The sequence below is a fragment of the Thunnus thynnus genome, chromosome 5 (genome assembly GCF_963924715.1).
Source record: "Thunnus thynnus chromosome 5, fThuThy2.1, whole genome shotgun sequence".
NCBI lineage: Eukaryota > Metazoa > Chordata > Actinopteri > Scombriformes > Scombridae > Thunnus > Thunnus thynnus.
Genome location: NC_089521.1, coordinates 25373719 through 25436200, shown reverse-complemented (window position 1 = coordinate 25436200; position 62482 = coordinate 25373719). Strand labels below are relative to the sequence as shown.

At 39.0% G+C, this 62482-nt stretch overlaps 3 protein-coding genes and 1 long non-coding RNA gene across 13 annotated transcripts; 2 read left to right on the top strand and 2 right to left on the bottom strand.

The window, feature by feature from the left end:
- Positions 1 to 1966: 1966 nt before the first annotated feature.
- On the top strand, positions 1967 to 16532 carry LOC137183368 (forkhead box protein P2-like). Of its 2 annotated transcripts, none has more exons than XM_067590373.1 (15): positions 1967 to 2172; positions 5874 to 5978; positions 7207 to 7293; positions 8271 to 8394; positions 8895 to 9072; positions 9528 to 9632; positions 10831 to 10918; positions 11345 to 11497; positions 12306 to 12495; positions 12614 to 12684; positions 13677 to 13778; positions 13887 to 14008; positions 14850 to 14919; positions 15029 to 15153; positions 15227 to 16532. In XM_067590373.1, the coding sequence occupies exons 1-15, from the start codon at positions 2017 to 2019 to the stop codon at positions 15381 to 15383; spliced, it is 1833 nt and encodes a 610-aa protein (XP_067446474.1). In that variant the 5' UTR covers positions 1967 to 2016; the 3' UTR covers positions 15384 to 16532. The 2 variants fall into 2 exon arrangements, with proteins under 2 accessions (XP_067446474.1, XP_067446475.1); XM_067590374.1 differs by having other exon boundaries at positions 1976 to 2172; positions 15254 to 16532.
- A 1808-nt stretch (positions 16533 to 18340) lies between these two features.
- Positions 18341 to 22728, bottom strand: LOC137183365 (uncharacterized). Its single transcript, XR_010928461.1, has 3 exons — positions 22649 to 22728; positions 18777 to 18873; positions 18341 to 18698 (listed from the first exon to the last, which is right to left on the bottom strand). It is a non-coding gene; the product is annotated as an uncharacterized lncRNA (long non-coding RNA).
- Positions 18784 to 24357, top strand: LOC137183363 (myoD family inhibitor domain-containing protein-like). The gene is made up of 4 exons (XM_067590369.1): positions 18784 to 18987; positions 19505 to 19590; positions 20144 to 20419; positions 22635 to 24357. The coding sequence occupies exons 1-4, from the start codon at positions 18923 to 18925 to the stop codon at positions 22904 to 22906; spliced, it is 699 nt and encodes a 232-aa protein (XP_067446470.1). The 5' UTR covers positions 18784 to 18922; the 3' UTR covers positions 22907 to 24357.
- A 3631-nt stretch (positions 24358 to 27988) lies between these two features.
- si:ch211-272n13.3 (ankyrin repeat domain-containing protein 26) lies at positions 27989 to 57224 on the bottom strand. Of its 9 annotated transcripts, XR_010928460.1 has the most exons (46): positions 56827 to 57224; positions 55508 to 55796; positions 54420 to 54534; positions 54090 to 54263; positions 53426 to 53532; positions 53192 to 53329; positions 52870 to 53030; positions 52338 to 52374; positions 52182 to 52251; positions 51905 to 51956; positions 51621 to 51817; positions 49319 to 49552; positions 48855 to 49041; positions 47789 to 47850; positions 47608 to 47707; positions 47249 to 47353; positions 46381 to 46448; positions 46234 to 46297; positions 46090 to 46134; positions 43918 to 44184; positions 43702 to 43803; positions 43547 to 43617; positions 42179 to 43000; positions 40694 to 40878; positions 40149 to 40382; positions 39501 to 39531; positions 39260 to 39401; positions 38863 to 39076; positions 38497 to 38680; positions 38116 to 38262; positions 37423 to 37885; positions 36719 to 37224; positions 36413 to 36565; positions 35986 to 36161; positions 35663 to 35756; positions 35474 to 35500; positions 34971 to 35048; positions 34305 to 34439; positions 34073 to 34185; positions 33547 to 33694; positions 33132 to 33422; positions 32641 to 32876; positions 32201 to 32444; positions 31319 to 31376; positions 29725 to 29770; positions 29558 to 29613 (listed from the first exon to the last, which is right to left on the bottom strand). XR_010928460.1 is itself a non-coding variant. In XM_067590361.1 (45 exons), the coding sequence occupies exons 2-45, from the start codon at positions 55705 to 55707 to the stop codon at positions 29483 to 29485; spliced, it is 7356 nt and encodes a 2451-aa protein (XP_067446462.1). In that variant the 5' UTR covers positions 55708 to 55796; positions 56827 to 57223; the 3' UTR covers positions 27989 to 29482. The 9 variants fall into 9 exon arrangements, 8 of the variants coding, with proteins under 8 accessions (XP_067446462.1, XP_067446464.1, XP_067446463.1 ...); XM_067590361.1 differs by lacking the exon at positions 31319 to 31376 and having other exon boundaries at positions 27989 to 29613; positions 56827 to 57223; XM_067590363.1 differs by lacking the exon at positions 31319 to 31376 and having other exon boundaries at positions 27989 to 29613; positions 40149 to 40364; positions 56827 to 57222.
- Positions 57225 to 62482: the final 5258 nt, after the last annotated feature.

Sequence of the window (62482 nt, the reverse complement as noted above, 5' to 3'; positions counted from 1 at the left end):
TAAACTCCTGATTATATGGCAGTCTAATCTTGTTCCCCATCCTCTTTCTTCATCATGTACATACACATATGTAACACATTATGTTGCAATAAAGAATTGACATTACAAGAAGCCAGAGCAAGAGTGGGATGCTGTAAAAAAAGAAGAAAACGCAAAACCAAAGAGGCTTTGTATAACATTTCTTATGTCTTAAACAAACCTAGAGTCATTTTCAGGTATTTGTTTGTCTATGTGTTGGACTTGTACACTCTAGGGTATACTTCATTTATCAACAGCCCAAATTAAAACACTTTTATTTGTGTTTAATAGATGTACTGATATGCTATTCAAATAAAAGTGCAGACACAACTGTAAATAGCTCTTTGATAATAGTTTGACAGCTGTGTAGCTGCAGAGCTCTTTTTGTTGTTCAAAACTCTCAGAAACTGCATCTCTAAATAAAGTCACAGACAACCATACTTGTCTTTTCTCAAAGAGGAGCCTTTGTTTTAATCATAAAGGACATTAAATTATGCTTGTTTTGCAGCATTTTGTTTTTTTAAACCTTCTGCTGTTTTCTTTAGTTTTAAACTGGATATCAACAAAAAAGTGCCAAAAAAAGCATTCTTACTGCAAAAAAAAAAAAGGTAACGGAAATGGAAAGAACAAAATCATCTTTTGTCTATTAATATATATATATATATATATATTTACATTATTATAATGTGGATGTTATATTTATTGATTAATATACTACAGATGCAGAAAAAACTGTCCTCACTACAAATGTGGAGACACTCACCACGTATGCACTGTTACTTTTAAACCATTTTGAGCCTAAAATAGAAACGATCTGAAGCTCTAGCTAATTTGGTAACTATTTTTTCTTCTTTTTCACACCCCTGTAATCAACTGCTATTCTCACAATCTATTGACTGACACTGTAACTCCTCCCCCACAAGTAGACACATAACTCCATCAGTTCTCTCCCATCCTCACGCCAAACTGCATGACTTGGAGACATCAACACTGCCTGGCTGCTCTGAATTGACTATTCACCTGAACAGTAAGTAGGTTTAATGCTATCCTGATACAAAGAAAGACTTTAGGCATCAGAGAGCTTTTGAATATGACTGTGCCATCAGTTTTTAGGAAAGTTAATACTTGGGTTCTACATTTTAGGAGTAATTGGTTTGTATTTTTCACTCTTTCTGTGTATGTTTAGAGTCTCTTTCTCTCTCTCTCAATTTTATGCAGTGCCGCGAGAAGTTCAGATATAGATAAATAATTTATTTATAGATAAAAGTTGACTTTGAAAACTCCATGCAAGCTGTCGTGGATCTCTATATCCGTCACATAAGAAGTCACAGATAAATTTACTGACTCTATTCTGTGTCAAATATGAGTGATTTGAATTGTAATCTTCTGAAATTATAAAAGTGAAACTGTACAGTAATTGTCATACACTGTCTGTTTGTTAATAACGTAACAAAAAACAAAAACCTTTGTTGAGGATGCTGTTATTTAAGAGCATATATAACATATTGTTTTCATTTGTGCAAAGGTCTGGATGATGTTAATGTAAAGAAATTAGCATTTTTGGCTAATTTTGTTGATTTGTTCATTTAATATCCTAAAATACTTATTCTTTATTTTCTGTTTCTGTTCACATGCATTTCATTTCTTACATGGAAATCAAGGATTTACTAACTTTATCTAGTCTGTGGTTCAGTCAAATTGTTTCTGCAGTATTTATTTATATTCATAACCTTGCATTCTTTATATTTGTTGTGAAAATAAATGTCTTTTTATGGAAAGGAATGTCTTTGTCTTTCTCTTGGCATGACTCATTAGCCAATTTCTTCTGCTGTTTCAAAATTCATAATGAATTAGTTTTCTTTCCGGCCATGTTTTTAAAGCAAAGCTACAAGAAGGGGAAATTTAGCAGTGATGCTCAAGTGCATACTGTACTTTTCTACCGTACTTGTCTTACAGCTTATTTAGTGTTGACTGTTTTCTTTTAGCACCTGTGCTGGAATGCCTGAGTCTCCTCTCAGTCCCACGGCAGCCCGTCAAACCCCAGCCAGCAGCCTCATCAGTCACACAGACAACGTTGCAGGAGAGAGTGTAGCTAATGGGGACTCCTGCAGTGAAGTGAGCAGAGGAAACTGGCAGAGTCTCCACCATAAACAGGTATCTTCATCCTCTTCCTCCTCCTCGTCCTCCCCCTCATCCTCTTCTTCTTCCTTCGTCTCTTCCTTCTCCTCTTCATAAGCGGGAAATAGAACAGTCTTAGGCAAACAGATGTCAAGAGAAATACTGCATGTCAACTCCATATTGGACGTCCTCTGACAGGACACCAAACCCAGAGTCTGCAGCTCTGTTGACAGTGGCGGGGATTTCATATGAGGTCTGATCCGAGTTGGGAGTTGACACACAGAACTCTGTTTGCCCTTCATTATTAGTTTGTGAGTCAGGGCCAGGGAGGAATAATTGTCCACAGACCTAGGCCAAACAGATGCAAGTGAAAGGCAAATAAGCATGGCCCAACATAATTTTATGGTTGTCTGTTACGATTCCATCCCTGGGAAATTTTATCTAAGGGATCAATGAAACAACCCAGATAATGAACGTCTGGTCGCCACTCCTTCCTTCAGTCTGTTTGCTCATCTTGTCAATTTTGCTCTGCTCTTTTCTCTTAATTCGTTTTCAAATACAGTACTTGTTGTGGCCCTCAACTTGTGAGCCTGCAGAATTTTAACAACTGAAAACATTGGCACTGTCCATAGTAAAAGGTCTGCTAGCCCTGCAACTCTGTGAGTTGAATTTTTGAAGATGTTATTTTTATGTAATTTTCAGCTGACTATAGTAAGTCACAATGTCATAACGACACCGTTGCATTGTTACCTAGAAGCCAGAGTGTGTTTACAGTCTTCAAAACATAATAATGGCTTGTGTGTGAAAGTTTTTCCAACCTGCAAATTTTTAGAAATATTGCAAATGAAAACTATTTACATTTAGGATTGGTTTTCTTGCATAATAAAGGAGTGGGGCCTCCATCTGTAATGTATTTCCTTTGACTGCAGCATCCAACCCACACACCACCCAGTGATTTATAAAGCATGATAATGAAGCCAGCGGTAGTGTATGTTGATGCCGCTTTTATAATCTGACACGAAAGCAGATTGAGGAATGACACAAAAAGTTTAAGACAAGGACTGCAGCTAGCAAGCATTTTCATTAATTAATCTGTTGATTTTTTTGTGGTTAATTGATTCTTTTTATAGTCTAAAAATTGTCAATAAACTGTGATAACTGTCCATCACAATTTAGTCTTCAAGGTCCTTTTTTTGTTAACTAACAAAAAACCAAAAGATAAAAATCAAATATATTCAATTTGCAAAGATAGAGAAGCAAATCCTTACATTTGAGAAGCTAGAACTGGTGCATGTTTTGCTTTTTTTTTCTTGATGAATAAATTCTTTAAGCCAATAAAATATCTGATACATTTTCATCAATCGACTAATCATTTTAGTACTATGTAACACTAATTCACACATGCATATAGCATGCAAATAGAGATCATTACACTGGTTGTACCAAAGCAGGAATTCTTCATTTTCTTAACATTTTTGCTTATCGATGCAGTGGAAACAGCAGAGGTTTTATCTCATAAGACTGATGACAAATGACAAACTCGAGGTCCCTGGTGTGTTCTTCTTTCATTACATCCTGCGAGCTGCTAAGATATTACTCCAACATAGACGTCAAGGCTTCACTGAAACTCATGAAGAACACAAGGTCACATCTTTGCACATCCCAGCGATTGACATTTAAGACTTAGCACAACTTTAAAAATTTTGTGTAGTAGCTTGATTTTCTCACAAACTCCAGGCGGCAATTTATTTTTCAGACAAGCAAGAAATAAATTGCATGTTTCCCAATAATCAATTGCACAAGTATTATTTTTTAGTAGTGTTTGTAATACAGTGTGTTGAATTTGTTAAGAGGCTTTTGTTGTTTCTTAATTCAGCCATGACAATCGCTGCTGCCTCTGTTTGAATACAAAAGAAGGACCACTCTGTTATTTGTCTCTCAATCAGTAACAGTCCAGATCGGTTATTATTCTGTGAGTGTTTGCCTTTATTAATACCCATACACTTCTATTAGGAGTCACAACAAGCATGTAATTGTGCTGCTAATTAACTGGTCAGCCTATCTCCCATCTCATTTAGGGTCAATGACACAATCTAGCACGATGATGTCCACAAAAGGTTGATTCCCATTCAATGGTTATTACTGACTGGTGAACTCGGGAGGTGGGGGGTGGGGGGAGTAATAGTAGCTGTCTAGCTAGATACATACTTAGCATTTCTATACTAAATATATACGAACTGGAAATCAGTCTTGTGGTGCGGTAAAATCTTTACAGATCCCCTCCAGACATAATGTATATAGAATACTCTTCTTTGAATAATAACTTGTGTCTGATATGGTTTTTCCATCAAAAAAGTTCAATTATCTTGTAAAAATCCTAAAAATTACATCTCCTCCTTCTTTCTCATTAAAAATTCCAGACTGTAAGAATATGTAAATATATGTAATTTCTAATGTTTTCCTGCTGGAAACAAGATGTCTCCTACTTCGCTGTAAAGTCCTTTCTCAGTGTTTGTGCACTGGAGGCTTCAAGTTTCCACATCACACTTGTATAAAAAGAATATTGGATCAGGATTGGCTTCCAAACTATTTGTGATGTCACAAATTATGCTCATAGGCATAATTGCAGAATTCCAAGAATAGACAGAAAACTGAGGACAAGAAGGGATCTGCAAAATGCAGCTAGATGCAGCAAGAGAGGAGATGAGAGAGATAAAGGTACATTTGAATAAGCCATTAGCAATAAGTTGGGATGCCCAGTAGAACTTAAACCTCTGCCTAGGCATGTTAGAAAGTGTTTAAAATGTATCCTCATCATCATAAAACTGATATGAAGTCTGGAAGATAATGATTTGATTAACCCTGTTAACAGACAAACAAGCGGAGAGGAGTGAAAACATAACTTTCTTGGTAAGGGTAAAAACATACATGACAAAGGCAAGAGGGATGTCAGCGCCTTACCACCCCAAGTAACTGGAAAGGCATGATAAATTAAATAAGTCTTTCAAGGATGCCAATTCTTTAACATGGACCAAGACAGTATTGTCACTGAACTTAGGGTGTCCCACTTTTCCTATGCTCTCCCTACCAGCAATGTCCAAGCTATGCTTAAGTGCCCTAAAGAAAATGATGTGGGCAATTCTTCCCAAAGCTGACAAAACCCCAAAACCTCAAAATAAATGCTACATTGCCAGAGACAACTGCCTCAGTTGAGCGATCATTCTCCAAATTGAAGCTGAGGAGCATCCCAGATGACCATAATGAGGCTGTTAACATTTACAAACTCATGGCCAAAAGAATTCTCCTTTTATTTCACCAATCTTGCTTCTCGCTTCCTCTACAAGACTGCTAAAAACAGCTAATTCTCAAAATGTTAATAGTTCCATGTGTTTACTACAGATGCAATGGGAGAAATAAACATTTAAAACCCATTCCCTGTATTTGATTAAAGGAATGTTTGCTAAATAAATAAATAAATTGTTACCTAAACACCCTATAAAATATAAATCTTAAATTGGGCCCTTTTACCAAACATGCGTCGTTGTTCTCTGCTGATAAGGGCCAACTGAATGTATCAGGTGCCCTTTTTATTTGTTCACCCCTGGCCTGAGTCCACCACTAGTTATTATTGTTTAACACCTGACACTTGCCTCCTCTCTCACTAGTTCGTCCTTTTGCCTCCACTCTGTAGACTGTAGTCCTGTATCATTTTATCCCTCCTCTTCTTCATTCTGAAGGTCTTCCTTGCAATGATGGCTCCTCAGCAGATGCAGCAGCTTCTGTCCCCCAACCAGCTGCAGGCTCTGATCCACCAGAAGCAACAAGCTCTTCTGCTCCAGCAGGTATTTATACAATGCTAACACGACTACAGGCACTACTACTAATAATACTTACCTTAAGTGTTTTGGTTGGCTAGTTAACTAGTTTAGGAGGTAAATTAACTAACCAACCAAAACTCAGAGTTACTTTTAGTTAATTAGTTAGCTTAGCTGACCATCCAAGTTCAAACAATACTGAATTAGATTATAGCAATAATTTTAAGCTAATTTGTTACCAAGTCTATTAAGGCAAACTAATTAGCTAACTGAAAAAAAATACAATACTACAATATTGTCTGACATTCATTTTAGCCGGCTAACCTTTAAGTTCACATTTGAGATAGGTATAGCCAATCTAGTAAAATAACTGCAAAAATGTCTAACTGATAAAAACAAACTTGCTAACATTAGCTAGTTAGCATAACAGCTAGCTAACACCAAACCTTCATTTTTTTATAAAATGGCTTTTAATTATCATTAATTTTAGTATTTTCTGTTTTTATGTCTGTGAAGCTGTGAAGTTTGTAAACTTGTTTTTAAAAAGTGCTAATGTTATATTAATAAAGGTTACAGTATTATTATTTCAGACTAACGTTAGTGATACTAACGTTAGTGATACTAACGTTAGCTCATAGTTATCAAGACCATTTAATTTACTAGTCAAAAAAGTAAAACTAAACAAAAGCAAAACACTCATACATATTTTAGTTAACATTAACTTTAGCTATGTATCCTAACTGACCTTCCAAGTTCAATTTAGTGATATAAGTATAAGCTTATTAACTTAGCTTGTTAGCTAGTCTGCTGACCTTCCAATACAAATAACAAGAAGGTCAATGGAAAAAACAAAACATCACTTCATTGTTTTATTTAATTGCTGCCTCTAATGTAGCATTTATGATTTTTTTTAATATACCTCTCAGCTTAGTTTACTTCTTACTACAGGATTATTCTAAAACTACCTCTGTAAATGAAACCTCTGGTCATTCTTTCAATTGTGTCCCATCTTAAATAATGATGAAATTGTGCCGGATAACTCAAATTATCTCACTTTCAACAAAAGAAAAAAATATGCTTGTGTGTAGAACTTCTTTAAAGAAATGTGACACTGAATCTATAAAATATTTGAGATTATAATTCAAGTTTTTAATGTATTCTACCGTTTAACCAATTTTGCTGGAATTTGTTTGAGAGTCATTTTTTTTCTACATGTGTAAGTGTACATGACTAATCACCATCACCATTTCTCCAGCAACATCTTAAAGAGTTTTACAAGAAGCAACAACAACAGATCCACCTGCAGCTGCTTCAACAGCAGCCAGGCAAGAAAGGCAAAGAGGTAGGTGGTTATTGTTGTCTTCCTCTTATTTTCCTTTTGTAAATTAAGATCTTGGCCTAACATTTTATAGGCTATATACATTAGGGCTGCAACTAATGATTAGTTTCACTATCAATTAATCTGTTGATTATTTTCTCGATTAATTGATTAGTTGTTTGGTCCATAAAATGTCAGAAAATGATGAAAAATCTCAATCACTGTTTTCCAAATCCCAAAGTGATATCCTCAAATGTCCTGGTTTGTTTCAACCATCGGTCCACAACCCAAAGATATTCAGTTTACTGTCATAGAAGACTAAAGAAACCACAAAATAATCACATTTGAGAGGCTGTAACCAGAGAATTTGGAAATTTTCCTCTTAAAAAATGACCCCAAACGATTAATCAATCATCAAAATAGATGGCGATGAATTTAATAGTTGGCAACTGATTGATAAATGACTAATCATTGCAACTTTAATATCCATTTTGGGGAAGGCTGATGTTGAAGATCAGTAAAAAAATGTGAAGACTGATAAGTCATCTCTAACTTTCATCAACATTTGCGGGCAACTGAAAAAATTCAACAGGAGGTTCGACATAATGAGGTGATAACATGTTTATATGCTTTTGTGGTTTGGAAACATGGCTTTCTAGCTGAGACGGATTTGGTGGTGAGTTTTTTTGTTTTGGATCGGAGACAGTCAGAAATCTCAGCACCTGGTGAAATAATTGTCGAAGGATTTTGTACTTTTTATAAAGCTGGATAACTGACAAAATCTCAGTCGTGATTGGTTTGGTCATCTTTATAATGTGATATACTGTGGCTTGAAATGTTTTTGGTCTTAAAAGGCTGGGATCAAAGCCCACACAACTAAAAAAAACTCCAGATATTAAATTCACTGGCTATGCTCCACTCTATGCGGAGTCGAAAATATGTCACATAAATACAACCTCACTTTGCTGTGAGATGTTTTCTTTTCTTTCTTTGTCCTCCAGCTCCCCGCACAGCAGCTTGTTTTCCAGCAGCTCCTCCAAATCCAGCAGCAGCAGCAGCAGCAGCAGCAGCAGCAGCTCCTCCGGGTGCAGAGACCGGTCCTTTCCTCCCCCGCCCTCTCTCCAGGTCACTCCTCCTGTCATGAATTACAAGAATTTCACTTTTCCTCCCTCTTTGGAGCAGCATCTGTGGAAAGCAATAGTGATGCCAGCTGTAATTTTGCAAAGTTCAGATTGAATCAGTCAGTAAAAGTTACAAGAAAATAGACAATTCTCACGCAACGGACCCGCATACAATTTAGTCACCAAGACCTCCACACAAGAAGATCTGTTGACTTTCAGCTATATAACTGCACCTCACTAAAAGGAGACAATGATGAAAATGAAATGTAAAAGCAGAAATATTTTAGCTGGGATAATACAGGAGAGTGAGTTGCTCTCAAAATCTGAGGTGAAAATGAGTAAGTCTGTGAATGAATAATTCTGGAAAAAGATACCACTCTTAACTACATGCACATGTGTGCCTCTAATGTATCATTTATGAATAATTAATGATACATTCCCTAATCATATATCAGAAATTGACGTTATTCTGTATGTTGTTTTTTTTTCTTCTTCTTCTTTTAGCTGGTTTAAGCCCCGCAGAGATGCAGCAGATATGGAGAGAGCTGACAAACGGAATAACAGAGGATAAAACCACGCTGAAGACCAATCAGAGTTCTGCTGCTAACAACATTAAGCCAACTAAAGTCACAGGGAGGCAGACCGCTGACCAGCAGTCTGCCTCTCCTCGCAGGGCAGAATGGTATAATTTTTGTTTTCATGCTGTAGATAAATCACGAGAGCTCAGATGATGCTGCCTTTTTGTAAAACATCAAAGACTTGTCATCATTTTCTCTCTCTCAAGGTGCAGGTGGGGAGGTGTTTGCTTTTGCAGCGACACATTGCTTTTAATTCCCCTTGGGACGATATATTTTGTTTTGTTTGTTTGCTTTGTATTCCACCACCTGAAGTAGCTCAGCAAAGAAAAAAAAAGTTTACATGACTACATGTCCCAAATCAAAAGTAAATAGTTTTCCATTTGTTTTTCCGTGCTCCCCTCCACCTCTCTCTGTCATTTTTCTGCTACCTGAGAAGAAAAGAAAGCTCTCTTATATCTGTTTTATTGCTGTTTTGCTCTCGTTTTGTTGGTGTTGACTGGCTGATGTGGTTTTTAATCATGACAGTACTTTCCTTCTCCTTCTCTTCCTTCTCATCTAGTGCTGTTAAAGCTGATCGTGCCGCCACGCATGTTCTCTACAGTCACGGGGTGTGTAACTGGCCTGGATGTGAGTCAGTCTGTGAAAACTTCAGCCAGTTTATAAAGTAGGTTTTAACTTCATCCTCATACAGTTCACTTTTGATATTTCTCTGACTTTTTGCACCTTTCTGTTTATGATTCAGAAGTGTACTCCACTGAAAGTCTATCTATTCAGCACCACATACTCACCTGGAGGCTTGAAAGTGGCTCTGAAATGTTTCAAGGCCCTGTTGGTGCCTCTCATGTATTATCATTACCTTGGAATCAGAACTAGTATCAGCTTGTATTTGAAAAAAAACCCAAAAGGTTATTTAACAACTCTTATCGCTGTTTTGAAGGAATTTCCAGAATCATAAAGGATTTTTTTCTCACCATATGAAAAGTATTGTCAAATTGAGACTTTCTAATCTCACCAAACTCATTTTAGACAACACAGGGAAAATATAAACACATTATGTGATAATGTCATGAAAGGTTATGTGTATACACAAATATAAATGATGGTAAAACGTTTAAATTGGTTTAGAAAATAGGGTCGTAATCTGGGAAACGGGTTACAAATCGTATTTATCGTGCAGCGAATGGAATATTATTTTATCCACATGGACAGACGAGTCTTTGATGATACTGGAAAAACTTTCAAGACATTGGCAAGTGTTGTTAAACAACCAAAGATCACTGGGAATTTATCTTTCAGGAAAACTGATGCCTATCTGTCATTTGAATTTAAGGAAAAGAAATCAGAGGCAAAAACTGGGACTAAAACATCAGCTTGGATCATCAAAAACACCAATAAAAACTTCTCCGATCACTCCCTCAGCACAGTCCGCTTCTCTGCTCTTGATACGTTCAGAATGTTTCAAACGTTCGCCAAGAGGTTGTTGAATTAATTAGTGCATGAGTGGTTCGAGTCAAGTTGATGATCCAGTAAAAAGTAGTGGTGCGATCAGAGTATCGGGTGCATGGCTGTGGAAAGGATAAAACAAACAAAACACCCACTCTATCTTCTAATTATTTCTTGTGGATACAATAAATAATAAGAAGATAGATGTGTGAGTAAATAATAAGAAGATAATAAGAAGATAGATCTGTGTCTGGGTCACCACTGGAATCCACTGATTACTGGCTGTCATCTTCTGTGAAGGAGAAAAAATACAAACTTTTCAGTGACGAGTATTTGATACTCAAAGGAGAGATTTTCTGTGGAGATTTCCTTTAAAGCTCCCGCGTGTGTGTGTGTGTGTGTGTGTGTGTGTGTTTCAGGCACCTAGGCAGTGAGCACACTCTGGATGACAGAAGTACAGCCCAGTGCAGAGTCCAGATGCAGGTGGTTCAGCAACTTGACCTTCAGGTATGCATGTGTCCTGTAAAGATGACCAATCACAGTGAGGTTAGAACTGCTGTTTGGATCTGTGCTAGTAGCTGTTTAAACCTGATGTTTGAGACAGTTTATTAAGTTACGTTGTCAGATTTATATTGATTTAAAAAAATATCTCCACTGACATTTCTACAAAAGCAGTATTAGTCTGCAATACTGGATTCTTTTCCCCTCAGTTTTTCAATATTTTAGGATCTAAACAACTTTTTTTTTCTCATGGTAAATATTCATGTAATGTTCAATCACTACTGCTTCCTTCCTGATGTTTGACACAGCAGGAAATTGTACTACAAAATGTGTCTGGTTCACAGCCTTCCATTTCAATAAAAACGTGTTCAGTGATTTCGATGCGACCGTCCACTCTGAAGCGTCTCCTCTCCCTTCATCTCCTCTTTACAGCTCTGCAAAGAACGGGAGCGTCTGCGAGCGATGATGGCTCACCTGCATCTGCCATCTTTAGAAGCTCAGTCGCTCTCTGCACCCGCGAGTCTACAGTCACCGACATTAACCGTATCACAATCTGATACGGCTGCTGACCCACGCTGTCTACAGGTAGATAGTGTGCAGTAATAGCTGTGTGAACAACAGAGTCAGACTAAATGAACCGTAAAACTGTGCGGTGTTTTCGGAGCTGTAAGCAAAACTCCATGTAATATGTGATGGGGAGTGAAAATAACACTTGCCTGGCTGCAGCCTCATCTTCTCCATCCTGCAGTGTGTGCACTGATAAAGATGCCGCCCAGCTTGTAATTGGAGTTTAGCACTGTGACCTGGCAAACATTTACAGTCGGATGAGTTGCAAAAATATGATGGCATTTCCTTAAAAACAAAAAAGCATGGCTTAGAGGCACACCAGCATGAGGTGCAGGTCAAAACATTTGAACCTTCTCTGAGAGATGATGCCAGATTGGATCACAAACGAATGCCTTGAAAAAGTTTTACCATTTTGCTGTAACTCTCAAATGACTTTTTCACTGTTCCTTTGTGGACATCTCTAAGGCGTAATCCTTAGTCCTGAGCACTTCCTTTCCTTTTCGGCGCCCAGCTGTTGGCACCAGATGGCTGCTGTTGTGTTTTCAGACAGCAGACATGCTCTGATAATGTGGAAGCTAATCATTTGTTAATCTTGCAAATATTGCACCATAATCACAACACTCACCAAACAATTTCACCCTATAATTAACAATAATTGGCTTCCTTCTTCTCGCGGTATTAGTGGAATCACCTCTGAAGAGGCGGATCAAATCGCTCTGTTACACTCTGTTGAAATTCTCCCTCTCTGTTTTGTTTCTCTGTCAGTCTTTTCATTCCACTCGTTCCTTTGTTAACTTGTATCGTCTCCCCGTTGTCGTGCACTCAGCTCAGCTCAGTCTCCGTCACCGACAACCTGCCCTCGCTGAGCCCGTCAGACTCGGCGCAGGTCTCCCCTCAACCTCTGGCCCCCGTCGGCACTCCGTCCCAGGGGTGTGAAGAAGAGTCGCCCACTCATACATCATGTGCCGGGGCCATAAGACATCGTCATCAGCCTTTGATCTACTCTCTGTCTTCAGGTAGACCAAATACTGTGGTAACATTTACATTATGTTCACACAGACGAAATACAGTTCATCGCACATTTTCTGTTTCAACTTGAGTTTTCACTCTTTCTTTTTTTCCCCCTTGATCCAGAAAATGAATATGAGCTGTACAAGAACACTGATATCAGACCACCTTTTACCTATGCGACACTGATAAGACAGGTACAATCTATGACTTGGATTAAAAGTATGTGTGTGTGTAATATTGCATGTGTAATTTGAGTGTATATTTATATTATTTTGTAGACTTAGTGCTTAAAGAATGAAGCTGACATTCATTGTTCTATATTTTTATAGATAGGTTAGTCTGTCTCTCGATACTTCAAGACTTCTCTACCATGTCTGTGGTTTCACCGGCAGACAGATATTCTTGAAAACAGGTTACATTTTTAAAAAGGCTAAATTATTTCCTAAAACAGTTGGGCACCGTAGTTTTTAGCAAATGTTACTCAAACAAGCGGAAATGGTGCATTTGTTGGGAACGATTGCTGCAGATCAACACACATTTGGTGCTCTACTAAGTATCTACAGCAGCTGTAAAGTGTAGATGGGACTGAATCAAAATGAATTAAAGTGGCCATGCTCATCTAATTAAAGAACATGTCACCCCTTACAACGGTGTAGCTCAATTATGCATTTTTTAAAATATTTTTTGGACAACAATGGAGGTCTATGGCACAGAGGAATAAGATGGCAGAATCTACTCGTTATTAAGATCAGTTCATTGTTGGTTTTGGTCTTTTCATGGGATTTGTTGACAATAAGAAAAATATAGGATAATTCTGGATAAACAGCACCAGCCTTATCCTATAATTTAGATAGAAGTGTCTGTTTTTTGTGACTTTTTACTCTTTTCTCTATTTTGTATTTGCTGGTTCCCAGAGTACAGAGATAATGACGTTGGGGCCTTTCTTGTCTAGGAAAGACATCTCTATCTTAATTTCTATGTTCATGTTGTCCTGTGAGCTCATTCATTTGAATCATATACATGTCAGTCAGATGATTACTGGTTGATTCATAGGATTATAAATTAAAGTATTGCCTCTGATTGTGTGATGAATGTGCATCTTTCCCTTCATTCCTTGGATTACAAGTAAGAAGGGCTTTAATTTGATCCTGTGATGCGCTACAGTTTGTTTCCTCTCTATTTACAGGCTATTATGGAAGCATCAGACATGCAACTCACACTCAACGAGATATACAACTGGTTCACACGGACGTTTGCCTATTTCAGACGCAACGCTGCCACTTGGAAGGTATCACACCCGCAGATAATTAACCCCGTGATCCCGGTGTGTGTCGTACCTGATTTGTGCAGCTTGTATTCAGTAATATCTCCATCGCTCTGATTTTCTCTGGATCAGAACGCTGTGCGCCACAACCTGAGCCTGCACAAGTGCTTTGTGCGTGTGGAGAATGTGAAAGGCGCCGTGTGGACGGTGGATGAGGTGGAATACCAGAGGAGGAGATCCCAGAAGATCACAGGGTACAGTAGACGGAAAGACTTCTTGTTTATCACAGCGATGGTGTAAATTCAAATTAAATGAAAGTTTCTGACTTTCTCTCTCCAAAAGAGGAATCATACCACTGTTTCATTTCTTGGGCAAAAAGTACTGAAGCAAAAATGCTTTCCTATCTTTACTTCAGCCCTCATAACTACCTAGACTCTGGCCTATTTCTCTTCTACTGGTTTATGATGTGAATCATAAACAAAAATGTAATTATTATACAATACACAGACTGAACAAATATAGGCTATTTTAGATTTTATCTGCCCCAAATCAAATGCAATACTTTTAACATTCTTAGACATTAATTGACAAAAATTAAGATTTTTTTAGGATCTTCAAGAAATGGTATGGGTATTTTTTGGGTACAGTTCACAGGGGAGAAAAGATAGTAGCAGACATTGATTTTCAGCTTTTAATAATGCAAGCAGACACATATATTGGCACCACAGTGTTTTCGTCAAGGCTAAAATGGACAAAATGTACAATAAAGTCTTGTGTAAAGTCCCATCAAGTAAAATTGGTTCCATATTGCATCTACAGTATTCGACATGTTTGCTTCTTCATCATAGGCATCAGTGATTGCATGGTAATACATGAGTGGAATCATTATGGAAACTGTTTCAAGGCTCTTGTACAAGGTTCTTTCCTGATAATTAATTCAAATGAATTATTTGTCATCAAAACTGACCTTCCCTCAAACTATCACTGTCTTCCATGCTGTGTTTTATGGAATATATACAAGTATTGATTTGCTTGGGATGAATTAGACATGTATTGTGTGCATTTTGAAATCCTGTTACCTTTGTTACTCTGCAGGAGTCCGTCACTGATGAAAAATGTTTCCTCCAGCCTCGCTTTTGGTGCCGTTCTGAACGCTAGCTTACAGGTGAGAGAACAGTGTTTCAGCGCTGCTTTTAATAAACTGCAGCTTCTGTTTCGTGATTAGAGGAACTAGTCGAGGTCACGGTTTGAGTTTTGATCAATCTTTTTTGTAGACGGCACTCGCAGAAGCGTCACTGCCAGGATTCAAGGAGTGTGCAAGCAGAAACTCAAGGAGTCAAATACAGGAGAACAGAACACCAGATAGCAACAGCACAGACTCCTCTGCACGAGTCCAGCAGTGAGTTTTGTGGGGTGTGAACTCCAAAAATTTGTTCAATTGCTGAATACAATGCACTGCAGTAAATGTTCAGAATGTCTCTGTGTGTCATCTCTTGCAGGTCTCCTTTCCTTAAAGACAAAGCACTGAATCTGAATGACCAAGAATCTCTGATGCCGACTGTAAACCCGGCCGGTCTGCAGCTCGACATGACTGAAAACGACAAAGATCACTTGTTTGACCTCGAATGACTTCTTCACAGATTAAAAATAATCAGCTACGAGGCAGTCAAGCATGCCTTCGTTGAACATTCAGGGATGTAGATCACAGTTTACTTACAGTATCATTGTGACTTTATGTTTAATCTTTTGTATGTGTCGTCTGCAAAATATTTGATCACATCAAAATTGAGCTATTGAGAATTTTTCAGATATTCAAATTAATATTTCAAAGAGATTAAAAAATGTTCTGTCAGTTATTTATGAGCTTTAAATGTAACTTTACAGTTTATTCACTTTTGAATCTATACATTTCATAATTTCTTTTACTCAGATATTAATAGCATAATCTCTTTTTTTTAAAGGATCCCTTTCCAAGGCATCACGACAAGCATCAAAGTCAATAGCCAGGTGATATATATGAATGTACACATTCAAAAGTACAAACAAATCCAGCCCCTTCATGTGTTTTAGTAATATATACCGGTTTTCCAAAGGCCAAAGTAATCCACAGAAATATATGTAATAATGTAGAAAATGAATGTTTTGTGTATTTGCTGTAATAGAATAAAGTATAGAGGTGGTGAATCACACGTTACATCAAAGATGGAGATGTTGTGTGTGTGTCATTGAAATATTTGAACATTTGTGGCTCCTCTCTGTTTTTCTCTGTACAAAGAAAGATTCAACCTGCTGAAGTGGGTTTTATTTCTAATTCTTATTATGTCAGTGTGTCTTACTGTATGTGTGTTTTCCTGTTTCACTGTGTGTAACTTGATTGTTCCAAACATTCCTCTTTTATAAAAGTTTGTGGCTTTAGAAGAAGGCTTCAGGATAGTTGCTGAGTACATACACCAGTCTGTATTTATAAAAAATGTGTTTATCTGTACAATGTAAGTTATTAATCTGTAATAAATATATGTTTAATGCTTAATTTATCATAATGAGACCTGCCATAAATGACATTGATAAATAACATTGTTGTCTTTAAATCCAATTCAGTATACAGGCTAAATTTAAATGTTATGCACCAGTATACTTATAGACACACTGCCACTAATCTGGTGTGGTTTTACCTGTTAGACTGGTTTAGTTTGTTTAGTATTTGAGATTTTTACAAAGAAAAAGAATAAATTCCTTGAGTAAATACACTTGTTGTGGTGTTATGTTTGGACCTGTGAAATCAAGCTGATATGATACACATAAATAAACTTGAATAAATTAAATGTATTATTTGGCTTTATTGAATGTTAATGCATAATACACTGCCGATGCTTAGTGAGATAAATACAGCCAATGTTGAACAATAAGCCCGACATATCACATTAAAACATTTTCCATATTTTTGACAGTGGTGGAATAATTGACGGTATTTGATTGTTCAATATTATGTATTGAATGTTACACTCAACACAACACAAACCAGTGAATACATTCAGGTTTCCATTAGAGTTCAGATCATTTCCGTTCAGTAGGATTAAAAATAAGAGTGAACTTTGTAAATAGATCTACAAAATCTATTCCCATTAGACATGAGTACAATACAGAGTCCTCATAATACTGCTGCAAAATGCCATTTTGAATGTTTATTTTGTGTTTTATGTAGTTATTGACATAAAAGCAATGAAATTTATATGAGGACAGTGAAAATACCTTAATACCTTGAAATACATGCTGTGCATTATTGATCCTCAACAACAGTCTATACTTGCTTTGTGAAACAGTCATTTTTAAAATCAATTATAGTTAATATTCATGGATATTTATCTCTTGATGATCATTGAGAGAAGATTTTTTTTTTTTTTTTTAATCACATCACCATGTAAATTGCTAAAATTATACCAGCATCCATGGATAAACAGTCCCAACAGCATTGCATCCTCTCATCCACTGATGATCACTATAAAGTGAAGCTGAAACTGTAGACTTCACTATCAAATGCAGAACAAAGGCCTCAGATTTTTCAGCTCCCTGTTTTGACTAATGTCAGTAATTGTCTGGGCTGATAACGAGTTAGCTTTAAGCTTGCTGTTGCCTCTCAGGGCTTCCTTTGATTCGCTGTCAGCCCATTAGATGACATTTTCTTCTGATTGCCTCCTCACGAGGCGTGTTTACTGACTGAAAGTTAGCATGGTGCTAGACAACTTCAACAGCTTCACTTATGTGTTGCTTTGATGTGCCATATACTCACTGTGAGGCGGGCAAGTCAACATGTTTTGCAACGCAGCACTTTTGACAGCACTTATCAACAGCCCCTCCAAAAGGGCTGGTCTCATCTGGTTCATCTCCTCATCAAGATGTAATGATGATGCTGTCGCACGTGTCCAATCATGAAGTCACCTGGAAACGGAAAACAACACTTTCACAAACCAACATATATGTCACTTTGCCTGTAATTAATTATTTAAAAATGTTTCATTTTGTTTTGGGAGGTTGCAGCATCAAAACTCACAGAATTATTGATTGATTCCCATTCGGTTATTAATTATTTGTAAATAATCATTAAAACATAACATTTTATAACACATATGTTACACTTTAACATCCTGTAGGTTTAAAGGTTGTTAAAAATAACACAACTTGCCTCATTTAGGCCATGAACATGGAGTTTCTAAACTCCATCCACTGAGGAAGACCATGAGATGTTAAAAAATAGTAAGTGGACATTGAGTTAAGATTTTGTCAAACATAAGTTAACAATATTATTCACGTAACAATAATTCTGTTAGTTTATGTGCATGTATTATTTTTATTTGAAAATTTGGCATATAAATATGTTATTTGAGTATATCTTAGTACATATAATGTTATAATTTATGTTTTTCTTTTTGGTTTGTTATGTTATTTTTTTATGTTTTGTTTGACATATAGCTTTGTTTGGCCAATTGTTTGGCATTACACAGAAATAAAAACCAACTATTAATGCTTGAATTATTTAATTAGAGAGCACAAATGAATAATACATGTGCACAAATAGTCAATTTAGGAGCACAAATTAAAAATTCTGGAGCATTAATTCATTTTTTCCCTTCCCCATGACATCTACAAACATTATTTAGCATAACTTTAACACTTTTGCAAGACAAGGTGATGCACTGTTGAATCACTGGCATTTATTTGCATAGTGGAAGGACTTTGACAAGGTTTGTGTGTGTGTGTGTGTGTGCGCATGAGAGCAAGAGCAAGAACTTGCATGCATATTCAGCTAACACACTTGTGGGGCATGTGTCTCCATTGTGTTAGGTGACTAAAAGCAGAACAGAGAAGACAACCTAAAGTCACACACAACCAGGCCTCGACCAGCTGTGCTGTTCTGCGATCAGCTTGTTCAGAGCGGACACTTGGGATCTGCTGGGAAGGGGAGTGTTATTAATTCACCGGACAACAACAAAACACACACACACACACATACACCCACACACTTACAGTACAGCTCACAGCCTCCTGAGCGGTGACTCATGCCGGCATATTGGGGGGTTTCCTGACCTCTTGGTGTGGACAGAAGCAGGGGGATGAAGACAGTCTGTTGAACGAAATGTAACAGAGATCCTGAGCAGTCATGTCCATCAGACATGTTACTAGAAGAGAATTTATCTGTGGACGGCACAGAGGAACCAAACAACCCAGCTAAAGGCAAGTGCTTAAGATCTGATCTGAAACAAGCTGTAAGTTAGTCTATTTTACTTAATATAGTACATACACAAAGCTGCTTGAGCCACTCCTTAAGATTCAACTGATAACAAATATTTTGTGCTGCTATTATCTGTAAAGCTGATGGTTTTCAAGCAAAAAATGTTGCAAGATCTTGGTGTTTCCCTGAGAGACTTTATACATGACAGGGTGGTAAAGACCCTGAACCACCTTACTTATTTGTTATGTTATGTATGTTATTTATGACTGCCTTTATGTGAAAAAAATATCTTAACAACCAAATTAGCAAATTAGATAAAAACTTATCTTTTGTTTTAGACTTTGTCTGTGCAGAAACTGTGGTCAGCAAGGAATCTTCGTCACAATATTTTGGCAAAAATACTAGAGCTGATTGTGAATTTCACATTTTTTCACCTTGTGCATCAACGTCCAGTTTACATGCATACTGTACGGCATGCATCTTTTCAGCTAACATGACTTTCTTTTGATGTTTTTCAAGGCAGTTCATCTTTAAAATCAGCACAGGAAATCCTTTCAGCATGTGATCCCATCAGTGGAGGAAATGCCGTCTCAACTGACCTCATAAGCAGTAAGTGGAAACCCTGAGACCTGTACAGCAAACAATACAGTGAACAAAGTCAAATGTTGTGACTCTTGGCAAGAGATTTAACGAAAAAATAAAGTAATTTCATTGAAGTGATGCAGAGCTGTTGAGAAGGAAAGTAAGCTGAAATGTGACAGCAAGATGAATCAGTTAATTAACAATTCTGTTAAGTAACATTAGAAAAATGTTAAGGGATCCCACTCATTTTATGTTGTACTTTCTTGGTGCAGATTCCCTACCAGATCACAATAGTGAAAGACGTAAACATAGAGAAAAAATGAATGTAATGCAAAATGTAAAATGTAAATGTAGTGAAAATGATAAGATCTAGGTTGAAAGACAAATATTTTGTGCTCCCAAAGTGTTCAAAACCCACAAATCTGTCCCTGAGCACTCTCTAATTTTGAATTGCGGATATACTACAACTTAAATTTGCTTTGTGCTCACTCCGTAGTTTAATCATTAAATAATTTCTATTCTATTCCTCTTCTGTGATTATCAAGTAAGACAATCTTTACTGCATGTCTGTTTTGTCTAGCTCAGCCTCTGTCTGCTGCAGCTCCGCCTGCAGAGGTCTCACAGGGGGCAACAGGGTTTAAGAAGCCTCAATGTGACATCCACAAGCCCACCTGCCCACGATGTGGCCACACAGTCTCAGACAACACGGTCCTCTCTCTCTCCCCGAGCCAGGACCGACACCAGACCTCCAGCTTGTTGGTACACAGCAGCAGCAGCAGCAGCAGCAGCAGCAGCAGGAGAAGTAGGAGCAGGAGTAATGTGGCTGGCTCACACCAACCTGCTGCTACACCTGGTGGTAGGCACATCTGCGCAGGGTGTTACGTTTACTTTTTATATGTTTGCCAGGGTTCAATTCCACTTAAAAAATTTCAGAGCTCTGGACTGGCTGATTGATTAGTTGAACATTAGTTTAATGTCAATTGTTGTTGTAGCCTCTTTGGGAATGTCGCCCACCAAAACCTCCCACTGAAGCGACTTGTGCAGTGCACCAGAGATAGGTTATCCTGGCGTTAATTTACCAAATTTAGCAGTGTTTTATTAGTGAGTTTTAGAGATGCAGGAAAGCAGATTTGTGTCACTGCTGTTCCAAGGTCAAAAATGAACTTTGAAACTTGGGTTTCAACATCGACAAAAAGTCCTTAAAGTGCTCAATAATTTGGAAAATTGAACATCTACATTTCTACAACAACTCAGCAAACTCCGTCTACTGATAAAGATCATATGATATGATCAAAAGCCCCAGAACAGCTGCTAAATGGGCCCTGAGGTGAGAACCACTTAGTCGTCACCCTTCCTTCAACACTGTCTTTTCATAAACATCAAATGGCTTGTCCAATAAGTTTTCAAGTGTGGCGTCTTCTTTGCCTTCCTGTTGCGCCAATCTGGAATGAACTTACCGCCCTTTGTCGTTCAATTACAAAGAACAGCAATGAACCCATTCAACATCTGAAAACAAAGCCATGTGAAAGTGACATTAGTGCTTTACTGGAACAGCATGTTTCAGTTTTCAGAAAAAAGGAATTGGTTTGGGAAATGTATGTCGGGTCAATTTTCCCACCCAGCTCACAGCCACTTCCATTAGCTTTTCAATGGGAAACATCTTACTGTACTGACACAGTAAAGAGGAGGTTGATATGTGTATTGTAGCTATTCTTGGTTTAATTTAACATGCTTTTGACTATTATTTATTCAAAAAACCCAATTTCTGTTTTGTTTTGTCCTGACCAGTCGACACAAGTGACATATCTGTCCCACCGTCATCATTTTCAGTTGACATGGAAGCTGTGGTAGCGGTTGCTAGGAGCAGTTAGCTTAACGTTTTTCACATAGATCTAAGAAATATGGCAATGTAAGAGTTATTTCTGTAAGTCCGTTTACAATAACTTGTACAGCTGTGTCAATGCCAATCATATTTTTGGCCATGTTTCTGTTCTTATTTTTCATTAATGTAATCAGGTTGCTTTCAAGCTAAGAGGAAGACGCGCCCGTTTTTAATTCCGCCTAAGATCTGATTGGGCAATTGTTTCTCCAACTAATGGAAACAGCTGTCAACACAAGATGTGGGTGGTGATATAGAGGTCTGGAAACATACCATAGTGCAGCCTGATGGGAAATGAGTTACGATAAGTGAGCATTCAACTGAAATGTGTACATTCAAATGCATTTTCTGTGACCACCGAAGACAAAGACAATCTATCTTTCTGTACAAATGGAGCTCTAAAAAGTTTCCCTTGAACGCTTTCAAACTGCTACACTTTCTTCCAGTTTTATCAAAGCATGTGATGGGCCACTCCTTGTTTATCATTGTGTTCATGTTGTAATCTCTATGAAGTTATGCATTAAATCAATACAGTAGCCACACATAATGCTCCTTTTTCATCTACACACAGACATTAGCATAAGTTATGTGTGGGGGGTGTATAATTCGGGTGGCTAAGCAGGAAAACGCTGAACCCCACTCCCCGGGGAATTCTGCCATCTCCTTTTCATTTACTTCCTTGAGTAAACAGGATAAAACAGCTCGCTTCATGAGCTCTCTCACTATCTGGTCCATGTGAGGATGAAAACAGTAGCTGAGTAATAATACAACGGTGAGGATCACGAGAGATGCACTGTAACACCACCAGAGGGGTTAATGTATGCAATTTCACATGCACCTAATTTGGGTAGGAGAGCAATTATCTTGTGACAGCTTCTTCCTAGTTGTTGTTCATCACTGGGAGCCTCTGTGGCCTTTTCTTTTCTCCCCCGAGGACTGAATGAAGCTCTGTGATTAAGTAAACACAATCACACTTGATCACTGCAGCAGAGTAGTTTCTCTTTTAAGTTCTAGTTGGCACAACACACAAACATGCGAGAGATTAATTTAGGGTTAATAGAATCGTTAATCCTGGTTTTGATTGTGTCTGACAGGCGTTTAGAACACACAAGAGCTTTTTTTCTGACCTCTGATATTATATTTGTTGCTAAATCATTTTTTCTGTCTCGTTTCCTCACTACGATGCACGCAGACTCGTGTTTTCACCTGCTGCTGGCGTGCCTCTGGTGTCAGTGCTCCGTGTTGCTCCTGGGCCTGTTGGAGGCCTGCTTCTCCTGCCTTTACACCCTCTGCTCCTCCTGCTGCCACGCCTGCGCCCGCTGCTGCTCGGCCGTCCAGGAGACACCTGTAGAGGACCTCAACTGCCACGCCCACTGCCACTCGGTCCTGTTCGAGTCCTGCTGCGAGCCAACCGAGTTTCTCGAGTTTTGTCTGGAGTGCTGCGAGATTTGCCATCGCGGCTAGTAGGCAGCTGAACCAGCCTGCAGGTGAAGCAGCTGAGGACGACTGTTCAGGATGCGTCGAGACTCAAACAACAGACGTTAAAACAAAAATGGTATCCGTTAGTGTCCAAACTTATTGATCTTGTTGTGTCCATCAGTTGTGGGTTGTTAACAACACAAACAGCTGAGACTCTTTGTGATCACCAATACATCTAGAGACTATTCTCATACCAAATGCTGCTAAAATAACACACGATAACTTACCAAAAACAGGGGGATTTGCATCACACTCACCTTCAGGCCTTGTGTGCCTGATAAAGCACTTTTAAAGGAAAAGTCTTGACATTTTGGAGAGCTGGAATCAAGGTAGGCAGGCTTAAGTACATTCTGGGGCACTGGCCAGGTGTTTTCACTTAGTATTGACAATTACTGACTGTGATACTGACAATTATATGAGAAGATCAACACTGAGACTCTCATGTCTGTATGGATGTATCCTGGTGGGCCTTGCTTAATTCATTTTCTTTTTTTCTTGATACTACTACTTTAGTCATTTCTGTGTTGACTGTTTTTGTGAATTGACTTGTTGTGTAGTGGATTGTATTATATGAGCATGTGTGTCTGATATAGATATAGTGGACACAGTACAAATAACAATTACAATAACATTACATAATTATAAAAAATAGATTAATATCATTATATAACATTGTACTATGGTTTCATGTATCGTTACACAAACTGTCAGTTCATTTAAGACATCAAATCTGTTTACTACTTTACTTTACTTCTAAATCTTGTAGTGTGACTTAGGCTGTATGGGTGGTGTATCTCCAAGTGGGTTTTGGTGGGTCAAAAAGAAAGATAACTAAATAAAATGTTGTATCTCATTTGTTTAATCTGTACACAAACAGAAATAGTACACTTTAGAAATGATGGTGGCAGACCTAAGCTAGCTGTTTCCCCCTGCTTCTTTAGTCTTTATGCTAAGCTAAGCTAAGCTAATCGCCTCCTGGCTTCTGTTTCATACTTAACGCACAGATATTAGAGTATTAATCTTAAATAAGTAAATATGTGTAGTTCCCAAAATAATGAACTATTCCTTTAACATCTGTTCAACCTCAGCACATTTCAACCATAAGGACAATAGGAAGGAATAAGTACATTATTTATCTCCTATGTGATTTTTGGGAAATATATTAAAAAACATCAAGCACCTTTTTAAATTTTAAAATGAATTTGTCAAGGCCATTTGTTCTGTCTGTTAAGCCTCTTTGGATAGCCATGTTGAATAAGCCAGAGTGGGACTCATCAATACTGTAGTGGTGCTGATTTCATGGCTGCACAATCTAACGGTCATTTTTGCATCATAAACAAGCACAAACAACTCAGAAAGGCCTACACTGCAGCCTGTATGGAAGTCACAGTACATAAGATTCAGCCTTTATTCAATAAAAACGCCTTTTGTTTGTACATTAAGTTGCATTTAATGACTTTGACCCAGCAAGACCCTGAATGAGAGAGGTCTACTTCTTTCGTCAGTTCAGTACCAGGTCTCATGTTATCAGATTGCAGGTTTGACTTCTCCCTGCACAGCTCTTTACAGCTGAGGAACGGGGCGACACAAAACCTGTCAGCTCTTTCTTGAATCCCTTTTCATATTTGTCACATAAAGCACTTAGAACATAAAAGAATGCTTATTCTTTCCAGATCTCGAAGATCGAAGCCGGCTCCTTTATAGTCTTCGTGTGAGATGACAGCAGAGAGGCAGAGTAAACAGCCAAAAATAAAACAAAGCGCAGATAAAGACGACGCTGTCAATCTGTCCGGGCCGAGCCAAGAGGCTCATTTAAATCATGTTAGAGCGAGTAAATCGAATTTAAGTATCACTTTTGCCCACAACACATTTGGATTCTGCTGGTGACAGGAAACAGCGGTGACGTCTAATTTAGAGCATGGCGAGTATACACCAGCAAATAAACACTCAGGTTTGTTCCACTTGTCCCCCTCAATTTGTTATACCCTTTACCCACAGCTGATGTCTACCTCCACACATCGCAAACAGCTGATAGTGTCAGAGTGGATTCAAATTCCTACATACGTTGCAGCCATAGCTTAGCAAACTGGTTGAGGCTGGATGTATATATGTATTTGCCTTTCAGTATTGATTTGAAATCACAGGTAGACTAAATATAATTAATATGAAAATGATCTAAGGTCATTTTCTGTCCATTGATCAATTGACCAAGCGACAGAAAATTGGCAACTATGTTAACCAATTAATTGTTCAACTCATTTTTCAAGCAATACTGGCAAACATTCCTGAGTTCCAGCTACTCAATTTCCTGCTTTCCTAGATCTTATGTGATGGTCAAGTGAATATTTTGGATTTCTGACAGAAAACAAGAAATTTGAAGACTCCGTGAGGGGAATTTGTCACTACTGTCTGACATTTTATAGACCAAACAATTAATTAAGATAATAATATGCAGATATTTCTATACAGATATCATTTGTCAATCGTTTTTATAGCAAAAATGAAAAGAATATGAATCATAAAAAAAGAAATGTTGAGTGAGTAGCCTATTGAAAAATAAAAATAAGTCAATTTGCACTAAAATTTACTTTTTCTATTTAATAAATGTATACAATTAAACATTTCCTTTATTTTATTAATAATCTCTTCATTTTAAAATGTTTCATCTGTTTAGTCATGTACACCTTTAGGTCAGCCTGAGCTACCTTTGAGGACACTGAGGTCATGTCCTCTGGATTTTGTGGGTTTTAGATTGCTAAAAAATTATTTAACAATTAATCATTTTTCTGACTGCTAGTGTAGAAAAAACTCTCAAGACTAAGGGTCTCAATCTCAAACTACATTGGGTCCACTAGCGTTTTTACTATTAGCCTACTTACTATTTCAAACTACTTGTGTTTCTCTCTCCTTTCCATGGTACCTGTTATAAGTTTAGTAATGTTGAGATTGTAGTCCTAGAAAATTCTTTATATTATAAAGAAATATTATCCTTTTATATATAATCGCCTTCAAACTTCTGGTCAACCTTCCTTTTAGGTTTAGAGACATTTTAATGTCAAGTGTGTTTTGGTAAATCAGAGTGCTGCTGTTGGTACCCCCCCCCCCTCTCCCCCCCCCCACCCCACCCCCACCCCCCCCCCCTCCTCCTGATTTAGACCTCAATATTGTGAAATGCATTTACAGAAAGTGAAATAAATAAACTGAATAAATAAAGATACTTTTTGGTTTCTGGTCAACATTTTCTCATGACCTCAGCATTTCTACAATCCTGGCTGTGGTCCTATAACCTCCAGCAGTTTACTTACATTGATATGGCTTCAAAGATGTTAGATTTTTTTAATATCTGCCATTGCTACTTTATGTCATTCTTTGATTTAAGCAACAGTCAAAGTTTGATAAATGCATTTGCACATTTCTATGATTGTAGTAAGATTTATAAATAAAACGGCCTGTTCAGTTGACAACCTCATCATGCGTCGGATGCTTGAGGTTTAAAACCAAAACATTGTTTTTCTTAACAGCTGCCATGGTGTGTTGGACTGGCAGACTGAGATAACAAGAGTGGCCATCACAGATGGAGGATGACCCAGCGTGGAGCGGTTTGTTTTAAACCTGCATTGCTTTTCAAAAACAACCCTTTCAACACTTTTTTTTTTTTTTTTTTTTTACTCAGAATCTGTCTATTTGTATTCCCGCCTGCCTCCAAAGCTCTGTGACAATGGTTGTAACCTCCTCAATCAAAACAAGGTTTATGTGTAGTGTATGAAGTGGCGTCTATTGAAAAAAGGGGAAATAATAACACCTAATAGTCAGTCTGTCAGATGTGCCCATCTGCTGTAAAGGAAACAAAAATAAATGTAACCAGATTTGAATATCTAACATTTGAGGCTGACGCAGAGAAGATGGATCAAAGGGAGGAGAGACACACTGGAGGGGGGCAATCATAAACACATTGTCTCATTTTAATAAGTGAGGGGAATGGTTTCTAAACCACTGCATACCATCAAATTTCATGTGTTTGGGAGTGTGAGGGGAGGGTGGGGTGGGGGTGGTGGGGGGTGAAGCGAAATACATCAAAACATAGCTAATGAGGGTTGGGTTAAAAATGGGTATGTGTATGAAATATTGATGGCAAGCTGCATTTTTATCTTGAGAATAAGATACCTGGAATCCACAGCAAGTTATGAGCACAATAACTGCAGCATGTATGAGGAGCATGACAGAGGTCAGTACTGAATATATACTGCTTTTCATCAAGAGATACATCCATCTATAGCTCATCTGGGTTTAATAAGTAATTTAACTGTAATTTCCTGCTTCATCAGCTGTTCAGGCAGCTACTCGGAATCTATTTGTTTTTAAAAATGGGTGTGAAAACTTTTTATTACAAGAAATGTAAAAAGAGAGATGAGCAGAAGGGTTGTGTTTTAGTAAATGTATTTTTTGTATAATGAGTAATACCTATAATAACTGAATCTGCATTTTGTTTTACTTATGTTGGGTCAGTTCACCACTTTGGTCCAGAAAGAAACATTTAAACAACTATTGGATGAATTGTTATGAAATTTTGTACAGAAATTTATGGTCCCGAGAGGATGAATGACTTCAGTGACTTTTCCTGTAGTGCGATCATGGGTCGACTTTTTGTGTGCAAAATGTCTCATATTTGATGGATTGTCGTGAAATTGTGGAGTAGACAGTCATGCCCCGTTTAGGATGAATTTTAACAACTTTGGTGATCCCCTGACTATTCATCGTCAGGTCAAAATTTCAATTTGTCCAGTACTTGACCAAATACCTGCAAAATTAATCACATTTCCATCAGCCTCAGTTACACACAATTTGGCTCAAAGCACCACTGTGCCTAAGTTCCCAGAGAGCCACCAGCACAGCTGTAGACTTATGCTTGTTTTACGTCTATGTACCATGAACTGAATCTTTTTGTTTGTTTTGGGTTTCTTTCCCCTTCTTGTGAATATTTGTAAGAGGTGTTAGAATAAAATAAAATCTGTCACACTTAAAGACTCATTTATAGCAACATTTCACACAACTGAACATAACAGAATCTGTCATCTGGTCATTTTATTTGGTCTTTCTCATGTCCACTCATCATCCAGACATCAATAGCTCACTCAGGTTCAGGGTTTTCTACAGTTTTATTTACACTTTACAGTCTTCTGTAACATACTGGCGTCGTCGAGGTTTTTATATGTATTTAATTACAGTATTTATTAATAATGGTGATATATCAAGTGTTTCACTTTTGGTGGCCTTAAAAGCAATGTGGTCACCCTGTTTCAAATAGCCGGAGAGTTTTCCAGCTCGTCTTATTCAAGTATATCATGTTCATAAAAAAAGAAAAGTATAAATAAAATAATCATAAACACAATACTCCAATGAGTCTAATGAAATAAGACCAAGACGGATATTGCACCATTTGATGGCACGTACCACATGTTGTTTCTTGTCAAAATTATTAACGATGCATACATCAAATACTTATAAATTCAAATTTAGCAACACCAATATTCACAAATAAAAATCCAAACCACGATGCTGTATATATATATACGTATATAGTGCTAATAGAAACATAACAGTTACAGATTGAACAGAATAAACCAGAATGAACAAATACTTTCAAGGTTCTCTCTATTGTACCCATCAATAACGCTATATTATATATATATATGTATTTATATATATATATATATATATATATATATGTATGACTCTTGCCCTTTGTTCCTGAGTGGTTAAGTGCAATGTGCATTATCTTTGCTTCCTTTTGTAAAAGAAAGGAGAGTAAATATGTATGGAGTTGGATTTCTGGTAGCATACGATTGGCTGGTGGTTTTGGCCTTAGTGTTGGTGCAGTCAGTATGTAAAGTTGCTGTGATGTGTGCTCACCAGAGATGTCCTGAACGAAATCAGCTAAAATAAATGTGATCACATTGTCAATCCTTTATTTACTTTAGTCCGTTTTGTTCACCTCAGCCTGCTAGTGTTGTGACGCTGCTCTCCATCACAACAGCCGGTCCCTACAGCGCAAGCATTTTGTTGTATATGCGAGTGAAAATTGTGAGATATGTGAATGATGTGAAAAATTATTTGGGTACACCAGCGCTGGTGTTGGCAAAGGCCAACAAATCTGGTATCCTTCCTCTCTCTTCATTAGAAAAGAGGAGTGTACAAAATATTCAGGTAGCAGCTTATCGTTTTTAGCCGGCACTTCACCGTTTTAAATGACGAATGTCACTGGTGCAACTCGTAGCAGCTGAGTAACTTGATAATGGGCCAAAATTAAACTTGAAGATCATTTGTGAGGGAAGAAACTCCACTCTGTAACACCACTGTGCATTCGAGAGTGGATTGTGTCTTTTTGTAGATTCCACAACACCAACAGAGTGATATGTCACATCCGTTTCAAAGAGTCAGAATCTCTAGGTAAAAAGAAGGATCGGATTGGACTTGGTATCAGCTGATACCTGAAATTAAGGGACTCAGATTGGGATTATAGGCCAAAAAAAAAAAAAAACTTGATTAAGACATCCCTAGTGGTCAGATCATATTGTTCTTCTTCAGTACCTCCAAGTACTGCTGCTTTGCCCTGCTGACAGGGTCCAGCTCCACCCTCGAGGCGGAGCCCACCGGTGACATACGGGCCGAAGCCACGTCCAGCTCTGCTGTGGCTGAGGACCAGAGAGATACCACACCGTGGTTACACACCATCATATAGCAGCAGCTACAGGTCACATGCTACATCTGCCATTTCATAAAAGAAACATGGAAGAAGCACTCACCATTGTTTAATTCTTTTGATATATTTCTATCCAACTCGCTCTGCATCTGGAGAGAAAACAAAAAAAAAAGACGCAGTTAGATTTGAGTTCTGATGGTTTTGTGGTCAATATCAGCTAAACACAGGCTAAAAAATATGGTTTAAAAAAAACAAATGTATAAAGACAGAGATTTAGAAGAGAGGACTCCAAACTAAAACACAACACTATGATATGGTGACACATTTAATGAAAAACAGTGGAACACTGGAAAAACACCGCAAGAAAAACAAGACTAGTGTGTGAAACACAGCAGGACATACCAAGCATGCAAGCTCTACTGCTTCTGCAGGCTATTTGATGTTGCCTTTTAAATCTTACTGCCAGTGGCAAAAGCCAAGTCAGTATGGTCAAGTGAAATCACATTTCTCCCCAAATGACTAAAACAGTCTTAATAATGTGTCTTCAATCTAAATTTGTTTCATGAATTGTTGAAGGAATTAAACAATACATTTGTTTTTAAGAAGTTGGATTTTAGCTCCGTTTAGCTTCACTTACTTTTCTTCTTCACATTTTCCTTTTGGTAGGTGGAAGGTATATTACAGTATGAAGATTGTGGGGTAGATATACATATCTATATCACATATGTGTGTACGTAAGTCATGTGTAGGTATGATATATGTACTATATCCAGTATTCTATGTCTTGTGGATTGTTTTGCCCTACTGTGTTTTCTTATGTTGGACAATGATTATTAATTAGATCTAGATGGGCTCTTTTTCTGTAAATCCAAAGGCTTCTGATGAAGGGCTGACAGCTTAAATGACCATGATCCTCATGTCAAATACTTGCATGACTATCAGGCAAACTTAGATCAACTGGTGGTGGTGTTCAATACCAGAATTGTCTTTAAAATACATATTTTTACCAACTACAAAACTGCTCTTTAAAAAAAACCTGCATCATTTCTTCTCTACCAGACAACCTCAAAGCACGGAGAAAGCCAACTCAAAGCAGAGAATCAAAGAGGAGGGTTAAGAATCTGTGTTTAGAAACACAGATTTCAACTGGTACAGTCAGATAGATAACTAGCCACACAGTACAAAACCCAGGGTTCCTGCACATCCATATTAATCTGGATTATTCCAGGTTAGGATGTCTTTTAGTAATGTTAAAAAAAATGTGTTTTGTTGGTTATGACAATTATTATGTCAATAATAACAACTGTGTGCCCGGCATGCATGAACTACTAAGTGGGCAGGTGATTCCTGAAAGAAACAGGAAGTACTTCTTCAATGCAGTGAACCACTGTAATGGAAATTTAAAATGCAATTGTAACTTTCTCTATCTTTTCCAAATAGGCGATTTCAATAACAGGATGACAAATTTTTCTTTCATACTTGACCACTTAAAAAATAAATTAATTTCTCTGATAGCAGTATCTGAAAAGCTCAGTGGCTCAGCGACTTAAACATTCTGCAACGTCTCTATTCACTTTTTTCACTGCATGAACCCTGAACATCATGGTTGCATGTGGATAGAGCCATAAACGTGGGCCCACCAGCAGGGTGAAGTGAACAGCAACCAATCAGACACCGAACTAAACACATCTACACACCTGGTTATGAGTCTGGCTGAAGAGAGGAGAAGTGAGAGACAGACTTTTGAGCTAGAAGCTAAAAAGAGTCAGAAATAGAAGACAGGTTAGGTGTAAAGTCCCGCTACCATAAAGACTAGAGACAGTGTGAAGAGGAAACAAAGTAAAGGAGGAAGAAAATAACAAACAGGGAGAAGAAGTAAATTTGGTTTTGAAGGTGTTCTTACAGACGGAAGACAGGCGTTTAGAAAATTTAGTAGGCCATTAGATCACTTTCATAACTTATTATCTTTTAAAGGACCAGTGTGTCGGATTTAGTGGCATCTAGTGGTGAGGTTGCAGATTGCAACCAACTGAATGCCCCTCCCCTTCCAAGCATGTAGGAGAACCTATGGTGGCCGAGAAACTTGTGAAAGGCCCTCTCTAGAGCCAGTGTTTGGTTTGTCCGTTCTGGGCTACTGTAGAAACATGGCAGCGTAACATAGCAGGCTCCATGGAAGAGGATCTGCTGCCTATGTAGATATAAAGGGTTCATTCTAAGGTAATAAAAACGCAACGATTCTTATTTATTCTTACACTAATTAAAACATACTTATGAATATTATATTCCATATCTGCCATGTCGTTCCTCTAGATGCCACTAAATTCTACACACTGCATCTTTAAATACTTTTTTCCACAATCTGAAATATTTGACGTATAATACCTCAAAACTCCATAAGTTCATAACTACCTGCACACTAACCTGTGTATAAAAAGCAACATCTTTAAGGAGAATACCACCAGTTACACAATCACAAAGCTGGAGATGAAAATGGCCAAAAGTAATCAAACTTGTCTACATAAATAACATGACTGTAATTTCCATGACTGAACATCTGTGTCAATAACAGCTGAACAGACCTTGGCCAGGTAATCCTCCACCCTGCTGTTCTGTCCCTCAGTCACAGGGCTGAGGATGGAGAGTCCAAGGCCAAGGCTCCTGTTGAGGGGCCCCAGCGTGGCCCCATAGTTGCCTGGTGAAGCCAAGGAGCCCACATCCAGCGAGGGCCCTCCGAGGCTACCGTTTGCAAAGCTGCTGGTGATAAAAGACCTGCTTCGCTCGTTGAGCAACTTGGAATTGGCTTCTGCGAGCCGACTGTTGGCCCTGTGGACGGAAAACATATCAAATTACCACTGCCTGTCTGAGTATACCACACCATACCGCATCTGCTATCAAGAGGACTTGCTCAAAGATAGTACATTTGAAATGATCTTAGCAGTTTTTCTAACTCTTAGACATGAGGCAAAAGCACCGGTTTCTGCAGAGTCTCATGTGAAACAACTGGTAATGTCATTCTGACCTATCTAGTTTGGCAGTCAGGGACTTGCGGAGGCGTAGCTCCTCTGAGTACAGCTGGCGGTATCGCTCTAGCTCTGTGCGTGTGGAGTCTCTTTGGCTGAGACTGTCCTGCTGAGTGGTTCGGGCCCGGCCGAGTTCCGCCTCCAGCTCCCGGATCTTCTGCTCCATCTGGGAGCGCAGGTTGGCCTCATTGGCCGCTTTTATCTGATCCAATGCTTCTTGGGATGCTGCCTGGGACTGGGAGACAACCAGACACAATCATATTAAAATCAGAGTTTGTTTTACTAGACATACAGCAGCTGCCACAACAACTACTCTACATACACAACATTTCTTTTATTCAGTAATTTGTTTTTTCCTAATTTCCTTAAAGTTTCTTTTATATTTTCTGTTTTTGTTGTGCACTGTTGTATAAAATGCGCTATATATTTACTAGCATTATGTTTTTGGGTCACATACGATCAAACAAAATTTACTCATTGGAATTTTTACCTGCAGAAAGAGGTTAACCTGCTCCAGTTTCTGTTGTATCTCCTGACGGGCCCTATCCTCTGCTTCACGCCGGTACTGCTCCACATGGCTCTGCTCCATTTGAGAGGCCTCCATTCGGCGTCTCAGGTCCAATACCTCCTCCTCCAACTGCCTCTTACTCCGCTCCAGTTGGTCATTACTGCGATTCAAGCTCTTCAGGGAAGCCAGCTGATCCTTAAGCTCCCCGTTCACCTTCTCTAGCTGGCTGTGTCGGGATGCTTCCTTGTCCAGCTGCACCTGCAGATCATCCACCTGGTGAAATAACGTAAGGAAGACAGTGGAAACGTTTGAGGCCAAGGTCTTTAGAAGAGCTGAGGTCTCAAACTCTACAACATACAATATTATGATATATTAGCTTCCATCAACACAGACAAACCTTTTCTTTCATTCGTCCGACAGCACCCTCTGCCTGGCTGTGTCGGCCCACGTCCATCCTTAGACTGCTCATTGGAGAGGCGAACTCAGGTCCACCTGTGTCCTGATCCCTCAGTTTCTTCTTTGCAGTCTTCAGTAGAGTTCGCAGCCTTAAATACATCAGTACACATATTATATAAGTACATTACATATAGCCTACAACCAAGGTTGATCATGTGTGACTAGACGAATGGCTTACAGATGTAACAAGTTCAGATTTAGGACATACAACCTCTAACTCAAGGTAGATTTATAGGTGAGAATTTCCCTTTAATGTTAAAATTGATATTAATACTCAAGAAAATAAGGTACAGCAAACAACACAAACCAATATACAAAGCACATCCTTACACCAGATGAAAACACTGATGAGCCACAGCCACATAAGCCAGGAAAGACTGCGCTCTACTGGATCCTAGGTGTGTCTAGATAGTAGGAGGAGGTTCTGCCATAGGTGAGGAGGGTGCGAGGAGGAAGTTAGGAGTCACCTGTACATTTCTTTTTGAAGATCTGCGTTTCTCTTCATCTCTTGATCCAGACGGGTATCTATAGCCTTCTTCTGCTCCACTAATTTCTTGGCTTTCTTCTTTTCTATCTCCATCTGGAACACAGGCGACAGGCCGATGACTCTTAATACATGTAGCATATTCGCTGGAGGGATGGCTAATAATTTTATCCTATATACCATTAGCCTGCAAATGAATCCATAATTATGATCACCTGTGTGCTCAGTTCTCCTTTTTCCTTTTCAAGCTCTGCTAGGCGCAGTCCTAACTTAGAGCGGCTCTTCAGCTCTTCCTCCCACAAGGCTTGAGAGTCCTGGGCTGTGTGAGACAGCATGCTTTGCTTCTGGACCTAAGAACAAAATTAGAAAGAGGGAGGCTAGAAATTAGATTAAAAAGCATTGGAAAGTCAATATTTATCAAAATGCGATCCGATCAAACCTGCACTGGCTGTTTTTAGTCAAGCTTAAACAATCTGACAGGAAAAAAGGCAGCTTTTTCCTCATTTGTTTCTACTGATCTGTTTTTACCAGAACTGGATCTCTGTCCTAGAGAAATAATAATGATAATAATAATGATAGATTTATTATGTTTGCCATAGTTTGGTTTTACCCTTCTTGTTCACAATGTTGTACTCTGTATTACCTCATGAAACATCAATGATGAGATATTTTGTACAAAGCTTTCCTCTTAGAAGGGAGTAGGAATAGTCTTCTGTTTTATGTTTGAATTTCTAATTAGATCCTAAATAAAAAGTTTATTTTTTTGCTTTTTTTGCTAAGACATGTATTACACAGACAAAGACTAGAAAAGAAAATGAGAGTAAGAAATGGAAATCTAAACTGAGGATTTTCTTATGGCTGAAACAAAATATGCCACTAACCTCTCTACTGAGCTGGTCTTCCAAAGTCATCTTACTGCTTTGGAGGTTTGAAACCAAATCCTCCAAGTGACTTCTGACCTAAAGAAATAAGAAAAGGATTAAAAAGATGATGTAGAATGATGTTGGTGTTGTTGCTGTGATTTTTTTTTTTTTTTTAATCACTTCAGAAAGTCGAGAGGACACTTTAGACTAAAGGGAGTAACATGCATCATGCAGCTCGAGACAAAAAGGAGGAAAAGACCCCACATACCAAGATGAAGCTTGAGGGAGAACACATTGTGACGTCACCCAGAAAAACCCAAACCGACACATAGCTATTACAATCTTTGTATGTTTGGATTACTGGTTCAGGAGCTTTTGCAAGAATTCCACAAAGCCCGGTTGAATTTAATTTTCTAAATACATACTGTGTGACTATATGATTTCCGTCTGCTAATAGTATTTTTTGAAGATACAGAGGTTAACCCACACAGAGAAACTAAGCCTACATCCACAATACCAACCCCTCCTCCGGTTGCGCGGTCAGATAGCTGGAAAAAGATTGTATATCTTAAAATGTAACAGTGACTCTGTAATGAAAAGTCAAAAAGTCCCATTCAATTGAAATACAATATCAAAGAAACTAGATATGGCACCACTGACAGCCTGTAAAATATGTGTGTAGGTGATTGGGTTAGGTTTGCAGCACTCACCATGGCAGCCTCCTGAGCCGTTTTCTGAAGTGCATCAATTTTGTTGGACTGTTGCTTTGCAGCAGCCTCCAGCCTGGCGTTCTCTATCTCCAGCCTAATGTGACATTAGCATTCATAAACTGCATATAAAAACATATCTAGAAAATACTTTTAAACATATATTAGAGAATTATTAGAATAGAAAATTGAATTTACCTGCTTAATTTCTTTTTTCTGCATATATACTAATACATATATCTAATAAAATAAAATAAACTGGTGCACTATAGTGTGTGTGTGTGTGTGTGTGTGTGTGTCTGTGGATAGTGTGTGTTGATCCGTACCTTTGCACAGCGTCCTCTAGCTGTTTCATAGTGGTATCAGAGGTTGCTGAGGTGGACAGCGCCTCCTGGAGTTTCTGAGCAGCAATGATGAGTTCCTTTTCCCTTTCATCCAAAATGCTCTTCAGACTGTTAATACGTCTCTCAGCCTGCACATACTGGTCTTCACTTTCCTCCAGCTACATGAAAGAGACAGCATCCACCTCATCAGCAATGTTAACAGCAGACTCAATTCAGTGAATATACAGGGTGAAAGTTATTATATTTATGCTTTTTCCTAAGACCAACTGCTCTGTCTTCAAAATAATGATAATGAGCCGTCTAATTTCAGCACAGTTTAAGGCATTTGCGTCATAATCTTTATCACAGCTGGTATCAGACACGTGGTGAAAACATGCAGACACAAGGTGGCACTGTCCCCAGCCATTACCTTTCCTTTGAGCCTGTCCATGTCTTTGAGGAGCCGTGCTTTCTCTTCCTCCAGGTCATTGCGATAACGTGTGTTGACCTCCAGAGAAGCTTCACTCATGGACAGCTTCTTTAGTGAGTCGGCTAGCTCCTGCTGAAGCTGCCTCAGACTAGTCTGTGCTCAGACACAATCCAGAGAAAGCAGGGTTTGGTTAGATATAAAAGGAGATCCTTACTTCAAGGACATGGCATATGGAAGAAAGGCTAAAAGTGGGCCCTGGAGGAAGAGATAAAGTAATCCTCTTACTCTGCAGAGTCTTAATCTTACCTCTCTTTCGTTCTTCTCTTCCTCTAACTTGTAGATCTGATCTCGGAGATCAGCTGCCTTACCGGCGAGCTCCTTGTTTCTCTCTTCAACCAGTTGTACCCTCTCTTCACAGTCAGAGCGCAGCTTGGCCAGAATGTCACTGAAGCGCTCTTGGGCGTCTGTGACGGCACGCTCCTTTGCAACACCTTTGTTTTGGGCCTCCTCTAGCTGCTGACGTAATAACATGCCCTCACTCTGTGCTTGGGCTAACCGCTCCTGCGTGGTCTCTTGGCGTGCTCCGGCACGGCTCACCAGCTCCCTCTCAGCCTGCAGAGCCGTTTCCAGCTCTTTAACACGTGCGGCTGCCTGGTCCTTCTCCCGCTGCAGGACATCCAGCAGCAGGCTCTTCTCTGTCAGCTGCAGCGTGCCCCGATGAACTTCGTTCTCCATGCTGTTTGCGCGTGACTCTGCCTTGGCCAGCTTCTGGGACAGGCTGCTGACTGACTCACGCTGACTGGCTGCTTCACCTGTACAGATACATTAATTAAGTGACAACAATCAGTGCAGACCCACCACACATAACACCATGTCAAACAGCCACTCAGTATAAGCAAAGCAATGTATCTAAAATAAAGGCCTTGCTTGGCATGAGCGAGTGATTCCCAAAATTTCATTTATTACAATCTCATTTAAAAAAGTGGACTGTATATGGTAAAACTACTAACTTGAGAATTTGTCTTTAAGACGCTGGTGTTCCTCCTTCTCCCGGAGAAGAGCTTTCTCCGTGTCTGTGTGAGCTGCCTGACAACGCTCAGCCTCCTGTACGGCCCCAACCAGGCGGGTACGAGCTGACTCGACCTCTGTCGCCAAAGTCTCACGAGCCTGCCGCTCATTTTCCAGGCGGGTTGTGGTTATAGCCAACTCTGACTTTAAGGTGGTCATCTGGTTATTGCAGGTGAAGACAGTCTGGGTCAGAGCATCACTGTTGAGTTTCAGATCTCGCCGAGCATCTTCTAGCTGTTCCTTGAGGGCCTCGTTCTCCTCCAGAAGGTGTCTCTCTTTGAGGCTGCCGTTGGCCTGCAAACGCTCAAGGTCTGTTCTCAGGATGCTCAGCTGCTCCTGTAAGGTAGAGTTCTGCTGGAGCAGCTCCCTCTCCCTATCACTGGCCTCAGTGAGCTGAGACAAGGCCTGTGGACAATGGTTTGGATTTCAAAGTGGATTACTTATTACCAGGATTTGATATATACATATACTATCAGCATCACCACACTGTATCACTCTTATTTCACAATTTCTAGACTTTTTAGAAGCTTAAAGCTACTACATCAGTTGGTGCAAACATTTACAATAACACATCTAAACCATAAACCAAGGATAATATTGTCTAAATGGATGGATACCACTTTTGTTGGAATTACCTCATTGCTTTTGCTAAGGTTTATTTTGTTTTCCTCCTCAATCTCCTGCTGCTTACGGAGATGGCTATTGAGCAGATTCTCCTGCAGGGTCCGTGCACTGCGCTCCTGAGCCAGCAGCCTCTGAGTCTCACTGTGGTCCTCCTCAAGCTGGGTGGTTGACATATTACGTATTAATGTAACAACCATACATACACCAAATAACTACCCGACAAGACAACTACTAATAAAACACTCATAAACCCCTCACAGCATGCCCATAAATTAGAAATGTCATAAAACAATTATTACTCACTGTACAAAATACATACTGTATGCAAAACGGACAAAAGCTAAGTTACATATGATGTGATTATAACAAAATCACAGTTCACAAGCGTGTACCTGTTTCATGTTGTTGACCAGTGTTCTCATCTCCAGCTCCAGGTTCCTGAGGGTGAGTTCCACCTTCTGTCTCTCCTGAACCTCAAACTGCTGCTGCTCCTCTGTCCTTCTCAGTTTATCTCTGGTGGTGTTGTACATCATGGTGGCATTTCGGCCGTTTTCTTGCTCCTGTTTCAGCTGAAATCTATACCAATTGTCGGATGGAAATTTCAAGTGAGGAGAAAAAACAAAATGTGAATGTTTTTTAACATGTCTATAAAATAGGCAAAAAAAAAAAAGGACAGACAGGTATGACATACAAAATATGAGGAGACAAGGAATGACTACATGGTACTCTAGTTTTCTAGGAAAGGAAGTAGTTCTTACTTGAGGTTTGCGACTTCAGTCTGCAACTCCAGCTGGTTGCGCTCCAAGGCAGACTTAACATCTTTGACTTCCTCTAGAGAGCTCTTCAACTCTGCCCTCTCTATATCCAGCTGGCTCACCTTGTCCTTCAGTGACCCATGATGGCTTCTTGCCTTTTGGATGGTGCGCTCATATTCGTGGAAAATGTTCTGCAGCTTCACCATGCTTCTGGAGTCTGAGAGATATAATATGACAGAGTCTGAAATGGAATCTTCTGAGACTGAGTGAAAACCAGATCAAGAGATTCAGAGGTGCAAAAAAATGAGAAGTACAATCGATCAAGTAACCAACTCCTCAAAACTACAACAAATTACTTATTAAATAATTCAGAATCGATCAGAATCAGCTGAATCAGTACCCAAAGTGGCTGAGTCCAGCTTCTGAATGAGGAGTGATGCATGACGATAGCCTGAAGTGGGAGAGTCAATGTCATCTGTGGCTGTGTCCGATGACTGAGTGAGTTCATCAAAGTCTTCAGCCATCTCCATTTCTTCAGGGTTCTGAATATGAAAAGAAAACGTCATCTTAATTTAATTTCTCATTGTAGACGGAAAAATGCAAACTGCAATAAATTGTTACTGACGAAATCTGTGTTTTACCTCGTTTTTCTGCTGTTCTCTAGTTGGCAACCTGAGGCCGGCAAACACAGAAGAAAAACAGGCATTATTGGGGAAACGGATGCTTGTGCATCTCAAACTCAGTATCTTTGAGATGTCGAGAAGAGTTGTTGGAAGTGTAATGGTATAATGCAGTATACTATCCTGTTTTTTAAAAAAAATCTGTGGTTAGTCATGCAACTATTTTGGGAGGAAGATAATCAAAATCAAGAATAAGCGCCTCCTGATTATTACCCACCACCGATAGTGTAAAGGTTTGTTCGGATTGAATGCAAAGTGAATTTTCACCTCAGTTTATATGTCATGTTCATGTTTATTCACCACAAAAAGCCAATGCACCAACCACACAGACATAATCTCATAACTCCAAAGAAGCAAAAGCTCCACTAGTTCTCCTTTTTCATTGTATCTCTTTAAGTTGAAACATTTTCACCTTGCATGGACACCTCAATTTGCACCACCTAGCACATCTGAGTACGTTCATATTCACAGGCTTCTTTCCCTCGACTTTGTATGTAATCATGCCGCCTCCACAATTCACATTGCGTTCAGTCTGAACACACCCTCTGGGTTAGTGACAGAGAGGTGAAATTGATATATATAAAAAAAAGTGGCATACTGCATATATACCTTCCTTCATCGTCCGACACTTCACTTAAAGTGCTATCGTCAAACACAGAGAGAGGATCCCCATTAACATGAGTGTTGGTCTGAGGGGCTCTGCTGCCCCGGGCCCCTCTGACCAGCTCCAGCTGTAAGGTCTCCACTACAGCTTGTCCTTCCTGTTTGCTGTTACTGTAGGTCTGCTGGAGTGGGAGTTGCAATTGCACCGGTGCCCTGCTGGTGCTATGGAGAGCAAACGACCTGATAGTCAATGAGTTGTTACATCTACACTTTGGAGCCCTGGGCGGTATTGCAGAAGACATACCTTATTAAATTGAATCAATAAAATACTATTTTTGACTGGGCTCTTCCTGCTGAATGTGTCATTCAAAAACAAATGTATCATCAATACAAACTTAAACAAAAAGGGACAAAAAAATCCTTCTGTTCTGGATAATGTCTGATTTCCAAATTTAGAAGAGGTTCATAAATATGGTGTTTTGAAATTGCAAGAGTAATATTCAGCATCTGCTAATAATGTTCATAATAATAATAATATAAACAGTGCATACCTCTTGGTGACTGCCGGCCGCTGCTCCTGTTGAGTGGCTCCAACTTGACTTGACAGCTCTTTTCGGCATCCTAGCCTGGTCTCAGGTTTCTCAGTACCCACTCCTTCCGATGCCGTTCCACCAGTATCCCAGGAAGCACCGGATTTTTGCACTTCCACAGCAGTCTTTGCTGTCTCTTTGCCAACCTGAAAAGACAAGGGTAAATATTTGGTAACTGGACTTGACAGATGGATCCAAAGTGAAATACGTTTGGGCCAGCCTTTTAATATGCGTTTTGGACCAAGTACTTGTACACTTTGTCATACATAATTTAGTGTCACCCCTCCCTTGGGAGACCTAACACCTAGTGCGGTTACTCTATTTGACGTGGTATTTTCAGTTAATTACAAAGATGCACGATTCCACGAATTGCAGTGCTCACTGTGGCATTTTCAATAACTGAACTAGAAAAACTGCATCTTGGAAAGTCTGAATAAATTGCAAACATTTCAAAACAAGAGGAGACTTTTATAGTAGAGAGCTTTTCAAACCTAAACCTAGAATCTAAAGAATGTAGAATTCAAAGGCTTTTCCTCATGAGCTACACACTACAGCATTGCTTTGGCTTTCCAGTTTATACTGTATGCTATTAATATGACCATATCAGTGCTGTTCGCCATTGAATCAATCTACCACATTGTGTCGTAAAAAGCTTTTTTACTCAAGCATTAAAAAGGCTGGCCAAAAATAGTGTACATAAATCTGTTCATCGCAGGGAGGTTAATCTTTTTAGGAAATGCCTGCATTTATAAAAAGGGCCAACTTCAGCACAACATGCATTTCAAAGTTAAAAAGAAATCAGCAATTGCCAGATTGTTACAACTGCTCTTCTTTTAGGGGCAAAGAAGGCTATTAGTTACATCATCTTCACACACCACCTAGTGAGAGTTAATGCAGTGTTTGCAACACAGCTTATTCCACATAAAGACACATGCAAAGCTCATGCACGATGAACACATCACTACTAAAGAAGAAACAAGACTGAACTTTCTGTAGTTTTGGACAACAATCCAGAAAGCCAAACGACAAAAAAATTGAACTGCAAAACATTACCAAAGTCTTCTTGAGTGCAGTGAAAATGACATTCAACTACTATTTAATTCTACTTGTCTTTAAATGTACATAAAAAGACACAAAAATGGACGGAGAAACAAGCAAGATCGACTCTTCCACATGAAATCACACAAAGGAAAACGAGTATTAAGACATGGAAAATGAACATTTAACAAAAGAAAGAAATAAGATGAGGTCATGGTGTATGGCCCTTTGAAAGAGCTGATTAAAAGAAAAGAAATTAAGTACATGTATGAAATTAAGTACATGTATAAAACGAAGAGAAAGAGAGGCAAGGGACTACTGGAAAAAGGGACGGCCATCCTCTACCTCTTTTTGGAGTTGGGCTTTTTCTTTCTCCGTATCCAGGAAGACAAACTTCAGCATCCCTACCTCAAACTTAAACCTTTCGAAGTCCTCTTCCAACTCTTCATCAGGAACACCTGGGACAGATGCAGGACGTTTGCGTAGCGAGCGAGGCTTAGACTTAGCAAACTCTTCAGGATCCTCTTCTGAGCTGACAAGGTTCTTCTCAGTTTCATATGGATTATCAGGGGTGTCCTTTAATATAACCTCCAGCTGTTGTTTGCGGAATGGCCCAAGTTTGTCCTCATCTTTTATGAATGATCTCCGGTCAACATCAGACACGGGTCTTGTGTGAGCATTGGTAAAAGCTGCGGTGGAAGGATTTAAGTTGCTGTCTCTCTTTGCTGTGGTGGGTTGAGGTGAGGGAGACCTGCTCTCCTCCAGAACATCATCAGAAGCTGGGGGGTCAGTTGACTCAGAGTCTTCCAGTCCAGATTCCCTCTGCTCGGGTATGGTAAGGAGGACCGCACTCCTTGCTCTGGCTGTGGGGCGTACAATGACTTCCCCTTCTTCTTCTTCATCACTTGACTCTTCTTCTGCTGAGGTAGACTCAGCCGTGGCCTGCTCTTCTTCTGTGACATCTTCTGCAGTAGATCTAGATTTAAACAGCTCTTTCAATTGGCCAGCAACATTCTTGAAGGTGGATTTTACTTCCCTTTTCTCCACCTCTACCCAGAGCTTCTCATAACGTTTCTCCCATGGAACTTCACCACCCACTTCGCCTTTTTCCTCAGGACTGTGTTGATCTTTGAACTCATTATCCTTTTCTTCACTGTCAGAGCCCATCTGACCAGATGGGTATGGGTTATTTACATCTAACTCACATGTATCTAATGCATCATCTTTCTCCTTTGATGGCATGGTTGGACAAGAAAAACACAAAACAGACAAGACAAAAATGCTAAAACCAAGATTTGACTTCAAATAGAACATCCAATATTCACATAAATATTGAGGCATTTCAATATTGCATACTAATACACTTTTTTATTTATAATGTTAGCAAATTACATTTTAAATATAGGTATGTTAACAAAAATTTATTTGGGATAAGCTACAACTTGCTCATCATTTGTTACACTTTAAAACAAAACCTGTGATTTCTGGTGAAGTAAACGTTTCTTCTTCTAAACAAAAGTGTGAAGTGAAAAGTCAGTAAAACAGATGTATATGTGGCTTATTGAGAGGAGTTAAAAGGAAAACACAGGCTCTGAGGATCCCCAGTGAATGAATGACATACACTCTTAATGATATATCCTCTTGCCATTTGAACTAATTTTTCCTATGACTGGGAAAGCATGGGTGATGCTGTCATGCCTGGGACAACAATCACACAGGGGGACTCAAAATATGTTAAGACTGTGGTAGGAATGTAAATTTCTGATTATTTCTCACCTTTTGTTGCTCCTCGTCAGATTCAACATTACTTTTACTGTCTCTTGCCACTGGTGAGACCTCAGGGGAACCTAAGAAGGACATAGGCAGCTTTATAAAAAGCACTGGGCATTAGCACACAAATAGGCCTGCTTAAAATGATCAATGAGCCTTACCTGATCTAACCGCTGCCTGAAGCTCAGCTATATTCTGCAGCTGATTGTCAGTTTTGGCTGTTTTGCGAGAAGATGTTAAATTGTCTGGCTCCCAGTCTGATTCTGAATGAGAGCAAGAGAAAAAGAAAATTATGTGCTTAAATCCTTTGTTTGGATGACATGCACATTCATTAAAGTAAAGTAAGAAAGCACAGGAATTGTCTGAAAACACCTTACCTTCTTCGCTCTCTGGTTTCTGAAGCACCATCTTCCTTACACGAGGTGTGGGATGGGGCACATGTTGAGGTGAGCTGAGCTGTTTCTTGTCCAAGTTGAAGCTCCTCCGAGGTGTGAGGGGTGCTGCTGGAGAGATGTCTTCCTCCTCCTTCTCCTTAACAGGTGGATCGGGGCATTCTGGGGATTCCTCAATTCCAGGGGAGGCCAGTCTGCGGCCAGGCAGGGTTCTCTTACTGGTAGTACTGGCTGTGTCCCAGTCTGATGCATCTGTAGCATTAACACAATGAGAAGTTGTTGGTAGTGTGCACACCGTGATATCATCACTGCCAGGAGTAGGGGTTTGATACTTATTAGGAGTACCACTATGACTGCAGGCCTTAAAGGATAGGTTCATATTTATTCAGGTTCATCTTAGAACAATAGTCAGGAGCCCATATGAACATTGGAAAGGTTTTGTTTGCTGTAATCATTCCTCCTGTCCATACTGGCTGTGATGAAATCCCTTCCAAATGTACTTCCAGTGTAAGTGATAGCGTTGATAGCGTTCAAAGTTGTTCCAATGTTTCAATGTTTATATGGGCAGGGTTTTCCCTGCCTATCTAACTCAAAGGTCTTTGTATTACTGGCCACTGCCTTTGTTGAGAATTCCAGCATTTGATGTTGACAGAACAAAAACGGCAGAACTCGACTGTGTGCAGTGCAGCACCTGGACAGTGCACTGTGCGCACATGTAGTCTTCAAAAAAGGCAGCAGTTGCAAGCATGTTTTGATTTAGGAACTAAATAATTACCTCTGCCATGATGAGACGAATGTGAAGTATATATGAATTTTCTACGCCGTCAATCAGTGGAGCGGTGCAGTGAACTCCAGCAGTAACAGACAAGACCGGCTGACCAACACACACTGCAACACTTAAAAAACTTAAACCAACCCAGAGGTGAAGAAAATAACTCAACGCTCAGTCTGTTTCACCTCAAAAACCTACTCAGCGTGTTTGACAGCTATAGCTTTCCCCGGAGCTAACAGTGCAGCAGAAAGGCTGCTCTCCACTGCTGGAGACACGATGTTCATAACACAGTAGAGCACTCTTCCTTCCCCTCAGTTTGTTATTCTCATACAGACAGGAGACTGTAAGATGCTTTCAAATTGATCAGTTCATCTTTGATATAACAAGGTTGCAGTACACTGGAGCAAGGGACTGAAAATAGAGCACCCTTTTCTATTCATTCGTTTTGAATTGAGAATCGATTCTGAATCAAATCGGTACCCAGGTATCATGATAGTATTGAATCAGGAGATAAGCATATCATCCCAGGCCCACAAAATCAACACCATAATTTGTCAACCTTTATTTTCATCTTTTTGTTTCATCTTGGTATAAAATTTAAATCCCTATGGACGCTTTTGTCTATCAAATGGTGATTTTTTCACTTTTTTCACAAGCGCACAACACTCTAAAGGTGCATGACTATGCGCGCAAACTGTGTATGCCGCACCACGCACATTCTCCAGCCTTTGCCAACTTCCATGAAAAAAATCCAGGGAAAACCCCGATATGGGCACTATGTATGACTACTGCTGTAAGGCAGACTTGTAAAAATGTGAACCTATCCTTAGAGTACATACACCTCCATTATATGACATACTTATTCATGACAAAGGAATCTGCTGTAACACCACTGCACTGTATCAAAATGAGGTCCCAAAGGAGAAACTACAGCTACCAACGTTAATCTTAATTTTCTTAAATATCTAATCAGCTCATTTATGTTTACTGACCTGGTTTTCGGGCTTCAAAAAGTGTGATGACAGAAACATACAATGGGTAGAAAAGTCAACGTTGCCACACGTTGTGAACATAGTGCTTTAACCAAAAGTTTTAAAACAAAAGACATTTGCCCCATAGTATTTGAAAGTAAAGTTTTAATGATGTGGATACTAGGTGACACTCTGTAAGTGCAAGACAATTTACTAGCAGTCAACCAGTAAAGGATGTAAGTGCATTGGGTTTAAGCTCTGTACAATCAAAAGAAACCTAACATGAACAAACATTTAGCTTTTGAAAGTTAAAGAGGGGCAGACCAAATTAAAGCACAAAAACAAAGGCTTCTCACACTACTTAGAGAGTGAAAAATATCCAAACAAAGTGTAGAATTAAATATTTCATCTTACCTTCAAGATCATCAACATCACCCAGACCTAGCTCTTCCATCAAGTCTGTAATAAAGAATCAAAATACCAATAAAGACCAATAGTCCTGCTTCAAACAGATCCTAGACCTATAAGAATCATGGGACTCAAGTTTATTCCATTTACCTGTCTTTTGGTTATAACCTCCTTCAAGTTTGCTCAAAAGTGGTTCCCATTTTGCCTTCTCAGTCTGGTAGAGTGGAAAAAAATCGCTATGACTCCAACAAATCACAATTTTATTTATTTTCTATGGCGTTTTGATGCTGAACCTACCTCTTTCTGTGTAGAATCATCTTTATGAGCATGTTCACCTCCATTATCACCATTATTGCTGGTTACAACTGCAAAAGCAACATTGTCTGTCATATTTGAGACAATAACTTCTTTAAAAGACAAAACAATGTGCTCATGACGTTGGATGAGTTAGCCAGATCATTGTAAAAAGCATTCCCATGCAGTTGAGCTCATGGTTAATCAGCATGAAGATACATGGTTAGAAATCAAACAAGCATTTAGATCTCCTGCTCTGGTTTTATTAGGACAGAGGTTCAGCATCAGCCAAGAATGCTGAGAAGTTAATGCTGATTAACTATCAATATTATTTGAGACCAAGCAAGCAAAGTAACATCTGTGACCCTTTGGATAGGCTCACATTTTTTCCAGTCGATCTCAAACCATTACTAACATGCCTATTGCTACATTGAAAGAGTTATTAGTTGCTGTAATCATTCATCTTGAGAGAGAGGAAGAGATTCCAAAGTGCAGCTGAAACTAATATATGAGGCTTTAGCTAAACTGTAGATACACTTTTGCACAGAATGAGGATTGCAAGTTTTGTCCCTCATCACTTACACTGAAATCACATTAGGAGGGGATCTCTTAACAGCCAGAATGGACAAAAGGAACAATTATAGTGACCAATAACTGTTAAAATGTACATAAGGGCATGTGAATATTCTAAGACAGACTTACAAAATGTGAACCTGAGTCCCAAATTTGGGAAAATGGGGTTGAAGGGGAGCAGGTGGGGTGCAGTTGTGTATGCTGCATGCATTCGCTTATGGTGGTCATGAAATGATAATCAGGCATCTGGTACAGTTAACATGCTGTTCCTCAGACCTATGAGTCAAGACATTCATACCCTCTCCCTGGCTGCCTCTCGGCCTGCCTACACTCCTCCAAGGCTCTAGCTCTGCCATCCTATAGCCTCCTTCCCCTCTCAAAAAAGAGGGAACATAAAACAAGTCTACGAAAGAAATGTATTGGAAAGGATGTTTTTATTGACCAAAGTCATATTTTGCTGCATATTCATTGCTATATTTAGAATAAAAATAGAAAGCTTGAACCATTACTCACAGATAATATGCAAGCATTAATACACAAAAGCGCAGTTTTCTTTGATTATGATTACATAAGGTCACACTGTTTCTGCAGCATGAAATGGTGCTTGGAATGATTTGATTGCTTTGGGAAAAAAAGGAATAAATAAAACAAACTTACTTTCTTTTATCTCCTCTTCAACAGGGGACATCTCCTCTTGATTCAGACTTTGCAAGTTTTGTTTCTCTTCGTGTGGCACACTGGGGTTTTCAGAGTGGGACTGAAAAAGAAAAATCAAGCTGTGAATATGTATATGGCAACCATATAATCCTAGGTATTCCAAAATTTGTTCTCACTGTACCTCTGAGTCCCAAGAATCTTGCTCTTCCTCTCCCTTCTCCAGACCCAACTCGGAAAGGAAATCTATGCATGAAATTTCAACAGATGTAGATTAATTACGGTCATATATTGAAAAGTGATGGCGGTTGCAGAGTTATACCGGGTGTCTTGAATAGGGGCAGCAGATGCAGCATGTTAACATAATACACATAACATATGGTAATACAATCACTTAATTATTGACCATCCATCATTAAAATTTATTACAGTAATAATGATATGGTGAAAGTTCCCCCATCTAAAGACAATGTCTTAATTCAGGGAGAATAACAGCCTGTGTTTTTAACTATTATTAAATCAAACAACATCAAGGAGCAGGAGCTGGTTAATATCTTGTTAACCAGGTTAAGTCAAGAACCTCATAACCTTGACCTCTCACATCAGCACAAAGCATCCTAGTAGCTGCCCAGACAGAGGCGAGTAGTCAGCTATTTTGAACTGTTTTGAGTGTTACTCTCAGCGTCTGCTCATTGATTGTGTATCTCTTTGGACAGAAGCTTCTGGCAAATGAATAAATGTAAAAGTGTAAAGGTAAAAATTAAGGCCAGAAGCTGGCACTTGGGGAGCCCTCTACATTTAGAGGATGTTTCTGTAGATGCCCGTAACTATAACACCAAACTTTTGAAACATTTACTGTAAACTTGAATAAAGATAAAGATGATGATGATACATACCAAATTAAAATGATACAAATATATAACAGCAGTAACAATGAATGAGTTTTATGTGGATCGGTCACATTTCCAGCAAATTGCATCCATGCATCACTTGATATTTTGTGTGACCCCCCAGAAACGATCAATTTCACAGTGGTAAGTGGCTGGAAGAAATGGGTGCTGCCATGTTTGTTGTCAGTAAATAGCTCAAGCTAGCAACCGTAACTATGGGAGGAGGAGGAGAAGACTGCCTATGACTACTAGAATGACCTATACATTGAGGTCTTAGCATTGGACCAAATATTTCTATGACGCACATGCAGCTGTCCAGAGCATGTTCAGAACATCTATTATGAATGATTTGCTCCTTACCTCTTTTCTTATCTTTAGAAATTTCCGTCTCAGGAACAGCTGACGCGGCATCAAGGGAATCCCCACTTTCTTCAGGCTGATCATCTTCCTCAGAGATATCGTCTTCCTCCTCATCATCCCTCTCCTCCTCCTCCTCCTCCTCCTCTTCATCGTTATCATCATTCTCATCCTCGGTGGAATCTTCTTTCTGTGTAAAAAATGTTGTTTGTTCATAATTATGTGTTCTACTTTGTGTGTCCGCTTGGCATATTTAATCACGGGAAAAGCACCAGGCAGAGTGGGAAAAGAATCTGGGGAAAAAAGGAAGGCTGCAAACAGTGGCTATCAAAAAAAGACTACTAGATGACACCAACTCTTTCAACATTTCAAATGAAAGTGGTGTTTACAGAGGCCTTATTCTAAACAGCTACACTACATTACAGAAACCGCTACACTACATCACTACCACTACACAGCAGTTTTACCTCAGTGACAAGCTCCTCAGTGTTTTTGACCTCTGGACATCTCATGCCCAAGTTTTCTGCCTCATCAGGTGAGTCTACATCAACATCATCGATGTCAGTCTGAGGTAACGCTTCCTCAGAAAATGTGTTCCCATCTGTATCATGGTGTTGACCAGCTTCATCTCTAGTGGGTGGGCTTAAAAAAGCCTTTTCCCTTATTGGTTCTTCATTGAGGTCATCTGAGGACACCTGTGTCTGAGGAACAATTGCACTTTCATTTTCCAACGGAACATATGCAGTTAATCTAGCCTCATTTTCATTTTCAGATTTGTTGCCCATTTGTCTCGTGCAACCATCAAGATTATTATCAGAATCATCTCCTACACCAGACACTTTGACTGTGGCGCTGACAAAATCATACTGCAGATTTTGGTCCTTGCTGTCAGAATCCTCACTTGTCTCATCATCTTTGCTGTCATTGTCTTCCTGAACACCTGACAGCTCTTCTTCCTCTGGCCTGTTATCCTCTAGAGTATTATCTGTTTCATCAGGTTTTGAGAGATCTACTTCAGTTTCTTCTTCCAACATCTTGTCCATTGAAGTTTTGGGTCTCGACTTTGGTGACACCAAGTCTGCAACTTCATCATCCTGTGCCATCTGCCCTTCTGACTCATCACTTCCATCTCCATCATCCCAGCTACTTTCATCATCTTTCTGGTTCTCAGAGTCTAATTTTCCTTCCTTTTGTGATAACTGACCGATTGATTCAACCTCATCGTCATCTAATATTTGATTTCTGGTTGTATCTTCTTCCTCAGGTACTGTTGACACAGCGGGGGAGGGGTCATTTGACTCTTTCATAATACTGTCCTTATCTTCACCTTCCAAAGAGCCATCAGAACAATGCTCCTCTCCAGTCTGATGTGCAGTTACATTTGCTTCAGCAAGTTGTGACTGAGCCTCATGATTTTCAGAAGAAGAATCCCACTCTGATTCATCTACCGTTGTTTTAGCCAGTCTGTTTTTGGATTGAGGAGTGCTCGTTGAAGAAAATCCAAAAGAGGATTTAGGTTCATCTATCGTTTGGTGGGGAGAGATACGTTTTGGAGACGGTACCGCTGGTGATGAAGAATCCCATGAGGAATCTGGCTGGTCTTTTGGTTGAGGCAATGTGCTTTTCAAATCTGATGCTTGAACATCACTCTCCTGATCAAGAGTCTCGTTTATCTCGTCCTCTTCTTTGGGTGAGTCACATCTGTTACCCTCGCTTTCCTCTAATGAAGAGCCCCATGAGGATCTGCGTTTTTCTTTTTTGAACGCTTCTTCTTTTGATCCTTCGTCATCTTCAGCATCGGAGGGACTGCCTGTATTTTCCACTCTTCCATCCTGAGGTGCCATATTTCTTCGATTAGAGAGTACTGTTTTGCGACCTAATGCCCCTGTTTGTTTATCCTCATTATCATCACTGTCATTCCACACTGAACCGATGCTTTCTTGTTTATTGCTCCAGGAGTCATCATCATCCTTTTCCAATTCTCTCTCAAATTCGTCCTCTTCAACTTTGCTAGCTGAAGGGTTTTCTGTTGAACCGAGGTCTGAAATAACGTTTTGATCAGATGACAACATACATTCCTTCCCAAGGCTTTCATCTTCATCGGAAAATTTGGATTCTACCCTAATGGCTGACACGACACAATCCTCATCTACATCTAACGTCACTGGCATTGCAAAACTTGATGTTTCAGCTGGACTGATGCTGTCATTATTTTGAGTCTCAGTTTTAGCACCATTGCCAGGTACGACACCAGGACTAGTTTCATTGTTGTCAGAGGTGTCGGTACGTGGTATGTTCTGAGCATCAGCGCTGTCAATAATCTTAAGGGCACCAGTAACAGAGGGTTTTTGTATGTCTTCAAACTGAGTCTCGGCCTTGACAGAAGCTGCACAGCTGTCATCCTCATCCTCACGTTCATTCTCTTCTTCTTCCTCTTCTTCACTTTCCTCATTATCATCTTCTTCTTCATCATCATCATCATCCTCTTCATCTTCTTCGTCCTCATCCTCCTCATCTTCGTCATCATCATCATCTTCCTCATCATCTTCTTCTTCTTCTTCTTCTTCTTCCTCCTCCTCTTCCTCCTCCTCCTCTTCATCAGACTCCTCAGCTTCTGGGCTTCCGTCTTGAGAGTCTGACTTTGATTTACTACTTGAAGGCTGCTCTGAGAATTTGTGTTTCTCAGCTGTTTTACACATTTGAGAGAAAAATAGAAGGAGAGAATGATGTCATAGTGTATGTGACAAAGCTTCAACACAAATATTTTACCTTTCTGTAGCTTGGAAGAGGGGTAGAAGTCATCGGGGATGCTTTGGAAAGGAAGGAAATGGGAGAGGGATCTACTGGGTGCTGTAGGGCTTTGCTGGATGGTAAAGCCTTTGGGAGGGATGGGATTCTCTGGATTCTATTTTCACTCTCAGGCTCAGATTCTGTACCGCTCAAGGATCTGTCAGGCAGTGCAGAGGCTACAGGGGCAGGGATAAAAGATTACTACCAAAAATCACAAACTATGGAGGGACAGTAAAAAGTAAAACTAGTTAGATTTCTAGTACCTTCTCCCTTTTTCGATGCAATCATTTTCCTTAGGTTTACCTTCTGTGGTTTCTAAAAGACAGCATAAGAAATAAGGGTCAGGATGAATTTTAGGTTTACGTGACAGAAGCATATATCCAAAAATTTAAAATAACAGATTTTTAGTTTAGTCTACAGACAAGTGTCCCTGTCTTTGTAAGATGTATACAGACACAAAACATGCACAATACACCTTTCCCACAGCACTGAATTTGAGGTGAAACACAATTTACAAGAAAAAAAAAGAGTACCACCCACCTTTTCAACTAAAACCGATTCATCGTCATCTTCAGATGAAGGCCATTCATCAGCAGCACTTTTTGAAACCCTGCAGATTGAAGAAGAAAAGTGTTAAACTGGAAAACCAATTGTAATTGTAATTTGCAGATCATGAAAAGAAAAAAATGTGCTCACCGACTTAGTGACTCAGACTGAGAATTGTCCTCAAAATCTGTAACAAGGCAAAATAACTTACTTTCAGCACTTGACCTCATCTGAATCAGTTTAAGACAGGTACATGTCATGTTTTCATATTTACACTGAGAAATACTGTAGCTAAATACTGAAAGCATCTAAGGCTTAAAAGGCTGAAAAAGTGCGGCACACAAAGCAATACAATCCAAGCAACATAAAAAAAATGCATTTCCTAAAAACAGGAGTAGGCTGAGTACCCGTTCATACTTAATAACTGTTAATGATCTTTACTGGCAAGATATTGACAGCATTTGACTGATTTTGCAAACAAATCTACATCTAAGCGGAGTAATACCTCCCCCTGCTTCATTTGCTCCATGCTCTAGTTCCAGTCAAGGGGTATTGCATGAGGAATAAATGAAATAATCAGGGTCAATAACGAATCGACACAACAATAGTATATAACTACTTTAAAGTGATAATATTCTCACTCCACTTTCATTCATTATCATGTGAAGAAAACTCTCCATACCATCTTTGTCAGTGGCTGGTCCTCCCAAAGAGAAGCCTGCTTCAACGTCTTGGGAAGGACTGCCCAGCAGCGTTTTTTTCTTCTTTTTGCTCAGACTTTGATGAGATAGGGAGGCCCCATCCTTCCTCTGGGTACCGTGCTCAATTATGAGGAGGGAACAACTAAAAGAGAGTCAAGACAGTGAAAATGTTATAATGTCTTTTGAGAGTTTGGCTTGAACTTGCTTCTTCAATTTCAGGTTTGCAGAGGCACCATGAGCATGTACAGGGAACAAAGAGGGACAAAGGGGAAAATAGGAACAAAGAAAAGAAGCCCAGCTTACGGATGATGCCCATTCATCACTGCGTAGTCATCAGCTGACCATCCTTTGGTATCCTTTAGTGTAATATCTGCATCAAACCGCAAGAGCAGACGCAACATACCGATTTGTCCATTGCCAGCAGCTATCATTAATGGAGACCTGCAGGTAAAATGACCAAGTGTAAACAAGCCATCCAGTAACATTAAGATCATTACAAATGTACTGTATCACAAATGTGCTCTGTTTAGTACTGACCTTTGGTCTTGGTCCAAAAAATTCACATCGGCACCCTCCTTCAGAAGGAACTCAGCCATCTCAATATGGTCCTCACGGACCGCCACAGTCAAGGGTGTGAAACCATCCTAAAAATTAGATTACAGTTAATTTGTTGGCTGTTGTCAGAATTGCAATAGTTCATTCTATGCTGCTTATCAAATATCATCAAATATCAAATATAGGTGACAGAAGCGTTACAATATATTTGTTTCAAATAACCTTCTTTATTTACAAGATTTTTAGTTTAGTCTACTGACAAAACATACACAATACATCTTTCTCCCAGTAGGTATTTTGACTTTTGACTCCTAATGGTCCACTCCTAATGTTGATTATCACAACAAAGACGTACAGTACTGTGCAAAGGTTTTAGGCACTTAAAGACTGGATGCTTACAAAAATAATGCATAAATTGTTTTTATTTACCAATTAACTTCATACAAGGTGCAGTAAAGACAAAAAAACTACATCAAAACAATATATGTTCTGATGACTTTTCCTTTAAAATAGCACCAAGATACATGAGTCTGTCAGTTACTCAACCCCTTGTGTTGTTATGTTGGATCTATACACAATTAACTGAAGACTGTCCCGACATTGAGGCTGAGCAATACTGCTGTGGCAAACAGCCAGAGAGAGTTACCTTATTTTGGGCATTGATGGCAGCCTCATGCTCCAGTAGCAGGACAGCAGTGGAGATAGATGGGATGTTTGCTGCCAAATGTAGAGCTGTATTGCCGTTGATGTCCACCAGGCTCGGCTCAGCATGATTCTCCAGCAGTAAACTCACACAGCGCTCATGCTGGCCCTGCACCGCCTGATATAGTGGAGAATTGACATGAATGCAGGGGCAAGGCCTGAAACAAGGCTTTAACACAATGTATGAAGAAAGTAGCCAACTATGACTGTCACAATATGTTTTACATTAAAATTAAGAATCACTCTGTCTTGGAGTGTCACTATCCAGGATTACCTTCATTAAGGCGGATCTATTTTGATTGTCGCATAGGTTAAGCTTGGCTTTGCTCTCGACGAGGAATTGCACCACTTCGACATGTCCAGTGGCGCAAGCAATATGAAGTGCCGTTCTGTAACAGTGAAGGAGAGAGTTTCTTATATGCAAGCATTCTTGTTCTTACTAATAAAAACATTACAACAGAATATTATTATTATTACAAATAATTTCATTCATTGTGCAAAAATTAGTGATCTCCTTGACACATGTGATATAAGCTGGTATGCAATATCTGTTCCAAAACAAATGTGCAGTTACAAAATGCCCATTTTACAATGTTAGGACTATGCTTTTCAAAAGGGAAAATGAATATTGATTAATATTTAAAAAATTCTGACTCACAAACTCCTGCAGATTTTGTATCAGTCTTGTTGTATATTGGCTAGAGGAGATCTGATAGCCTGCTATTTTTCCCTATTACATATCATTTTGTAAATTGCCAGGTAACTAGATCCTACCTTGTAACTTAAGTAGAAAAGATACTATGGAGTGTCATGTACATTTTACTTGGTGCTTAAAACAGCTGGTAGTTAACAGCTAAAATACCAGGCGTTTTTCATAATGCAGCACTGCTATGCAAAAAAAAAAATGCAATTATGCATAAGACAGGGAACAATATAGGGCTGCCATAATATCATCATATCTGTGCAATAATACAAAAAAATCTGCTTTGTTATTTCAGAAGTGCTAGAATTTCAAGAGATCTGCAAGGCTGCATTCATCTTTGAAGGGATAATAATACTGGAAAAAACAATTTGACAAACTGTTTAAAGCCTACCAATCGATTAATCAAATGAACCTTATGGCTATATCCTATAACTATTGGTGAACTCATATTTTGTTAATCAGGAAAAACTATAATATAAAAACTGATAACAGAGTGGATAAACCAGGAGCTTATGAATACATTGTTAATGGAGATAAATAAATTATAACATCTTGATAAACTATTCACATGGACTGCAATATCAAGTAGGATCATGGACAGCATCCAACAAAGACAACACTTTCTAGGATGTGAGAAGAGTTACAACAGCCACACTTACCTATTTTCCTTGTCAAGCTGATTGATATCATTTTTCTTAGCAAGTTGTTTCAACTTTGCCAAATCACCGGCGAGGGCAGCCTTGTGAACCTTCCCGAGGTCCTTATCTTTCAATTCATAGCCAACAGAGAGCACACTCCCATTGTCAGGGGTACCAGATGGGTATTTCTTCTTCTTAGTGAAGCTGAAAATTTTCTTCATTGTACCCAGCAGCACAACATTTCTTTAGCACCGTCACTACCTTCCACTCATCTGGTGCTGGAGGATCACCACAGGCGGTTCTCCCATCCCTAAAAATAAGACGCACAAAACGGATTAGAAGCCTATAAAACCGCACGGAGAGCACTGCAGCATTTCTATGGTGATACTGACACCGAAATATAAAGTGAGCTAGCTTTTGTGCACACACGGCATATTAATCATTTACATATATTGGGAAGCAAGCACAACGTTTAAGCTAATATCCAATTACTTCAACGTAAACACAGCTGCTGTCATGCTAACGGAAGCGTTTCACTAAGCACTAAGCTGCGTGTACTCTAATTTTCATGGCCATACCTCACACCAGGACGTCCTCTATAACGATAGCATGGGATTGACAAAGCATGTCAACGTTTCATTAATACACGGAATATGCACGGAACCGATCATGTCGTTATGAGCTAGCCTTAGTGTTATATCTTGTGGCTTGTCACCATGGTAACTGACGGTACATCTGTTAGGGGTTATCCGATTTGCTAACGTTGACATTTTGATATAAGCAATGTTTTCTCCCGCAATTATGCGATGCACGCAACTACATCTAATGTTACCTTCTGAATAGAAAAAAATAAAGTTATGGTCCGTGTAAAAATATTCTTTTGAACGGGATCATTAGTTGCCTAGCAACGTTAGCGTTACCTAGCTTCACGAGCAGTTGGCTCCGTACTGCGCCTCCCACGTCGTCATTTCACAAATGATGCAAACCGCGACATTTAAAATGAATTTGTTGCGGAGCTGAGCAAGGCAGCAATTTTTGCTATAGCCTTAAAGCAGCAAAGCTAATTTCCAAGACTCGGTTCAGCTCAAATGTGCAGTTCGGCCAAAAAAGTGTGCAGGAGTCGTCAGCTAGTGTTAACGTCGTTAAGTTAGCTTACAGCTAACTTAAGTGAAACAAACTTAACCCTGCTAACTCAACGCTGAAAAAGCCGAGATGGGTATGACCAAGAGCGATAACTTTAAGACGAAGACAAAGGACGTGTATGATGGTATAATCCCTTCTATCATACAATAATGTTAGTAATTAAATGTTATCTACAGTATAATAACTCAAATACTTACCGCTGACCTGTTGATTATCGGAGTCAGACCACTACCAAAAGGCTAGAGCTAGATTGTAAACCTCAGAAATGCATGCTGGCTGTTGGGTTTCCAACAAACCAATCAGAAATGATTTTGAAGATGCGTCTGCTTTCACTGACCAATGGATGGCTTCAGTTTAGTAAAAGGTTGGTTTACAGGCCAAGGAGGCAACAAAAACCCAGGAATGTAATGGCAAAAGTTCACCACACGATGGTGACATTGGTTTTGAAATCATATGGTTGCCAGCCATATAAGTGCATTTTCGAAAGATTTACAGGTTTGCAATTTTCTAGCCTGTCTTAAAACAAAAGTCAGGAGCCCATATGAACACTGGAAAAGGTTTTTCCTCGCTGTAATCATTTTTCCTGTTCATGCTGGCTATTTAATGATCCCCTTCAAATATGCTTCCAATGTAAGTGATGGGGGCTAAAATCCACAGTGTGTCCGCACAGTAATTTTGTGCAAAAATGCATTTAAAAGTTTACCTGAAGCTTATATGAGGCTTCAGCAGTCTGAGTTAGTCATCTTCATCTAGTGGATATCTGCCACACTGGGGCTTGTGGATTTTAGCCCCTATCACTGTAAGTGCGTTATGTGGGGATCTTCTAATGGCCAGTATGATCAGGAGGAAAGCAAGAAAGCAAGAAAAAAAAAAAAAAAAAAACCTATTTCAGTGTTAATGTGACTATTGTTTTATGACAGACTTGAAAAATTGTGAACCTGCCCTTTAAACCCAATAACGCAATTAGAATATGAATCAAAATTGTAACAAAATAAGTGAATCTTTTTGTTTGTTATCCTGTAGAACCAGCCAGCAAGTCTGTTTCCCAAACTAAAATTATATAAATTATATATAAACTAAATTGAGGCATCGAGTGGGGTATGAGGGGATAATAATTATTTGAAAATAATGTCAAGTAGCTGAACTATGCTCTTTGTGAACCCAAAAAAGTCTGGTTTCTTGTGAAGAAATTATATGATACACTTTATACAATGAAATCAATGCCATAAAATCAAAAAAAAAGCCATAGGATTGAATCTAGACCACTTTAATACAGTGTCAACAACAACTGATAAAATCCATGAAGGCCTGTGTTAGTTGAATTTGCATTATACAAATTGTGTTTCTTTGTCTACCACACAAAGCCTCCCTTGAGTTTAATGGATACTTCTGCTCAACCATTATGAGGAAAACAGTAGTTATAGTCATACTTTTGGCAGTATTGAGACATCTAACATATTTTTCTAGTGCCAAGAAACTTAGGCTTTACTACCAATAGCTAGATTTTGCCTTTACAGAAGCCAAGTCATAGTTACAGTGTCTTCCTACGGGGAAACCCAAAACTAAAATAGTGGTTTTTGAAAAATTACAATGACACCCATATTTTTACTTAGTACACATGGCTTACACGAGCTTCAAACGTCTCTTTCGAGGTGAAGATTTGCTGAGACATATTTAGTTTACTTGACAAAAATAAAAGCTTCTCTTATGTTCAAAGTGATTTGCAGCAGTAGTTATTATTACTTAGTCACCATTCATTTAAACCTTGAGTAGATGCTTGGATGATATTCCATATTTGAGATGTAGGACAGCACTACGCAGTCACATGTACTGACTGTTAATGTTTTACTCTTTAAAATGTGATTTGAGATGTTTTCTGGAAACATTAGGCCACAGGGGTATCACTCTTTCCAGAAAACCAAATCATTCATTTTAATGTCACCTGTTTAAATAGGCCACTGTCTTGCCAAAAAGTGTCTTGAATATGATAAATCATAACATAAATCTGAGCATTCGTTGTTTCCCAGCATTATGGATCATCACACATGGGATTCTGACTGTCCTAATATTTTGTTGTCATATTGCTAACAGGATGGCAGGTTTAGTTCCACATCTGACAGTGAAACATTACACAGGGATTAGATTCTACTTTGCATGCATTTAGTTTGGATATCAAATCACCAACTGGAATAGTAATTCAGTAGTTATCGACATGAGCAAAATTATAGCCCTGACTGGATGAATGCACAAAAAGATAGCAAGGCAACTACCGTATGTCTTGTCCACCTGCAAAAGTTATTTAAATAGCGGTTGAGGAAAGCTGCAGAGTTTACAGCATGTTAAGTAGAGGCCACCCCTGACTGGCTTTGTTCAGGTGTCTTATGATATTATGGCGTAATTTAAATGATAATAGAACAAAATGGCACAAATTGAGAACAGCGCAGAGCACTGTGATACAATCACTGAATTGGCACAAAGTTCTTTCACCTTCACTGGAGCACATCGGCTCAAAATTGCTTTGTGCTGCGGCAGAATATGATGTAACAACATAATTCAACATTATGAAATCATCATTGCTATTTTACCTTTGTGTTGGGAAGCAAAAGTCTCCAGGGAGGAAATAGATATTGTTTGTTACACTTCCAAGAGATTCAGAGATATAACGAGCATCAGATGATAGACAAATTGGAAAAATCTTTCACACAAAGAAAGAATTTCAGAAAGAAATCCTAAATAAATACTGTTGGTTTGACACAAAACAAATTCTGAAACCTTCAGAAAAAGCTACTAAGTGAACCTTGAGTAAAGATTTTTTTTAAAACATTTACATTCAAATACACTGATATTACTATATTTTATAAATTCATTTAATAGAAATAAATGTGTTAATATTTAAAACATAAAAATAAAGGTGATCAAATTACAGTCTATTTTCCTGTAACACTGCATAAAAATATCATTAAATAGAAATACACATGTTTTACTTGCGTGCTTTATACTGTAGGACCATATGTTGAGGAATGCTTGACTGATGTGCTGCTGGCCCACTGTGATCAAACACTCTGACATGAGAGACAATACCTGGAGTCAATAGTCATTAACAATCCACGCTCCTGTTGTTGTCAGTTTGCTGGAATCTGGGATATTTTTTGAGCCAGGAATCAATGACTCAGAGTAATATTTCATTTCAAATGCTACGTGCCTGTGATCTGTGAACCAACAACCAATCTCTCTGACAACACACTGCCAGGTATGTCATGCACACAATCAAATCAAATGACAAGAATAGAAGTATGAATTTGGGTCTGCAGCAGCTTTTTCTTTGCTGATATTTGGACAGAAAAATTCTTATAGGTTTAAGTTGTCTCAAATATACCAAATAGATTTGTTGCAAATAATTTGGTCCTCTCTTCTGTTTAACAGATGTGTTGGCCCAGATTGACAACCTACAGGCAAATGATGGAATTCATTGAGACATTTTACGGTATTAGATTTGACATTATTTGTCATGACAAGTTATTTGTGAAATCGTAGACATTGGCTCCTCACTACAGTAAATCCCCCTAAAGTCCATCTGTAAATCATAGTGATTTGGAGAGAGAGCATCATCAAATATTGACTCATTCACTACAAACGAGAACTACGTACTAGAAAGCTTACATTCTTCAGTATATCACACTGCACACATTAGTTTCGTAAATCATCTATTCGTGTAAGGATTGTTGTGTTTGGCATCTTAAGTCAGTTACTTAGCGATAATTATATCATTTTAAATATCACCATGTACTTACTATTTGATTAACAAGAGCTGACACTACAGCAAGTTTGCATGTCTTTGCACGTCTGGATTGTGGATGACAAGCAATTATCTCAATTTGACCCCTTCATACAACTGCAAATGAGGGGTTTTAATATAGTACTGAGCTGGGCTCTCTAAGCCCGCCAGCCTTTGTTACAAAAAAAGAGGACAGAGTCTAGGGAGTAGTAATTTTGTTAATTTCACACTCTTGTTCGATGTGTGACTTGCCCAGCTTGGACCAATTACATGTTTCACAGCGTGGCAGGTGGATCTATGGTAATAATTAAGACCGTGCACTTATTCTTCTATGTTCTTGCACTCCCTGTTATCATCCTTGATGGGACACACACTCACCAAGGTGTTTTCAACCTCTCCTATTTCTTACAACATTGTCACATCTCTGAGTCTCTTGTCTATCTTCCTAAAACAGAATCCTTTTTCTTTCTTTTTCCACTGCTGTTGCACTAACTAGGCTTTCACTCCTCCAGCTCCACACCTTAATCACTGGCTATGTTCTCAAATTGAATTCCCCTCAGATATCCCTTTGTTTCTGGTTGTGATTTGAAAGGTATAAAGCTGCAATCCAATCTGTCTGATCCCTAAAAAAAAGTGCTTCAAGGTTTAAGGTTAATTTACATCCATAAAAACAAAGATTGCAGTGATCACATTATTATCTGACACTAAGATAAAGACAAAATAGAATATATCACACATAAAAACACCCACAACACTCAGATTCATCTCATCCATACAAACCTCTTGCAATACTTTCAAATACTCAGGGGGATGAAGGGGAGAGAGAACACCAGTTAGTGTGAGTGGCCAGTAGCTTGGCAGTAGCCTGCCACTGTGTTCAATATGTCAGTCCACAATAAAGGTTTGTGTAGAGGATGTCTCTCATCCCCTATAATCCCAAGGAATACCTTCTACAGTCCATTATAGAGGACTGAGTCCACTATCTGTCTGTTGCCTGCCTCTCAGCTCTATTCCCTCTATTTTATTAACTAAACCCATCCTGTCCTTGTACATAAACGACACAGAGAACATCTTAATCATTTCAACAGTCAACATATTAGATCGCACTAGGTTCATCATGCAGAATAAACATGGTTTTATCTTATCTGTAATGTGATGTATGTGATCACTCATAGTCAGCTTATCATTAAAACCTGCACCGAGGTACACGGTATGGTGAGTTGCCTGATCAACAAAACAAAAAATATTTAACTCGACGTAGTTCTTGAAGCAATAAACTTAAAAAGGTAAACATACTAATCTCCTCCTCCATCATGATAAATGGTTATCCTTGACTATATTCTTTTCAGGTGATATAATCAGCAGACTATGAGTCTACAGCTGTGAGGCTGTAGTTAGAAACAGCAGTGCTTTGAACTAAATGCATAAGTCAGCATGGCAACATGCTCACAATGATGTTAACATACTGATGATTAGCAGGTGGTGTTTGCCACAGTCACCTTAGTTTGGCATGTGAGCATGCTAACACTTTATAATTAGCACACATAAAACATATGGCTGAAATTTAGCTGGTATTTGGTCATGAACTAAAGTTTTGGACAAATTAATGAATTCATTTTAACCAGCTGGTGGTGCCAGATAAAAAGTCAAGAATCACCAAAGTTATTACAATTTATCCTGTGGGGGACATAAATGTGTGTACCAAGTTTCATGGAAATTCAAGGCAAAACTACAAATGTCAGCCTTTTGGTGGCGCCAAAGGGAAAGTCAGGAGATCACCGAAGTTGGTAGGATTCATCCTCTGGGAACCATGAATGTCTGTGCAAAATTGCATGGCAATCCATCCAATAGTTGTTGCGATATTTCAGTCTGGACTAAGACTGAACCAATAGGCCCACAGACCACCACTGCAATCCATAAAGCCATGCTGCTTGCATGGGTGAATAAAAAAAAGATGAATCCTCTTTCTAATAATTCTGTATGATTAAACCTCAGAATTTAGTTCAACAACAAATTTAATACAAATTATATAAATTCTATTCAGAGTTCACTTCACATTAAAAAAGGTTAACAGGACA

Excerpts from the sequence above, each read along its gene's own strand:
- LOC137183368 (XM_067590373.1), top strand. The coding sequence starts at position 2,017 with ATGCCTGAGTCTCCTCTCAGTCCCACGGCAGCCCGTCAAACCCCAGCC. Across the intron at positions 10,919-11,344 it reads TTCAGCAACTTGACCTTCAG|CTCTGCAAAGAACGGGAGCG; the intron begins GTATGCATGTGT and ends TCCTCTTTACAG. Across the intron at positions 14,920-15,028 it reads TTCTGAACGCTAGCTTACAG|ACGGCACTCGCAGAAGCGTC; the intron begins GTGAGAGAACAG and ends TCTTTTTTGTAG.
- LOC137183363 (XM_067590369.1), top strand. The coding sequence starts at position 18,923 with ATGTTACTAGAAGAGAATTTATCTGTGGACGGCACAGAGGAACCAAAC. Across the intron at positions 19,591-20,143 it reads CTCAACTGACCTCATAAGCA|CTCAGCCTCTGTCTGCTGCA; the intron begins GTAAGTGGAAAC and ends TGTTTTGTCTAG. Across the intron at positions 20,420-22,634 it reads ACCTGCTGCTACACCTGGTG|ACTCGTGTTTTCACCTGCTG; the intron begins GTAGGCACATCT and ends CGATGCACGCAG.
- si:ch211-272n13.3 (XM_067590361.1), bottom strand. The coding sequence starts at position 55,707 with ATGAAGAAAATTTTCAGCTTCACTAAGAAGAAGAAATACCCATCTGGT. Across the intron at positions 46,449-47,248 it reads GAGAGGCAGCCAGGGAGAGG|TTGTAACCAGCAATAATGGT; the intron begins GTATGAATGTCT and ends TTGCTTTTGCAG. Across the intron at positions 46,298-46,380 it reads ATGATTCTACACAGAAAGAG|ACTGAGAAGGCAAAATGGGA; the intron begins GTAGGTTCAGCA and ends CCACTCTACCAG.